We start from the raw sequence: 72,089 nt of genomic DNA on the forward strand, positions 1-72,089 counted from the left end.
GACAGCTATGAGACATGTATGAGACAGCTATGAGACATGTATGAGACAGCTATGAGACATGTATGAGACAGCTATGAGACATGTATGAGACAGCTATGAGACATGTATGAGACAGCTATGAGACATGTATGAGACAGCTATGAGACATGTATGAGACAGCTATGAGACATGTATGAGACAGCTATGAGACATGTATGAGACAGCTATGAGACATGTATGAGACAGCTATGAGACATGTATGAGACAGCTATGAGACATGTACGAGTAATAAGAAGTCGGAGGGTCTTTTATTAATAAAGTAGAACTTATTAACTGAATTGATCATTTCATGAACCATTTACAACAATTTAAACAGGTTTATAAACAAACAATCTCTAAAACTGTCGCGTCTATGGCTCCGAAAAGCTGCTGTGGCATGAAAATCAGTTTTTTAAAAAAACTTTTTATCAAGTGTTTTTAGTTAATAAATGGCCGACAGATACTAAGAACCTCCATTCACAACCCAAACTCTGAGATTTGGGGGAAAAAAAACATGAATTTTAAGAGTTGTAACATTTTCATCCAACAGCAGCGACGTTAACCGGTTCACCACCAGAACAATCTCTCACAAAGAAAAAATAATAATTAAAAAAACCCACTTCAAACAGCTGTGGACAAAATCCTGCAGCTCTCAGCTCTGAGATCTGCTGCAGATTGTTTGACGCAGAATAAAATCTCCAAAAAAAGTCTCCTGTTGGTATAAATGTGCTCTGATGAATAAACTTCACTGTGTTGGCTCAAACAGTGAAAAAGTGTGAGATAATGTCGTTAACCCGTAACGACGCCGCTCACTGAGGTTAGTGATGAGGTAAGCTCGCTGTAAAATTAACCTTTTCACTACAAAATATAAAACTCTGCCTCGCTGTGCCTCAGCAGTTGCAGCAGCTGATAATTCTGCCACAAAATGCTCATTTTAATATTTGATAATGATCGCCTGGCAACCTTCGTGGTGTTTATTCCTTTAAAAGCGAGGTCATTTTAACCCTTTGAAACCGCAGCAAATTGGCTTAATTTCTTTGAAAATCATGGGAAGAAGGTGATGAGCAAGGAAAGAGGAAATGACCCAAAAATTTGCAAGAAAAAAAGTAAAAGTACAACCAAAAAAAATCTGAAAAAATGATAAAAAAAATTATAATAATTTGGGGCATTTTTTTTTTTTTTTGTCCTTTTGTTTTTATTATTATTTATTTTTCCCCCAAAGACATTTGTCTCTATTTTTTTAAAAGAATTCTCTAAATCTAAATGTCTTGTAGAACATTTCTTGCCAAGCTGGGTTTTTTAATATTTTTTAAAGAAATCGTACTAATTTTCTCAGAGTTCAAAGGTTAAAATACTCATAAAAGGCATCTGAAAGCAGCACAAATAAAGTGACGTCGCTCCAGGTTTTTAAGGGTTAACGATATCTCAGCAGTTTTAAAGAGAAATATTTAAGTAACAAATGTTGACAACACATTAGAAGTCACTGATTAGGTAATACATATAATTTAATACACGTTTATCTGCAATTTTTTTCCCATTTAGAGCTCGCCAAAATTATCAGCTGCTGCAAACCTCCGACCCAAAGTCAAGGCTTAAATGTTACACCAGTTTTAACACTGATTTCTGAGTATTTCCCCAAAAAGTAATCTTACTGTTGACACAGGAAGTTACTGAGAGCTCTGAAGGAGCACAAAAGGTTCACGTTTATGTTTTTGCTTTTTTAACGTTTTAACGGCGCGGTGTTAACCTGTGATTGGATTTAAGCTCAAAAACCACTTTGTTTTTATGCCTAAATTTGAACTAAGTGCTCCGCTGATTTTTGCATTAATTAGGTCTGAAGGAAAAATACATCATTGTATTTTTTTGGAAAGAAAGAAAGAATTTATGGTCATAACTGTACGTGCATATCAGACTTTCACGTGACATTAGTTTTATGGTTGTTTTTTTTAATGCATCATTTTGTTTGTGAGGAAAACTTTTTGGCATCCCTTCATGGTGAGCGGAGAATCCAAAAAAAAGAAGGTAAATATTCTAAATAAACTGAAGTAGTCGGTTCGCATTTAACCGCAGAAAATGACATTAAAACTGTGCGTGTGATCTTTGCTCACGCAGAGTTCAGACAGACGTGTTCGCAGAAACACGCGTGCGACTGTTTGTTCTGACGCGTTTTAAATCAAAGTGTTTTAGTGAAAATTCGGGAAGCACTGAGCAAACCGTGAATGAAGCCTGAATTTTGCTGCACGAGTTTGTAAATGGATGTTTCTATAATGCTTTTCTGAATTCAGCCTTTTTTTGAATTCTTCATTCATCGTAAAGACAAAAAATGATTCAAGAATTCAAAGTGACGCTGAGTGATTGATGGACAAGTGGACATTTGCGGGGAAAGTAATCCTTTAAAGACGTTTTGATTTTAAGAAAAAGGACGTTGTTAGTTGCATGAATTTCTCAGCCAGTTGTCTGCTCAGAGCTGCCAAACAGCAGGACGCCTGCAGGACGCGGGGCTAAAATCTGTCTCTCCCAACACGCAAACGCTGTTAATCCTCATGAAGATGAACTAAAATAAATTAAAATAAAATAAAAAAGTCAACATAACTTAAATTAAACAAACGTATTTGACTTTACGTGTTACATTTTGAGGGAAAATTATATACAATTTCAATAATAATAATAAAAAAATGGCTCGTAGTGATCCATGCACCTGTGCCTTCTGCAAAAATCGATTTGGATGTTAAAAACCCAAAAACGTTTAATGGAAACTGGTTGTTTTTGTTGATCATATCTTTAAATCCTTGCATAACTTTTTGGGGACTTTAACATTTTTCTCTGAGTGCATTTGAAGATGAAACATGTTTTTATTGCTGTGAAGGACACTAAACCAGATGGGCCTGTTTTCCACGTGTGGATATTTGGCTTTTTAGCTGAGATCATTTGGGGGATTCAAAACAACATAAATATGAATGAAAGATTGCTGCTGCAGTCAGAAAAATTCTCAGAGCATGTGAGGAGATCGTGTTTTACCAGGAAGTTCAGATAAAACAAACACTGACGCACATTTTTCAAAAGTTAATTCAAATTCAATTTATGGCTCTAATTACTGTGAGTTTTAGATTAAACCTGAATTGGGGGAAACTGTGAACTCTCCTCGACATCAGTTTCCTTTCCTCTGTGGTTTAGTTCGGTCTGTGAAGGAGAAAACGTCAGAAATACTCTTCATTCACAAATCCTCGCTCCCGCAGAAACAAAACAGGAAGTGAAAAGTCTGCGTTTTCGTCCGAGCCCCCCGGGGAAAGATTTATTCGTCGTGACTGTCGTCTCGCTAAACTGCAGAGGTTAAACAGACGTGCTGGACATCGATGTGCATATCAGTGAATTCACAGTCAACTTGCCTTTTTTAATGAGAACTGATGCTTTAAAAGGAAACAAAAGTCGAGCTGAGGTTCGTGTTGTCGTCTTCGTCTCTGCGGTCAGGAGAACCATCGCTCGCTGAGGGCCCGAAGCATCTGACTGTCCTCGTCTGACGCCTCCGGGAAGACTGCAGCATGAGGGGAGACACACACACACACACACACACACACACACACACACACACACACACACACACACACACACACACACACACACACACACACACACAATATGCACTGTGTAATAAAACTGTTTTCAACTACTTACAATAAATTAAATTTAAAAAAATAAATAAAAAATGGACATGATATGACGGGAAATGCTACAAACTTACAGCCGGTTGGATTCAAGACTTTTAAAGACTCTTTTAATTCCACCTGAATTAAAATTTAAAATTTAATTTTTCAGCAGCCAGTGCTGAGGGGAAAAACATGTAATGACATTAATTAGGAAATTTTATTTTATTTAATTTTGTCCTTTTGTAAGATTATTTTTTGGGCGTTTTTGTCTGCAGCTCAGACAGCGAGAACATTGCCTTTGTACATTTCTATCCACAGAGCTACCGGCGCCGCTTTGGTTTTACTTTGCAAATATTTATTGTGACATAAAACTCAACTCTTTGGTGATGTTAATGCAAGAAGCGTTACGTTTTTGTTTTTTAAAATTACTTGTTATCATAAAATCATAACAATCCTACCTACAATATCACAGCACTTTTAAGACTTTTAAATATTGATTTAAGACATTTTAATCCAAATTAAGGCCTTTTTTTTTAGATTAATAAATTAAATGTTTTTTAAGATTCTTTAAGGATGAGCAGGTACCTGTAAATAAATTTTAATCTATTTCTCTGGTTTTGGCATTTCTGGCCGTCGCCATCTTTGGACCCGGGTGATAAAGCGACCTGAATCTCTCGCTGACCCAAAACACTTCTCAGAATATCAAACAAGCTGACAAACAGACAGCGACTCACAATTTGGGTCGTCGAATGAGTCGGACCCGTAATCGCTCCTGTACGTGTTGGCTTCAGAGTCTACGGACTCGTCATCGTCGCTGTTGTCGTTGTCGCTGTTGCTGCCGAGAAGATCTGCAATCTGAGGAGATTTTTAAAGAAAAAAAGAAGTTACTGGGGATTAACCGCTTAGACGCCACAATAAACCTAAAGTCAAAGCTTCCACCGTCACCCTTGAGTTCAGAGCTCTCAGAGCCGGACTCTGAGGTGTGAGAAACGTTACCTCTTGATCTGTGGAAGAATTGGCGCCGTCCTCGTTATCCAGGTCCTCGTTATTGGCCAGGTCCTCTATCAGCGGGTCTGTGTCCATATCGTCATCGTCGTCGTCTTCGTCATCTGTGTCTGAGGAGTCGTCGTCGTCCTGGTCTTCATCGTCCTGGAAGAGGACACAAAATAATACTACTATAACTAATAATAATAACAACAACCATCATAATAATAAACTTAAAATGAATTCATACAGAACCTTTAAAAACAGCGTTTACGAAGCAGAGGCAGGAAACCACAAAAACATTTATCAAAATAAAGGCAAAATATTTAAGTTGAAAAAAGGCCAGAGAAGAATTAAAGTAAGTAAAGAAAAATACAATAACAAAATCAAGGCAGTAAACAGAACATTTTATTATTATTATTATTATTATTAATAATAATACTAAAGAGAACAGGCAAGAGCAACAGAGAATCAAAAGACGAGTGAAAAGAAAAATGAAAAGTAAAGATAAATTGAAAGACTAATTAAATATAAATAAATAATAAAATGAAACAAATAAAGAAGAAAAGAAAGAAACATAAATCATTTCTTTAAAATAAATAAATTTCTAAAAAATAAATAAAGAAATTAAAAGACATTAAAAGATGACATTGTATAAAGGCAAGTCTATAAAAATGGGTTTTAAGAAGTGATTTAAAGAAATCCCTGATTCTGCGAGCCTCATCTCCTCGGGCAGGTCGCTCCAAAGCCGAGCGGCCCAACGACAGCAGAAAACACGGTCACGTTTATTTTTAAGCCTCGACTTTGAAACGACCACGAGGGAACGACCTGAGGGTCAGAGGCTGCGAGCCGGCTCATGAGGGGTCAACTGTTATGTAGTTCGAGGCCAGACGGAGAGATTTAAAAGTGATAAAATCTTAAAATCGATTCTAAAACGAACGGGAGCCAGTGGAGGGAATGACGTGACTTTACCTGCATCAAAACAAAACACTGACGCCACAAATCTGACCGGAAATGATGAGCCGCAGGATCTTTCTATATACTGAGATGATCTGATTTTAAACTGCAGCACACGTTCTGAGTTAAAGTCCGTGTTTTCAGCGTCCTTCAAACGTTAAAAAATCATTTCGTGCTCTGAGAGTCAACTGCCCAACAAACACACAAACAGACGCCACACTGCGTCCTGTCGTCTCACCTGATCGTCGTCGTCTCCCTCCTCTGCCAGCTTCTGTCGTCCCACCTCGTACAGACGACACACCGTGTCCAAGCTCACCGTGTCCTGGTTCTACACAGTCAGTGTGTTAAAAGTTAACAACAATCTGTCAAATTCAGTATTTCACAACAAAAGTCTCCGCTTCTGTTCTCCAGATATGACGGTGAGTAAAAGTGCGAAACATTATGATTCATGACGATTATGACTGTAGTGAAGTTGACCTTCTGGATATTAAATCTCATCATTTCATCAGAATTTTTTGAGGAAATTTTGTCACAATTGACGATGTTCAGACTGGAGCTGACAGATTTTGTGTTGTCATCAGAAGCTCAGGTTATCGCCAACATTAAACGCTGCTGACTCTGAGGCTTAAAGTCAAGCGAAGTACCTCGATGACGGCCAGGTAGCAGTCTTTGGTGTCGGTGCAAAGGTCAAAGATGTTCCTCTTTACGTCCACTGTGGCTGGAAAACAACAGCAAAAAATAATATTTATTTTGTACTGTTTTGTGTTATTTCCTTTTTCTGTAAAAAAAAGTCAATCTAGATATGTTTACATTTATTTATATATATTGTCTGTAAAGTTTATATAATTTAAGAAAATGATTTAAAAAAGGAAGCTGGTCAATTATTTTTCAGTAACTGATGGAGAACGGGACAGATTCAATAAATCTGCAGCTCCTCCCGACTCCTTTTCAGACGTCTGTATGTTTGTGTGTGTTTACATGTTTATTCTTTCCTTTTTTATTTTTACATGTTCAAAATAAATTTAAATTCAAATTCCATTAAAACTAAAAGCAACAAGAAATAAAAAAAACAAAACAGAAACTTATCAGCATTTTTTTTATATATCAAGAATTCTCTTCAAAGGACCCAAAGTGACGACTGTAGCTCTAGGAGTCACTTCTTTTTTTTGTTAAATAAATAAATAAATAAATAAAATCAAGGTTTAGTGTGTCATATCTGTGGGATTAAACGTGCCTCTTTTGGCGCCTGTAAAAACCCCGGAAAGCTAATTCATGTGACATCAGAGTTCTGCCGCTTAAAGAAAGATAGTTTTAAGACGTTTTAATACTTTTTTAATGCCACTCGGAATAAAATCTAAGACCAAAACTGACACGTTTTATTTTCTTTTTAATTCTTATTTTCTTATTTTTTTATGACCTATGGACCTCTCTTTGAGCTGAGTCTTTAATAAAGTTTTGAATTAAACTGAATTGAATTAAGGGACAATTTTATGCCCAAATGTTTATTTGTAACATAAAACATGATGTTTTTTTGTCCAGTGAAAAAGTTAATTATCTATATCAAATGTTGAAAAAAAACCCCTTTCAGAGTGAAACACGTGAAAGATATACTCTTTTTTTTATTAAAATAAAAGTATTGATTTGGTTTTCCAACAGAAATGGGAAATATCTGGCATCTTTGGCCATTTTTTTTGTTTCTCAAAATGCATATAAGATTAAGTCTGAAACAAACAGGAAGTTCGGCCTACCGATGGGCTTGTAGTCTGTGGCGTCGAAGGTTCTGAAGGACGAGCCGAAGGGACTCTTCATCTGCTGGTCCATGGCGTCATCCTCATCGTCGGCTTGCAGCATCGCTGTTTTGAGGTGAAGTCAAACACAACACGTCAGGAATGAAGTGAGACAAACACGCTGCTAAAAAAACTTTAAATTTGGAACAAAACAAGCCGCTCGTACCTCCGTACATGATGGTGGCGTTGCTGTTGAAGACCAGTCTGCACTGGTCCAGAGCGGGGACGGTGTGCAGGAGGTGGAAGGTCCTCAGGTCCCACTGACGCCTGCTGTCAAGGCCGAAAACTACAGATTTTTTTAGTTGAGATTTTTCTGTTGTGTTTTAATGTACCTTTATTATCTGTTTATGATAAATAAACGGATAATAAAGTGCACTCAGTTCTTGAGTCTGAATTTGGAGTTCTTATGTATATAAAACTGTATTAACTTTACCTCGTCTGATCATTTTAGATAATGATAATTTCAGATAATGCGCGGTATTTATGGCACTATTTATGTCATGCATTTTCACCCAGTCATTCAGGAAGGCTCAAGAAAAAATATTTGTAACTTTCAAAGTTGATTTCTCATAAAAAGTAAGTGTTGTCCCAACTAATTTTTTTCACATTATTTTACAAAGGAATTTTAAAGCTTAAACAGCACAATGAAAACAAAATTTCAAACACAAATTCTTAAAAGAATGGTTTGACACTGTGGCAGACAAAATACGGTAAAAATCAACCCCTCAAAACCGTCACGTCATAATACACGAGTTTCTGAATGGATAAAACTAAAATGAGATAAAACATGTTTCCCTCCGTTTCCAGTCTTCATGCTTAACTGAGATTACCAGCAAGAACGTAAACCAGCCTTTCTGTCAACCCTTTAAATGTAGATTTCATTTCAATAATTAGGCAATAGAAAAAAACAGACCGTTCCCTGACAAAACAAGTTATTTTTTAAGTTTTTGCCATTAAGCTTCATGTGTATTTAAAGCTACAAAAGCAAAAGGTGCAAAGTGTATTTATACTCTGAATCATTGCTTTAAAAGAGCGGTTTGGCGTGTAAAAACGACTTAAATCAGAGGATACGATCTCCGTGTTGACGATGACCTCCAGGCCGTTGGGATGGAAAACGCCGCTGATGTTCATGTTGAACTTGTCAAACTTGTGGATGGCCTGTGACGCCCCGCACGTCCCAGAGCACGCCGTCGTTCAGCACCAGGTCGTCGGTGGGGTTGAAGGTGGCGCAGTTCCTCTTGTAGTTGTTGGCGAGAGCCGGGTCGTTTAAAGTCAGAGTCTTCTGACCCGTCTGGATGTCGTAGATCTGCAGCACACAGAAAGGACACAGCAAAATATCGTGTGGGAGTTTTGAGTCAATGTTTTCTGATTTACCAGGATGTCAGGATTTTCCAGGATGTCATGCATTAAAAAAAATGAGTAAAATAAAAAATAGAGAAAGAGTTGGAAAAATTTACCAGGTACGTCCACCGGTTACTAACAAAGAAAACTAAAGAGGAAAAGCTGTTCAGTGACACTGCATTATTTTGGGTCACATACGTGTGCGACTTGGTCCTTGGTGCCGATGACTCGGTCCTGAGAGTGTTTACTGAACTCCACGTAGTGATCGTCCATAAACGAGTTCCTGAGAAAACAGAAAAACACACACCTTAATACATACACCACGAAAAATAACGGGACTCTAAGGTGGTGTGTGAAGTTAAAACTCTGTGTGTGTGTGTGTGTGTGTGTGTGTGTGTGTGTGTGTGTGTGTGAGACAGTCTTACTTACTTCATGCTGAAGACACCGTCCATACTCCAGAGAGCGGATAAAGGGACGCTCCAGGAAGCAGAGGTCAGCAGCAACTTCCCATCCTGAGAAAAATAAACAATACACTTTTCATTTAAATGACAAAAAAAATTTAAAAAGAGAAAAGAATTTTAAAAAAAAGTATAGGGAAACAATAGAAATATATTAGTTTCTAGTGAACTGTGTCATATCATCTATATTCCTGACGTCGTAAATCATTAAAGCTGCAATAACAAACAAAATAAATTGAAATATCCTCAAAAAATTTCTCAGTTTTTGCCCCTCAACAATGTCTTTATTGATTTTAGCAACAATAAACAAGGACATTCACATAATAACATACCAGGACGCATATGTATGCACAGATACAAAAACAGATAAACACCCAAACAAAACCTTAGTACGATACTGATGATGATTTAACACACGTAACAACCCCACCACAAAAAAAGGAAATAAAAAATGAAGTAAACTGTGTAAAGTCAATTAAATACAAAACTGCAGGTTGAGTACATCTTCTATTAATGTACAAATGTTGATTAAACACACACACACACACACACACAAACACACACACACACATCAGCTGATTTGAGACGTAAACATACCCTGGGGTTCGAGGTGTGTGATGGCTGACGAGTGGCAGGTGTAGTTGGCCTCCTCCTCTCCGGAGAAGACGTTATAAAACTTGAGGTGACCGGAGCAGGTTCCCAGCATCAGGAAACGCTCGCGGGCTGAGAAGGCACAACAGGTGAAACCGCTCTCGTCTCCGTCGCCCTCATGGAAGACCGACATCGGACGAAACCTGAACAAAAACATTGACGACACAAAGACTTTTTGTCAAAACTCTTTTCCATTTTTAAACGAACACATTTTACCTAGCTTGAAACCGCACCCCAACCCAAAAAAAACCCTGAATTGTTTATATATATACTATTTTATTATTTTCTATTTTTACATTTATTTTTATTTTGAAAATATATTAATAAATAAAATATATAAAAATCGCTCTGGTTTAAAACCGTTTCAGTCGTACCAAGAGTGAATTATTATAATTTTCTGTAATCAACAGTAAAAACTGTCACTGTCATGAATGTATGCAATACTGTAAAAATAAAAAAGTACTAAAAGACTTAAATGATCACCGAAACAAACACGTTGTGCGGAGGCCGTCAGCTGTTTGCAGCGAGTGAGTCCGTTACCTGCTAAATATCAGATGTCTGTCCAGACACCCTCTGTCCACTCCTCCGTATTTCGGGTACAGCACCCTGCTCCCCAGGCGGGCGGTGAAGTTGGGCGATGCCTGTCGCCTCTGTTTGGGCTCGGGGCAGCGGTGGGGGTTGAAGAGGGAGAAGGGGGGGCAGGTGGTGACGGGGTTGGGGCAGCGGGCGTGTTGCTCCCGCAGGTACTCTGTGATGATGCTGTCGAGGGTCGGGGGGGAGGGGAGGTGGCGCTCCAGCTGCTTCTTCATAGCTGGAGTCTGTTTGAGGACGAGGAAGAAATGATCAAGAGTTCATCCTGAGTCTGAAACAAACTAAACCTCATTTGACCTAAATTTTCTTGGTCTGACCCATTTTCAATCCGTTGATTATTGGGTTGCACGTGGAAGTGAATAATCCGTTTATTGAACGTGCTGTTTACATGCTCAAACACATGAACGGGATACTTCAAAATCTGGATGATGAACGTGTTTTTTATGTCTGTGTAAACGCTCTGACAGTGTCAGTCCACTGACTGATGAACAATGTCCACTTTAATGACTAAATGCATAAAAGAGAATAAACCAAAGCGTGTCGCTGACCTGTATGAAAGCACCGTGGTCCGACTTCTGCTTCAACGCGCGAAGTTTCTTCCCTGAGTTGCAGTGGGCCGCCGGGCGTTCCCGTGTGAACAAAATCCGGCCAACCAGATGCGAGCCCTGCCCGTGAGGCGCAGGATGAGGAGGGGCGGAGGCAGACGAGGAGGAGCATGAGGGGTGAGGAATGGCGTGGGAGCGAGAGGACGGGGGAGTGGAGGAGGAGGAGGCTCCAGCGAGAGAGGACACAGGAGAGGATCCAACATGGCTGGCAACGCGAACTGCGATCCCGCCAGCTGACCGACAAGTCCTGGAAATCATGGAGGATGAAGGGGGGGGGGTGACGCAGGAGGAGGAGCTCGGGCAGAGGGACGTTAGGGATAAGTTGGCCTCTTTGATGAGTGTGTTGGCCGTGTCGTGAAGCCCTTTGGCCACCAGGTGGTTCCTGATGAGCATGAGGAGTTCCTTCTCTGAAAAGGTGATCCGTGATTGGGCGACCACGCTGGCCCTCTGCAGACGAGCCAATGAGACGTCGGTACCCATGAGCAGAGGCTTCCCCGAGACTCGCTCGGTCAGCTCGGCGGCATATCGGCAGAAACGGACGTGCTCGCTTCGTTTGTCCTGCAGCACCGGCTCCTTCATCAGCTGGGGAGCAAAAGAGGAGAAAAGAAACACATGAGCCTTAAGCAGTGTTTTGCGGACTACAAAATTACTTATCATTTTGAGATTTTACAACGCAATGTCAGAAAAAGTCCCACATAAAATTCTAAAATCCTTCATAAAATCTTACTTCCCACATCTGAGCAGGTTTAAGAATTTTAAAAGATTAATTTAAGTCCGTTTAAAAGCAATTAAGGCCTTGTTTTTAGATTAATTCATTCAATGCCTTTAAAGACTATTTAAGGATCTGCAGGGACCCTGGAAAAGGATTAACATTTCAGCTCAACTATGAGAAGAAACTAGAAAAAGGTAAACACATATTTCTGCCATTGTTGCGAAATGCTCCAAACCCGTTTTCGAAGTTAACAATATAAATAAAAAAAAAATATATTATTTGTCTGCATATAGATCTGCTGTTACAGTTACAGGTAACTCAGCAGCAACATTAATGTTCATTCAACAAGCCTTTATGCTGTATTTCAGCAGCAGAAAACTGAGAACACTTTAATATCTGTTATTATTATAAGTTATATCATTAATGTGATATTCAACAATGTTCCTGCGTATTTTCTGACTATCGTGCAGCTCTGTGCAGCGTGATGTTCTGTATGTAGCATCAGTACTCGTGTTTTCTTATCTTGTGCTGACCTGTTGAATGTGGCTGCTGGTGAAGAGCGGCAGCTTGCTGATGATTTGTCTGATCGCTGAGCTGCGAGAGAGTCCGACCAGAGCCTTACAGGCCAGAGCACGGATCAGGTCTGCGTCCGTGATGGGCATCTTCACCGACAGCAGAGACAGAAGCACCTGGGGGACACAGATACAGCAGAGCGGGATGAAGGGCTGGGCGATAAAACAATAACGACATCAATCGCGGAAAAACTTGTGAGACGTATATGAGAGACGTAGTCGATAAAACGTATTCCAGCCATGTTTTGACAGACACAAACAGCCAATGATAATAAGAATAACGCCACGGAGAACCAAATGCAGTAAATGACTTTGACTGTAGAACAGCTGAGTGTTTGACAGCCACAGCGCTGAAACAAACAGATTTGCAGAGGTGGAAAGTGACTTCTTTAGACTTTAACAGACGACTTTGTGTTAGTTTCAGCTTTAATCAGACTCTGGATGAATTATTTAGAAACAGCAGGACGCATCGCTCCGTGTCTCATCCAGCCGCTCACTCTGAGCTCTCGTTATTATTACCAGGGGCAGATGTAATGTTTTGGGGGCCCGGGGCCACAAACACATGATCTTATTTCAGCCTTTCTTTAAGTGGGAATGTCGGCAGGCTGGTGGCAGCTGTAGGAGAAGTAGGCCGACTCAAAAGTTTTTAATTCCTGAGTAAAATGATTAATAGCACAGAAGTTTTACGTAAGTTGAAGATAGTCCTGCAGTCAGGAGAGGTTGGCCTATTATCAGTATTATCTGCTAGTTGGTGATGCCTGTTCAACAGTGTATTTGTCATGTTCAATGTCTGACAGAAAATAAATATTTAAACCAAAATTAACCCTATGGTATATTCATATCTCACTTAGAAGCCAAAGGGAACCTTTAAGCTTGACAGAAAAATTGATTTGATGTATATCGTGATATATATCGATATCGACTGATATGAAAAAAAATATTGTGATAAGACTTTATTCCATGTCACCCAGACCAAGGATGATCAGTGACACCACAGAACGACACATTTTTTTCCTATTTTTAAATTTTCCATTCAAGAAGAAGGTGATTAAAGCTCCTTTGATTCGTACCTTAATACCGTTGTTGTTCTGCACCATTTGCCACATGTGGGCCAGCACTCTGTTGTGGGGGGCGGGGGGCTGCTGAGGGTGGAGGGACGGCCTGAGGGGGGCGACAGCAAAAGCACCCACAGTGTTGAGGCTCTGGTCTGGAGCGCACACACAGTTTATTATCACCTGGGGCAGGACAGCAAGAAGAATCAGAGTTAGACTGTTGCACAAAATAATTTATGGCACCACACTGAGGGCCTGTTCTAGGCAAGGGCACAGGGGGACGGTGCTGCCCCCAAATGCTCCACCTACCCCACTAACACCAAATACAGGCACCTTTAGCCCTGAAAATTCTCACTTTGAATAGTTATTGTCACTGACACAAATATAATATAATAAATATATAAACTTCACCCAGATTTAGGACATCTCTATGTTAGGAAATTTCTACGATTTAGGAAGTTTCTCGGATTTTAGGACATTTTTAGGATCTTAAAATATTTTTCGGATTTTAGTACATTTTTAGGATTTTAGGACACCTCTCAGATATTTGGACATTTCTGGGATTTTAGGACATTAGGGTCTAAGCTAGGACCTCAGTCGTGTAATGCAGGCGATCCTCCACTGGCACTTTTTTTGATAAACAACCTCAATTTTGATGCTGTTTTATGCACTCTGGCACCTCATGGATACTTAAAGTACAAAAGAAATTCCGAATGTGAATCACTTTATTTTTATTGTGAATTAGAAAATGGCTTGGGGGCAACCTGGCACCCTATGGGGGGCCAGATTTGGCCAGCGGGCCATTATTGACTGTTACTGCCAGAGTGCATAAAAAGGCACAAAACTGAACTTGTTTATCAAAAAGCTTTGAATAAAAACATGAAACAGTTCGGGCTTGCACCATACTGTCGGAGTGCAGAGCGTACTCTGGCCACAGATGGAGCAGCAGAACTTCAGGCGCACTGAGTGAAACTTAACTGTTCATTTTTCTGGGTCTAAAATCATAGCAGCTGCTCCTCTCATCCATCGATCTGATTAGCTCTAAAAGAATCGACAGATCAATTATTCACCCTGCGAGTGACAAACTGCCGCTGAGGCAAAAAGAAAAAGAGCTCTTCCTGCGCTGTGTTCACGCACCCGAAAAACGTCTGAATTTAGAGAGGGGACACAGAATGATGTGAAGGGACACACAGGCATTTAAAAGAAAAGGAAGTTTGTTGTTTCCACAAAAAGTGATGACCCATCTGTCTCACAGTTTTTGGACTAAATAGTATTTCAGTCCAGATTGACACTATTGTGGCTGATAAACAGCATCAGTCATTTACCGGAGCTTTTAACTCACCTGCAGAGCAGACTTCTGGATCTCAGCATCGTTGACAAACACCTCGCCCTCAGCGACGCCCAGGATGATGCTCATACCTGCAGCAGACACAAAAGACACATCGATGCACATCCAGGACAGAAGATCCACGGGACAAAACTCTGAGAGATCTGACAGTTTTACTGACCCACAGTGGAGACGGGCGACCTGGATTCATCCAGAACCTCGACAGTGTCCGCCAGCACCAACTGCACTTTAGGGACCACCATCAGGATGGCCAGGATGTCCAAAGCGTAACGCACCGTGTCACTTCTGGACAGATGGACAGACGCAAAGAGCAGGACACAGAAAGGGAAAAAAATAGCGATTTATCAATGCTGTAAATGTGTCAATAGATATCTGCAAAGATCGACAGCAGAAAACAAATAGGAATTAAAAAAATGAGAACTGTATGATTCAAATAAAGTGACCTGAGATATTCCTTTGTAATTGGCCGCCAAGTAACGAAAGCGTATTTGTGCGTGCGACTTTACCTGCCGTAGTAAGTCCTCCAGTCACAGGCTGTAGATATGAGCTGCAGCATTAAAGGAACACAGGACAGTTTGTAGAAAATCTCTACTGGTTCCCAGTGAAGCTGAGGAGGACCACACTCGATGAGAAACTCCATCATCTCGATAATCTGCTCTCTGGTGTACGTATACGCCTGGAAACAGGGAGCAACACACACATATACAGTATTTTAAGTTTAATTTTTTATTATTTTTTTAATTAATTTCTGTGCAATTTTAAATACATAAAATGACAGAAATAACAGTATATTGCGCAGACAGAGGCAAAAAAGAAAAACAAGCAAGCTTATCTGAAGCCTCTTAAAAAAGGTTAAAATTCACAATTTTATCATGTTTTAGTTGATACACAGAAACTGAAATGACTAAGTAAAAGTGATGGCGAAATAATAACAGAATTTATGTATGACAACAACACCAACAACAACACCAACAATTAAGGATTGAAAGTAGAAAAATGTGAGTTAGTAATGTGTATGAAAAATGTGACGGGTGCATGCATGTGTATGTGCATGAGTGTACACAGGTCTTTGTGAGGACGACATTGGTTTGTAGGGTAAACATCAGGGTTGCAAATCATAAGCACTTTTTCTTAATCAATTATTGGTAAAAATATAAACATAAGCAAAAATTTTTTGTTTATTTCAAACAATACAAAAAGTTTTTTTGTTCCTCAATCAAAGCTCAGTGCAACATATTGCATATACTTGAAGGGCACTGCACAACTATTATACTACTATATCTATTGATCAATTAAATTCTTAATGACTGATTAATCTGTCTTTGATTAATTGTTATTATCCCTCTTTTATAGTCATTATAATCATATGTATAGAAAAGAAATATTCATGAAATATATATTTAAAACCTATACAGGTATTTTTTTCCTGTGTTTATTTTGGGTTAATTTCTTGTTTTGGAATTTTATTTATTTATTTTTGGCTTATTTTCAGGTAATTTTCGAGTGACTTTTCACTAATTTCTTTTTGCTATTTTTGGGTAACTGCTTTCTCCCCATGTTGTTGAAAGAGATCAAACCATTTTTCTCAGGTTTCAAAGCAACATATTATATATTTGTCAGCACTGCATATTTTATAATTTTACATGTTTGACTAAATTCTTAATGACCGATTAATCGATTATTATCACTAATGTATATGCAAGACGATGAACACTGAACTCTGTATTCTTTTGAAGGTTGATCATTTCCTTCCAAACATTTCTGTACAAACAGGATGTTAAAAAATTAAACCACATACCTTATAAAAAGGCTGCTGGGGAATGATGGTGCCTCCGTCTGACGTGTGCAGAGACTGTTTGACCTGTTCGGCCTTTACTGCCAGGTGAGCCTCAAAGTACCTGAACAAAACCATCAAAAATCCTTTAATGTTACGTTATGTTACACACCTTTACCACATCAGCACTTCAGCATGTTTACAGCTGCAGGTACAGTCAGCAGGTACAGTTATGGATCTTCAAAACAACCATCTATCACAGCCACAAACTGTAAAAACAGAAATTATCATTTCATTTTCAAATTTCTGCTGGTTCTTAAACACATGATCTGTTATTATGCAGATACCATGGTTTTTCCAAAACTTTCACAATTAATTTAAATTTTCAAAACTGAAAATTGCTTTTTGTGAATTCCATGACTTTTCCAGTTTTTTCATGACCGAACCCTGTGAATAGGATAGTTTTATTGTTTGCTTTTTAAAGGTTTCTTACTCCCCTTAACCCTTTGAAAAGTAAGCAAACTGGCCTGATTTTGTCTTAAAAAAAAACGTAAGAGGGCAATGAACAATAAAGAAATGACTCAAAAATTAGCAAGAAACTAGTAAGAAAGAAAAAAGTACACGAACATTTAATTAAATTTGAAGTAGAAAAGAAAAATAATGTTAAAAAAAAGAATAATAGAAAATCTATATAATTTTGTAACATAATTTAAATATATAATAATGAAATAGTTTTTCCATTGCTTTTTTCTTGTTTTTTCACCGAGACATATTTCCCTGGCTTTTTAAAAATCATTTTCCAAATCTACTAATTTTTTGCAATTCATGAAACATTTCTTGCCAAGTTGCTATCTGAATACCTGTGAAAGGCATCAGAAAATGAACTGAAAATTAGTAAAATATATAAATAATTAAAAAAAAAACCTTTGGCTAACAAGACCTGGAATAAGTGCTTAAAATTATAATAATTCTCATATTTTGTAAAAATGTGATTATGAAAATATAGTTTTCCGAATTGTTTTTTTTTTTTTTAAATCTACTAATTTCTTGCAATTTTTGGAGCATTACTCAATACGTTGCAATTTTCTGTTTTTTCCCTGTGTTTTTTTTTTTTTTTTTTTAAAAAGACACTGCACCAATTTGCTCGGGGTTCAAAGGTTTAAAAGGCTTCTGAAAGCAGCACAAGAAAACTGACATCGCTCCAGGTTTCAAGGGGTTAAAATCAAGAAAAACTCATGACCTCCAGTGAACTCTGGCGACCCAAAGTGGGTGTCAGGACTTCTTCACAGATCTCGCCTTTTATTTTTGCTCTCTAAAAGACCAGATTGACACATTTAACTTTAAAATGTACTAAACTATCTTCCAGCAGAAGGCGTCCCCAGTCTCCCCTCTACAAGGTCTGATGTTTTCCCGCCACAGTATCACCACATCTTTTGGGAATCACTGCCTTCCACCGTCTTCGCACGCATTTTCTCCCTGTCCCTCTCTCACTCGTCCATCACTGTCGTACCTGCGCAGAGCCATGCACGTGTGTTTGGCGGTCTGTCGGTTTGAGAAGACCTGATCGTCGCTCATTATGGACACCTCGTTCTCCGTGTTGAGGATCTCCAGAGTACTGACCTACAAGGAGAAAAGGGGATAATTAAGACTTTGATAACTGTTAATTCAACAATTATAGATATGTATATCAATATTTGAAATACAGCCTGCTCCATATTTAATGTGTCTCTCTTCAACGCCAACTCCAGATTCACTCTCGTTTCGGAGCGAGCTTTGTCCAATTGTCGCTTCGCCTCACTATATTGGAATTTGGTCGCTACTTTTCTTTTTCTTTGTTTTGCAAATCTATTTTATTAACTTTTCCCCCAAAACAATAGTTTCAATAGAACAAAAAGTTTCCACAACCATATGAGCATGCAGCCCAATTGAGCATGATTAAAAGTATTATTATTTAATAAAAATATTAATTTTAAATAATTTAAGTATATAATGAATAAATAAATTAGTTAAAAATAATAAATAAATAAATCATTATAAATAATTTAATAAAAATGATAAAACAGGATTAAAAATAAAGTAGAAAGGTAATTATTTAGATATGCTTTGTAAATAAAGACACTGAATGAACATTAGATTACAGAGTACAATGGGGTGTGCACGGTGTTACCCTACAACGTGCTTTCCTTATACTTAATTCACACAAAAGTCAGGTTTAATACTTTAAGACGTATTTTTTTTACTGTCCATTTTGTCCAGTTTTCAGTCACACAGTTTCTTGTGTTTTAGTTGAACTTTTCTAACCTCGCCTGCGAGTTGTTACAGGCTCACGGTACAAATATAAATACACCAAAACACTCTTTAACTGGGTCGTGATGATTGAGAAGGACTACTTTTCTGCGAGTCATTAGATTGCTTTTTGTTCCTGCACAGGTTTGCTTTAGTGGGAAACAAGCTGAAAGGTTTTGCACTGACCAGGTTGACCAGCTGCGCAGGCCGTCACTGTGTGGTCGAAGAGCTGCAGCACGGCTCTGAAGGGAGAAGGAGATGGAGAAGAACAGGTGGCGTGGCAGAACGCCCACGCGTGGGACGACTCCAGGCAGCCCACAGAGCGTAGTAGGCCAACCATGTCGGACAAGCACGCCGTCTGGCAGCGTGCACACCTACGAAACACGCACGCACGCACACACACACACACGACACACTCACACACACACAATCAAATAAACTTTAATATGTCTGAAGATGTATCCAGTTTGTGTTTTTGCTTTCATAAAGGACTGTAGGGACTATTCACTTGATTATGATGATCTTGACTGTCTGTTAATTTAATTAGTAATTGTTTCAGCAACTTAAGCAAATTGGGGCTTGATTTTTTTTTTTTTTATTAAAACATGGGAAGAAGCGATGACCTAAAACCAAAGAAAATGAGCAAAAATTGTGAGACAAATAGTAAAAAGTTACAAGAAAATTAACTGAAAATTAGATCATAAATACACAAAGAAAGAGAAAAATCAGTTTTAAAAAAAGCCAAGAAAATCTGGAATAAGTGCTTAAAATTATAATAATTCTATTATAGTATTTTATATATGTATGTATGTATGTATGATCATTATAAATACAGTTTTTTTCCTTATAGCTTTTTTTCTAAATCTAATTTCTTGCAATTTTTGGAACATTTCTTATCACATTGCAGTTTTCTTTTTATTCCATGTTTTACTTTGTTTTAAGGAATTTGCACTGATTTGCTTGAGGTTCAAAAGGTTTAAAAGGCTTCTGAAAAGGAGCACCCGTGTAAAGTAATGTCGCTCCAGGTTTCAAAGGGTTATTAAAACCTTACTTCCTAAAGCACCACTCATCAGTTTTTTAATTTACGAGATCATCTCGGTTTAAAGTGCTCTGAATGTGTGTCTCTCGTCTGTGCGTTAACCGTACCCTCTCCATAGCGTCCCTGATTGTACGCCAAGGTAGTAAAAGCAGTAAAAAAAGAGAAACTCCAGTCGCACGCCATCGAAGGCCTCGGGATCTCCAGCAGCTTCTGCACTCTCCGTGAGCGATGAACTCCGCCGCAAACTTCTTATGGCGGAGCAGCGAGGCGAGATACTGAGGACACACAGAGGAGGACGGACTCAGAACTCCTACAAATAGTCTAAAATACACTGTGGAAACTAAATAGTTACATTTCAGACTGTTCATGTCAAAAAATGCCTCCATTGAAACCCATTCAAACATGACATTTTTGACCCCACAGGCCATCAGAGCAGAAAAAATCAGGACTTGTATTATTTCTGGGTGTCATTCTGTGGCTTATTTGGACCATATATGGAGAAAATACAAGCTGTTTCCACTAGGTGGACCTGTCACAATTAACACTGCTGATAATCAATCACTGACAATATCCCAGACTGTCTGCGGCAAAAAAAAAAATCTACTTTGCATGTTTATAGTATTGAAAAATATATATATAGTATATAAAGAATCATAATTTTATATTGAAAATAATTTCAATTTTTGAAATATTTTTTTTTCATCTAAAAACATAGTGGCATCATGACAAAAAAACCTGACCATTCTAAAGGGTTAAAATTCTGAAAATTAATGAATATTTAACATTTATAATTAGGGCTAATGTTGGTTTAAAAAATTAATTCAATGACAGCAGAAATTCATATTAATGTATAATATTTTTCAAAGCTCTGATTCTGAAAAGTGTATATTGTGTGCAGAGTGGGAGTGTTGTAAAGTATTTGACACTGCACAAAAAAAATGTATTAAAAATCAATGTTGCATCATGAGTTTCTGTAGCGTCGTATGATCGCTGCAGGACTGAAACGGCCTCCTGCAGCTCAGTTCACAACAATCCAACTTTAAGGTTGACACGACGGTAAAAACGTCTTCTGAAAGCCCATAATCCCAAAAAAAACTCTATGTCTGATACTGCAAAAAAAGAACAACGTTTTTTTTAATGTAAGATTAAATCATATCAAGACATAAGGACTTGCAGATATGCTGCAGACCACAACACTTTAGTTATTACTATTTTTTTTAATTTTCCACTTTAAAAAGGGAGGCAGAGGAGGCAGGCAGCTCTGTGTGTAAAACAGGAGACACCACTGAGTTCAGCAGATGCAACCACCCCACCAAAAATTTATTCTTATCCTTCACACACAGACACACTCCTCTGTGGGGAGAGGCGGCTGGGGGGGAGGCTGCAATGACAAACTAAAGACACGATGTGCTCGGCTGGTTTCAGGGCTCAGTCACTGCTTTTGTATAACAATATAAAATATTAGCGCTCCACACACAGATGATGCTGAGCTGCGGGCTTGCGACCCGACTGTTTCTGCAAACCAGACCGCTGTGTGTAACCACACCGACCGTACATAAAAATCTCACACTTTAAAAAAATCCACAACAACCACTTTAAAATTCACACTCTGGAGGAATTTTAGTTTAACTGTTAGACTCTTTTGTTTGTAACTCAAGTGTTGAACACGAGGCAGTTTTTTTGTGTGGAAGTTTCAAATGAAAGAAGAAACTAATCAAATGTCATGAAGTATTGTATTGTTATTGTTTTTATTTTAAAACAATTTCTTATTGAATATAAATACCTAACCCTCTGAAACCTCAGCAAATTTGGCTTTCATTTCTTTCCAAAACAGTGGGAGGAAAGTAACACAAAATAAGAAATAATTAAATAATCTAATAATAATAAATAATAACTAATATTTAGTAAGAAATAGTAAAAAGTTCCCAGAAAATTTACCTGAAAAAAATTAGTAAATAAATAAATAAATAAAAAGATGAAGATAAAAAGGTAATTAATTCTGTGACATAATTTCAAAAATATAATTATGATCATTGCAATAAATAATCATTTCTCCCTTGATTTTTTTCTTTTTTTTCCCTAGCTTGTTTTTCCTTTTATCCCAAGACATTTTCCATAGTTTTAAAATAAAAAAAAATAATATTTTTTTAACCTACTAATTTCTGACTTGCTCACTGCCCTTTTTCCCAGTTTTTTGAGAGATAATCACAGAGATTTGCTTGTGAAATATGTCTGAGAGCAGCACAATAAAAGTGATGTTGCTCCAGGTTTTCAAAGGTGTTTAAACTGAGAGATCTGATTTGTGATGGTGGGTGACATTTGGGCTGGTTACCTTGGGAGGTCTATGGACAGAAATAAATACTAAAATAAATAATAATGCCAGTCTTACCAGGAGGGCATCAAAGGTGAGCTGGACATTTTTGGTCTGCTGAGGTCGATGTAGCTCATCAGCAGCGATCGAGGTGTCGAGCTGCATGAAGACGGCGAGCAGCTGAGGAGACGGAGAGAGATCACTGAGGCTACAGGTGATTTAAAAACAGCAAGTCTGAGTAAAAATGAACAAATAAAAAGATGGAAGGCCAACTGATCAAAGTTTTAATTTAGATTTAAATGACGGAGGTGGCTGTCCTGATTAGATTAAAAAAAAAAAAAAGAAAAAGAAAGAAAAAGAAAAGACGGAGGGCTAAAGATACTCAAAGAGCCAGCTTCAGTCTGAGAAGAAAAACATCGCCACTGGTGATGAAGAAATAAAAACTTTGACGATACAATCACAGATTTTCGGATTAGGATTTTAACAGCCACTGTTGTTGTTAATCTGCATTATTTTGGGTCCGTACAGAGAGCTGTGATTCGTTTTCTTCTCACCTCCTGGTAATCTCCCCGAGCGGCGTCAGATACTGCAGGATGAGCCTCTGCTCCATGGCCGCGCTCAGCGGCGACAGGCTGTAGTCGGAGCCGATCACCATGGAGCTCACCTTCCGACCAGGAGGCGCTGCTGGCCGCTGCTCGCCGGAGTCGTTTCTCTCCGCCTCCTCCGCCTCGGTCCCGGCAGGAGGAGGAGGTGAAGTTGAGTTTCTGCTTTGCCTTCCTCCCGTTCTCCTTCACCGCCCGTCTCCTCCCTCCTCCTCTTCCTCCCTGCCTGTCCTCCGCCTCCCTGGAGGCAGAGGTCCGGCCTCGCCTGGTAGACGAAGTCTGGGAGCAGGCGTGTGAGCTGCTGCTGCTGGAGGCGCGTTTTTTTCTGGGCCGAGCAGAGCAGCGACAAAGGTTTGGATTTGGACGGCGGCCTGCTGCTCTTCTCCGTCTCTCTCTTTACTCTCTCCCTCCTCCCCCACGTCCTCCCCCTCCGTCTGTCCTGCCGGTCTGCAGAAGAGCTTGAGGTTTTGGGCGGCTTCGACCTGAGAGTACCTGAGGTAGATTCTGGGGCGTCTTGGCGGGACTGAAAAGGGACTCTTGGCCTCTGCGGTTTGCAGCTCGTGCAGGCTGAGGCGCTGAATCCTGATGGGAACCTGGAGGTTTGGAGGAAAAAAGTTTTTAGAGTGTGGTTTGGTGTTTTTTCAGCCACATTCAGAAAACATTTTGAATGAACGAAGGATTAAATATATGTATGTAAATATATGTGTAAATGTAAAATGATTTTTTTGTAAGCAGATATCATAGTCGTAACAAAACTGTTTAAATGCTTTTAGCAAACGTTTCATCAAAACTGAAACTTTCAACATCATATGCAGCAAGTTTCCCCCTACAACTTTTTTATAAAGTTTAGTGAAATTTTGAATAAAAATGAATAATAAAAATAGCTCCCTGAGGTTTTACAAAGTTCATCCAGTGCTGACACTTTCTTTGCTTTCTTTTTAATTCATTATTTTATCTCCAATCATTAAAAATAAAGTGCTGCTCCAGATAATCGGCAAAATGAGAAATATCGTCACCGATAATCGGCCAGGCTGATAATGTGTCGACCGCTGCCAAAAATTATATACAAACAAGCAAAACACAAGTACCAGTGTTCTGTGTTTGTTTTTTAAACCTGAGATGTCTGAGAATGTGGGAAAACACCGAGCTGTGAAGTCAAAGATCAATAAAAAAATAAAATAATTTGCATCATGAAAACTTTTGATTTCAGCTGAGAAAATCATTAATGGCCAAAACTGCAAACTCTATTTATCGAGGCTTAAATACAGTATTGAGAAAAAGTTGGCCAGTGCAGAGGGACTGTGTGTGTGTGCTGTGTGTGTGTGTGTGTGTGTGTGTTGTGTTGTGTGTGTGTGTGTGGGTGTGTGTTAGACCCACCAGCAGAGCGTTCTCCTCTCTGTAGCAGGGCCGCCACTTTCCTGGTTGCTCATGGCTCTGGCCAGCAGGCCGGCGGCGAAGATCGCAGAGCGGCCGCTCTGCTTCACGAGCCCAGGAGAACAACTTCTCGACCAGACCCTCATGACAGACGCACACAGCACGGAGCCGACAACACACCGCCAATATTTCACTTTGACAAAGTATCTTTACTTTCACATCTTAATGAAAATAACTTCAAAATAAATTAATTGTTGTTGTGTTTGAATCAGTCAGATTTTTTTCTTGATTTTGGCATCTTGAGCTTCACGAGTTAAAATGAAACTCCAGATAAGTGCAGCATTTAAAAAAAACAAAAACAACAACACAATATTTATTATTTTTACATGCTGCATTTATTTAACCCTTTGAAACCTGAGCAAAATGGCTTCATCTTTCAAAAACATGGGGAAAAGGCGATTAACACTTGAGCCAGAAGTTAAGAAGAAATTAGTTTAAAAAAAATTTTTTTTTAAAAAAGTACAAGAAAATTACAAACAAAAAATGAAGAAGAAAAACATAAAAAATTAAAAAAAATAAATAATCAAGGAAGTACAAAAATAAAAATTAAAAAAAAATCCCATGGAAAACAAAAAACTGCATAAAAATATAGAAAATATATTTTTTTAAATTCTGTAATTTCTGCAGAATTATTTAAAATTATATAACTATAATCATTGGAAATATATTCTTTGGAAAAATTCCCAAGCTTTTTAAAAAATGTTATTTATTTTATTCTAAATCTACTTATTTCTTGCAGTTTGCAGGACATGGCTAATTGCCTTTTTACCCATGTTTTCGAAAGAAATCAAATGAATTTGCTCTGGGCTTAAAGGTTTTTTAAACACTGAAATGTGTCTGGATGCAGCACGACAAAAGTGATCTCCATCCAGGTTTCAAAGGGTTAATATGTCAGTGTTACTGTGATAAATTATTCCTTCATTTCTTGTAGGTTTTTGGTGATTACAATCTCAGAAGACCCTCACACTTCCAGCTTCACTCTCACTTCTTATTTATTTATTACTGTGCCACCGTCTAAACAAATCTGAGCGTATATTTGCCGTTTTTGGGTTTCACCTTCTCTGGAAGACGACGCGGTCTCCAGACCGGGCATGATGTTCTGCAGCAGACGACAGGCGCGTGTTTGAGGCTCAGCTCCCTGCTCGTCAATTATATACGTGTCCATCAGCTGGATAAAAAACACAGAGTACACACATCAAACCTCCACTTTTGAAAAAAAAAATCAACTTTCTTAATTTAATAACACAACTACAGCAAAAACATTGTTACATTTAAATTTTGTTTTCTTTCCAAATTTTTTGTGCTAATTCACTCACTGACAAACAAATTTTTGTGTCATGTAGTAAAAGGACGAAGGGTTTTTTTTATGCCTGCTTGATTAAATTGCTAAATATTAGACGGACATTTTGACCAATATTAAGTATCAATGAATAACAGAGCTGAAATGTTAGCTGATACTGAAAATTAACCATTTTTATCTAAGTTTTGTTTTGTTTAATTTTTACAGTTATTTTCAAGGAAAAAAATCAAACTATTGTCGAGTTCCAGTTTCTCAGATCAGAGTATTTTCTCTCTCTTTTTTTTAATCATTGTGAAACTGAATATTATTTGGGTATTAAATGTGATGGAAATTTTTCACTATTTTTTCACATTTTAAAGTGAAATAACTTCTTGATTAATCTAAAAAAAAAAAAAAAACATTAGCAGCCTAAATGTATTTTTATGGCAAACACGTTTCATTTTATTACATCCTCCAAAAAGTCAAGAGACAGATTAATGAAGTACACATACACGTTTATATGTGTATATGCTCAGATTCAGACAACTGTATTAATCTCACATAAACAGATCAGTAATAAATCCAAAAAATAATATGCCAAGAAATTCAGCAGAATAAAGGAATCTATATATAGAATAAAGTTTAGCAATAAAATAAATAAAAATAATAAAAACAAAACAAAAAAAAAATTTGCAAAGGGGAAAAAACATTTTGAATTGCGATTAGTTTCACAAGCGGTAAATGTCACTTTCTGGAGGATATACTATTTAATTTGTATATATTATATTTTTATTTTTTTTATTATTATTGCTGATGTTAGCATTATTTATATTTTTGTATTCTAATTCTTCTTTCTTTTTTAAAATTTATTTATTTATTTCCAAAGTATTTACATTTTGGGAGAAAGTGGGGTGTGTGTGATGAATGTTTGTGTGTATTTACTGAAAAATATACAATGAAGTTTGAAAAGAAAAAAGAGAGAGATTAATAAACAACAACAAAATCAACTGCAATTTTTTAAGATCCAATCGTTCGCTGCTGGTCAGAATGAGAATAATAAAACTCATCCGTCACATTTTGACACAAAAACAACCGTCACAAGCTGCTCGATTAATAAAAAAGCTGCCGTCCTCACCGCGTTAGTGAAGTTCATCGTTCATAAACAGCATCTTCAGGAGTTGCCCCCAGCATGCAGTCCGGGTCTGCCCGTCCTGCAGAGTCACTCAGGAGTCACAAAAACGCTGTGATTATTATCTTTATAATTATTATTATTACTTTTACTATTATGACTGTTATAATCTGCTTTATTTTATTTTCTATCTCATCTGTTAACAAAAAATGTGGGAATGTAAAAGAAAAAATGTGGAAAACATATAAACTAATGTACATTTATGTTAATTCCTACAATAAAGTATTATGAAAAATTTAATTAAATAAAAAAATATGAGTCAAACTAAACAACCAGCAAATGTGGTGTATGCACGTCCAATCCGAACTTGGAGCAGGTGTGAACAAAAGCTGAATAAATAGTGAAAAGGCAAAAAATTAACTCACGCTGCAGGGCTCCAGTTATCACTTATTTAATGCACCAAAGTGACGTTTCGAGCGGACACGCTTTCATCAGACTAAATTTACAACTGCGAGACCGCCGTCTAAACACTGTATTTGTTTTTGGTATTTTTTATTAGGACACTGTGGCGTTGTGCAGGACAGTTATTGAATGAAAAAACTGTGATAGTTGTTCATATCTCTGAAATGCACGTTTTTTATTTGCATTTCTCACACCCCTTTTATAAATTGCACGTGCGTTCTTATTAACTGTCGCACATGTGGTTTTAAATAAAGACGTGTGTGGAAGTTACTAACATGCAGGTGCAATTTATAAACAAAAAAACAAAACACAAAAACAGAAAGCACATGTTTATTTTTTAAAAATAAAACCATATTGATGTCACCTCCCGGGCTCCGTAAAGGGCAGAAGCTGCCTCACGTCTTTATTTTTAACCTGTTGTCTACATCAACTGCAAAACAGATATTAATTTTGCAACCTGCACGAAGAGCTTTGTCTGATCAGGGTTTCTAAAGGAAGCTTCAGCTCAGCTCAGAAAACCCCAGGATGGTACATTTAAAATGCAAAAAGCTTAAAATATGATCTATTAAAATCACAACAGGTACATAAAATATTAAACTTTTCAACTTTTCTAGTTGTAAAAGTATTAGAAAGTATGAGAATTATAGGACACTAGTTGAATAATGTGAAAGCATGAATGTGTAATAACCTGGATGACGGTCATCAAACGGATCGGGGTCTGCTTTGTGATACTCTCCCGTCTCCCGTTCAATCAGCTCAGAGATTCTGCAGAAAAACACAAAAAATGAGTCACACTCCTATTTTTTTAATTAAGAAAAAAAAAAACTCTGTCCGCGTCTCATGCAAACATTTAAGATATAACAGCTTTTTTTAAAATAAATACTCTGATCACTGCTTACTTTGTGAGGATGGACACCAGCTGCTCTGTGCTGCGCTCTGTGCTTCTTTCCCAATTCGTCCAGCAGCGCGGCGAGATCCGCCTTCGCGTCCACCGACATCGGCAACCGCCATGGCAGCCGACACGGCAGCGGACAAAGCCGACGACAGGACGTCTGACACGGAGGCCGGCGGCTCCTCCTCAGGGGAAGACATCGCTGCCTGGAAGACAAAAGGAGGACAGAAGTGAAAAAGGGAGAAGAGAGGGAGGGTTACATTTATTTACTTTTTTCTTCATTTTTCTGCTCTTACTCTATTTATCCTTCACTTTTCTTTCTGATGTCCGTTCTTACCAGTTTTTCATGTTTTAATTTATTTACTGTTCATCTAAGGTCTTATTCATCTTATTTTTATCGTCTTATCACTGTCTTAATTTTTTTCATTAATCAAATTATATATAATTATATATATATATATATATATATATTATATTATATATATATAAAAACAAAATTAAAATGACTGCAGAGATAAAAATACATTAAGTAATTCTAAAAAAAAAAAAAAAAAGCCAAATTTCAGGTCATTTTCTCAAGTTATTTTTTTTCTTTATATATATTTTTGTCAGTGTTCAGGTCATCTTTCTGTTTTTCTTCTTTTCCCCAAAATGTTAAGTTCATTTTCTTTTTTGATTACTTTCAGGCCTTTTTTTTATTTAAACATTTATTCTCTTTTTTGCTTCTTTTCAGGTAATTCTCTTTATGTTTTAGTTTTATTTTCCACATAGATTTTTTTTTGTTAGTTTTCAGGTCATTTTTCTGTTTTAGTTTCAGGTCAATGTTCAGGTCACTGTCTTTTTTTAACTTTAATTTTATTTTATTTATTTAGCTTTTTTTCAGGTCATTTTCTTGTTTTTTTAATTTATTCAAACTTTTATTACCGTTTCTTTCCGATTTTCAGGTCATTATTTTTATACTTTCTCTTTTAAAACAAATTTCTTACTAATTTGGAGCCATGTCTTGTTGAGTTGCGCGTTGCTCCCCGTGTTTTGGAGCCAGTTTGCTCGAGTCTTAAAGGGTTAAACCCTCTGGTCCCAGTTTGAGGAGTCCAGTTCGCTCACACTCACCAGCAGCTGTCCCAGTCTGGCTCGACGTCGGGACATCGCAGCGCAGCTCTTTGGACACTAACAGTTTATCTGCTGAAGAGTCCACATCAACAGCAGCAACAGGTGTCCCTGCGGCGAGGACAGCTGCTCCTCAGAGGACACTGTCTGTCTGTCTGTGTGTCTCAGCTAACGCGGCAAGACGAGGACAGTTAGCAAACTCGGCTAACTTCGCTCAGTTCGCGCCGCTTCCTTCGGTTTATCTGCGCGTCCTCTCGGCGTTAAAACACACACTTGTCCCCCCCTGTCTCCGGCTAATGTCTCCCTGTCTCCGGTTAAAGTCACAGAGCAGCGGCGTGGACAGCCTCATGTCAGAGACACAGACAGCTCCGGCTAACCACTCCTCCGTGTTTTAAACCTGTCACACTCACCTGGAGAGCGCGCGCTGCTGCCGCTTCTTTCCGCTCCTCACTTCCGCTCGACGTCTCAAACAAGTTTCGACAAATTTCGCCTCAAAACCGCGAAGGAAACGACGCGGACATTCAACGTTTTAAATACGAGAAAAAACTCTCACGTTTATTTTCAAAACTTCTCCCGGCGGCTGCGCGCGACGTCACAGAACTGGCGACGTTAGATGACGCAGGAAGCCGAAACCGCTCATGGGACTTGTAGTTCTTAAACGCAAAAAAAAAAAAAATAACTTTTTTTCTTCAGTGTGATGTAGTTCATCAGCAGTGTAAAAAGTCTGAATACAGCTCAAGATCAGTTTATATGATTTTAATTAATTCCTCTTCCTTTTTATTGTATATTATGTTTATTTCTTATAAACTTGCTTTATGTTGTTTTTGTAATTTACTTTTTATTGGCATCATACAACAGATATACATATCTGTCGCAGAGAAAAGGGAAAATTAAAAAATGTATGTGAAATTAAGTGAAATAAATGAATAAATAAAATAAAAACAAAAATAAAAAAAACGTCATAATATTAATAATGATTAAAAAAAAGAAAAAAAGCTATAGACAGTTGAAAGTGATCTTTTCTTAAATGTCCAAGAAAAGCTCTTCCTTCAAAGAGATTGTTTTATGCTTTTTATGCATATTTACATTTTTACTTTTGTTGTTTAATATTTCTTTTATATATAATCAAAAATGATATATATATTTATATATTTTTAAAATCAAATTTAAAATGTTCTTTAGACAAATCCTCTGTTTCTTATTGAAGCATCGCAGGTGAGCATAAAGGTAAGTATATGTGATTATTAGGGTGATGTATGTTAGTTTTTTTAACAGGTGCAACATTAAAGTATATTGTTCAGCTGTAGGTTTAAAGTTTGTAACACCAGAAATGTGGACTTGACTCACTTTGACAAAAAGAAAATAAAAGATGGATAAATGAAATTGTATAAAATGAATGTGGTGATTTAAACCAAATTCATTTAAATATATGACAATTTCATACCTTTTTAGGCCTATTATCAAATTGAATTTAGGACTTAAGGAGGCAGCAGATAAACCTGAGATCTGCACATTTCCAGTTTATGAATAAATCAGACCAGCAGATCTACGAACCAGTGCAAACAGTTTATTGAGTCTTTTGGACAAAAATGCTTTCTGCTTCCAGCGAAAAACACTTATTCCACTGAATCTTTTGGCTGCATCTGTTTTCAGATGCTGGTTGGAAAAAAAAAAAGTCCTACCAACAGAGCAACAAAGCGCTTTGTATTTAGTATTTACAGGTTAAATGAACCACAAATTAAACGGCATCAAAAGTAAGAACAAAAGAGCTGCCAGTCTTTGCCGAGGTTCCTACACGTCCCGTTTAAAAATCACGTCCCTTTAGAAAGTCCTGAATATCTGACGGGTCGGTTTGATGTTCAGAGAGAACTTACATGATCAGCCGAGAGAAACAGAATCAGGAAGCAAAAAAAAAGCAAAAACATTTCTTTAAAGCTGCAAAAATGTGTAAAATCTGGCAACTATTTTTATAATCGACTGATTATTTCACATCATCTTTTGAGTAAAATATCCAAATATAATCTCATTTGAGCCTTTGAAACCTGAGCAATTAGGTCTGATTTCTGTCAAAAATATGGCAAGAAGCCAATGAACGACCAAAGAAATGACCCCAAAAATATGGCAAGAAATCAGAAAAAAAGTACAAAAAAATTATTAAAAAAAACCCAAAACCAAACAAGTAAATGCATTTAAAAATTACAGTAATTCCGTTTTCTTTTTTCCCTAGCTTTTAAAAAAAATTTTTTTCTAAATCTACAAATTTCTTGAAATTCGTAGCATTTCTAACCAAGTTGGTCTTTGTCTTTTTTTCTCATGTTTTTGACAGAAATCACAACAAATCCTCTTAGGATTCAGAAGTTTAAATGACTGTAAAGGCTTATGAAAGCAGCACCATAAAAGCGATGTTGCTTCGGGTTTCAAAGGGTTAAGTTCCTCAAACGTGAACGTTTGCTGCTTTTTTCTGACTTTACATTATGATGAATTGAATATTTTGAGGTTTTAGACAGAAAAAACAAGAAATCTGATCACATCTATTTGTGCTTTAGGAAACGGTGATGGCCATTTTAAAACAGAAAATGATTAATCGATAAACATGTTTTATTCAAAGCTGGACTCGAACTCAGTGTGTGTGTTCGTGTGTGTGTGTGTGTGTGTTTCAGAGGTGTGTAGGAACCCCGCCGCTCGGCTAGTGTGTTTTCAGTTTGTCTCCAAACAGCGTCATAAAGAGTCCGTACAGGAAGCCGCCGGTGAGGATGAGCAGCGTGCTGGAGACGGGGCCAAACGACAGGAGGGCCCCGAGCACGTAGAGCAGCAGCAGCAGCAGTAACGTCCGGTAGCTCGCCAGCGGGCGCAGGCTCAGCCTCGGCTGCCGGTTCCTCTCTAAGGTCCGCCGGGTTACCGGGCTCTGCCTCAGTTTGGCGGTGGAGTCCGTATCCGCCAAGTAGTGACGACCCAGGCGACCCAGGAAGTCCGTACGTGAGCAGAGAGCATTCATGTGTCCTCCGAACTGGGAACCAAAAACATATTTAAATTTAAATTACTGTGAAAGAGTCTGTGGTTTATTCAGAGTTTCAAATCACGAGCACTTTCCTAAATCGATTGTTGGTAAAACAGTCGATGAATCGAATGACTGTTATTTGAAAATGCATAAAAACGTATTGTTAACTTATTCATTTTAAGTTTAAACATAAAGTGGCCGATTATTAAATAATAAAAAAAACAAAAGGAAAAAATGACAAAACCATCAACATCCACTGCAATGCAGTTATTTAAGGAATTAAAGGAAGCTCAGTGGGAAAAGTATTAAAGGAAATTAAAGTACAACTGTTTTTAGAAGTTTCTTATATTCAATAAATGCAACATGTTCACATGTGAATATTTTATTGTGGTAATAATCCAATATTGACCCACTAATCACATATCCAGACAGCAGCTCACCCTCTCATTGACCACAGAAGAGATCTTGTAGAAAAGTCTGACCAGCAGGGCGCTCTCATAGCTCCTGATGGGCTGCAGCTCTGGGTCTCCCTGATAATGAATGTCAAACCTGCGCAGTCCACTTATGATCTGCACGCACACGCACACACACACACACACACACACACACACACACACACACACACACACACACACACACAGTTTTAGTCATTGCTGATTGGTCCACAGTTCTAAAACACGCCCTCTTCGTCTTGTAGGATAATTTGAAATACGAAAAAACAAAACAAAAATAGAGTCAGAAATGGGCGTAATGGGCACATATGGATGAGATAAGATACAGCTGGGTATATACAATTTGCTATCATACTAATTATTATTATTTTTTGTTATCACAAAAAAATAAATAAAAGAGCTCCTCATAACCGTTTATAACCTCCACGTGTGACGTTTTGGGCCCTTCTTCAGACATCATGTCTGTTTTTGTATGTAGTTTTGTTCTGTCCAGCACTGAATATTTAAGTGCTTTTTTCCTGAGTGCGCTGCCACACTTTGTTTTCTAATTTGAAGTACGAACCTGACTCCTGCCCAGGTCGGTCAGGATGAGTCCGTTCTCTCCCTGGATGCAGTCTGGCAGCTGTTTGCAGTTTCCGTCGTCCTGGGACGAGCCCAGGTTAGATATGAGCTGAGTCAGCTGCACCTGGTTCAGCTATGAAACACAGAAATGTAAAATTAACCCGATAAACACCAACAGTCAGGATGTTTAACACAGAGGTGGCGCTACAGAGCTGCTCCTATGCCCCTTCCTTTTTGCATTTATACACAGAACCAAATGACGACATCATCACGCCGCTTCAGTGTGTGATTTTAGACAGTATACCGGTATCATGGAAGCAAAAGAGGTGTGACATTTAACACAACAGCCTCTAATGTGACATAAAACACGCTGCACACTGTCTGCAGCACTTTATAAACTAACAAAAGGCAAAACATGTCAATCAAAATCATTTACCGTCCCTGTTTTATGACGGCTGATCTCGTCCCTGACTCTGAGGGTAACAAACTCCCCGTTTCCTAATTTGGTAAGTGGGATTTAAGTCTTTTTAAGAATTTTTTGAATGCCATTCGGAGTGAACTTAAGTCCAGTTTTACAATTAGCTACCACAATCGAAGAATAAAAATAAAAAAAATATATATATAAAAAATTCAATAATTTCCAGAATTTAAACCCTTTAAATACCAGGCTTAATCGTTCACCTTTAGTCCGTAAAATAAATTGTCTTCACTGAACGTTTACTGGAAAGAAAACAAACGACAGTCGAACTAATCTGACCTTGAAGATTTGACACAAGTTCTCCAAAGCTCTGTCCAGGAACTCGTGAGTCTTTTTCAAACACTCCCCGCTGTCCTCTGGCTCGGCCCCGGGGAAGGTGTTGTTGGGGTCAGAGGAGCCCATCCCGAACCAGGACAGGAACGAGTTGTTGGCCGCCACCTCGTTGGAGTGATCCGATATCCTCTTGGCCGTCTGTCTGGCTTGTGCAATAATCTGGATTAACTTCAGGACCTGCAGAACGGCCAAAAAAACTTCAGACTTGGAGTCACCGGGATACAATTTCAGTATGAGCCCCCACTGACATTCTCATTAACCATTTTGTCCGCCGCCAAAGTAAAACTGAGAAGAACAAAAACTTCTGGGTGGAAACAGATAACCAAAACTTAAATCTCAAGAAAAAAAAACGTGGTGGCCAAACTTACGGCTCCTCTGAGCTCAGGGCCAAACATCTGTTTGTACTGGCAGTCCTGGCCCTCCAGAGCATAGACGTGGCTCTTCACCCTGAACACCACGTCCGTCACCACCCGTTGCCGTGACGACAGGTAGCTGCCTCCTTGGCTCGGCGTCAGGTAGCCGCGGGGTTGGCGGTGGTGGAGGACGTGCTCTGGCTCCAGAAACAGCTGCTCTCCTGGTGAGAGACGCCGGGTTTAGTTTGGCTTCAAATCAAAGTCAGAAAAATGATGAAAAGCTGAAGTTAAAGATTATTAGATGAAATTTTGTTTTCGTGTCGCCCAACTCTCGTAAAAATACTCAGCGTTGACGAATGGACTGATGTAATATACAGTATTTATATAATAAAGAGAATGACTTTTAATTTGAGAACCCAAATATATACAGTGTTTCATGAATCAGACTGGACTGTGTGAACAAATATCAGAAACACATTTTAGTGTAACTGTAGCAGCCGCCTGTTATCTACATGTGTACGTTTTGCTCCAATTCCCTTTTCTATAGAACGTATTTTTTTATGTGCCTCTCTGATTTTATTCTATCCTTATTTTATTTTATTATACTGCTATTCTATTTTCTTTTTACTACCTAGTTCTTATGTTCATTTTATTTTATTCATTTCATTTATTTATTTATCTATTTTCCCTTTTTACATGATTGAAAGGTCTTCATGTTCATTTGGTTGTGTATTTTGTGTTTTCTTTTATTTATTTGTATGATCATTTAAAAATCTATTTTTTTAAAAATGTGAAAATTACCTGTCACATTTTTCCACAGTACAAGGCGACGTCTTTAGATTATTTTTATGATCTGAACACAGAGTCAAACCCAAAGAACATTTTTCCATTCTTTCTTTTGACCAAAACATCCGATCAGCAGTAAAAGCATCATTAAGTCACAGCGCACTGTGAGCCAGCTGTGCATCAAACAATGATAAACGGCAGAAACGTTGCTGAGTTTTTGACCACAAGAGAAGTAAAGTTCTGAGGCACAAACTCAAGTCTTTACCAAGTTTTTATAAAAGATCTACTTTTTAAAAAACAAACAAACAAACAAACAAAAACATCTTTGACCACAAGTTGTTGTTGTTTGCATTTCTGTCCTCACCTTTCTGGATCATCTCGGCGAGGTTCGGCTGAGCGAAGACTTTGGCCACCCTGAAGACCATCAGTGCATTTTTGGCGTTCACCAGATCCGTCCTCACGGCTCGGTTCAACAGCACCTGGAAGAGCTTCGTGTACATGAGCAGGTTCTCCTGAACAAACGACTCCCTGTGAAAAAAACAGAAATGATGTCAGAACCAAACCGACCTCAGTCGATACATCCTCGCCCAAATAATAAATCACCTGCGTCTCATCTGGTCCTGCAGCGTGACCACAATCATCACCGTGCATAACCACACAGGCCATTACACCGATTCATGTCCGTGTTATTCAGTATTTTCTGTTTCACTTATGTTTGCTGTAAAATGAGGACCACTGCATGCTGCATGAAGATATCAGACTCACCATTTTTCAGGTACGGTTCTGTTTTGGTCTGGCGGAGGATTGGTCTTCTCCCCCGTGTATCTCCACGGCTGGATGTAGCTCAGCCACGTCTCCAACACCTGAACACAGACGTGATGCACGCCGTTAACAGTGAACTTCATGCTGAACCACTGTGTGTTAAATAATCCTTCTGCAGTTAGAAGGCTCAACCTCTCACTTCTGACCACAGACTGCTTGTCGAAGTAACGGCGAAATTAAAACTGACGACCAAAACATTGTTTACTTGACAAAGTTTATTGCAAGTAACAGAAATTTTTTGTCTCATCTATGGAAGATTTCCGTCTACACAACTGTGCACAAGTTTTTGAAGGTGTCCACGTTTAAACTGGTATCCTTACAGTGATACTGTGTGAAAGGGTGCATCAACTGAATGGCACAAGAGGAAAACAACTTTTAGGCTGAAAATGTTTAAAAAGAAACCAAACCGGAACAAAAGACTGTGATATGATCGGCCCCATGGTTAAAAATGCATAAATATTGTGCACTGAACAAACATTTAAAAGCAACACTGGCTTAGGATTAAGACTTCACTCTGTTTACGCAGACTTTTATTAGACTTATTTTCTCAAAATTTAGTCCCATATTTGTTAAAATCTTTTCCAAGATGATTTATAACCTTTTACAGGTGAGATATAACAAGATTTAACGGCATCATTACTTCACAGGAGTGCCTAAAGTTTGTACCTTCATTTTTTAAAAATGTCTTTGATTGCATGAAAAAAAAGTAGATCTTTAAGTTAAACTTGTGAAAAAATGGGAGCAAAAACTGAATTGTTTCATAAATTTTTGTTTCAGTTTAAATATAAATAAAATATATTTTGGGGTGAGACCTACCGCTCTGAAGGAGGCGTCTAGAGGCCAGTGACCGAAGCAATGCTGGAGAAACAGGTACAGCTTCTGCTGCACAAACCGCTGCACCACCACTCTGTGAGGAAGAGGAGCAGCAAACATCAAACCCTCCGGAAAAATCAAATTTATGCAGAACGTGTCATCGCAGTTTCAACGGCTCTCAGAGCTGTTCATCGAACTACAGCCGGTGTTTGCTCATTTTCATCCATCCACGCCGCCACCGCAGCGGCAAAGAGTATAGCAGCGCGCATCATGAATCTGACCTCTTGAACTCCTCCAGCGGGCTGGTGTGAGTGTGCGAGTGCGCCGAGGGCGAGGAGGACAGCTGCTCGGGCTTCAGGCTGTTGGAGAAGGCGTGCAGATGTTTGACCAGCAGACGCACCACCAGCACGTGCTCCTCTGACGGGCTGAAGGGTTCCTGAAGAGACAAACAGTCACAAAGTGCTACACGGATACACGACGCCCCGTCATCTCAATCGGCGCCCGCTTTCTGAAGCAGCCAATCATAATGCATCCCAGTGCAAAAGCAGCCAAACTGCCACCAAAGCCTCAGCGCATTTTCTGTTCGACAGAGCACGGAGGTCTCACGCCGTAATCTGGTTTGTCCAGTCTTACAGGGAGAATCTGGACCTGGTCTGCTCTGTCATTTTGATCTCAAATCCTAAAAATAGTCTTGAAGTCACTGCTGCTGATACTCAACATCTGCTCTGATTATTTCATCTGAGCATTCATATATAGAGTAGATTCTTTTTTATTTCAACCTCATTCTGATGTCGACTTGTATGATACATTTGTGCGATTTGCTCCGACGATTCACTGGCTCTTCCCTTTGCAATAAGCTCTTATTTTTGGATGGTGCAAAACAGGTCATCTTAAAAGAGTGGGAGTCTTTGTCACCTGCCTGCCTCAGAAAGTGGCTGAATGACATGGTTTCCTGTCTCCATCTTTGGTTAATTCAGTACATTCTCTGTCTGACTCTCACGCCAAGTTTAATAAGATTTGGGGCTCTTTTATAGAAAATATCAGGAGGGAGCAGCAGTGAGACTGACACAAACTTATTCTAAAAGACTGATTTTTAGTCGTTGAGCTTCTTGGCAGAAACGTTTCCTGAAAGTTTGTGTTGTTGTTCACCGGCGTGCGCCTGGATTTGTTCTTTCAACAGTACATTGTGTCGTTGATGCGTTAACCACCTAACGCGCATCAAGATGGTCTTCCTGTTTGATTAAAGACGATCGAAGCAGAGCGGACACCGGCAGAGACTGAGAGCGGAGCAGACACCGGTGAAGACATAAGCGGAAACAGAGAGCTTTGTCTCTCGGTCCGCAGCGCCGTCAGGTCTCACTGTGCAGGCTGGTCAGCAGGTCAATGATGAAACAACAGGGGCGCTGAATTTAGGATTATTTCTTTCTTTATTTGTTCATTTGTTATTTTAGGCAGAACATGAAGAAAGGGCGCTAACAAGCGCAGAGAATTATCAGATTTTGTTTTTTTTTTGAGTGCGTCCAGCTTTGCCCCTCCAGCGTGTGGTGCTCTAGGTGACCTCCGATATCTCCTCCGCCAAGGCCCGCCCTGAACAGTATATGTCCTCCTTGTTCACTGATGATATAAATAAGTCGCTGAATGTTTCTCCTGACGCGTTTTTTTAAAACAATGCCGCTGAGAGGCTTCGAAAAGCAGCTAAATAGCGATAAAGTTGACACGTTAGTGTCCTCTCAAACCAAGGGCAAAATGGGCGAAATCACAGCAATTAATGCTTATAATTATTGGTTCTATACATCGGCCAAAAATGTTATTATCGGAATTGTTGGTATGACGTCATAAGTCCCGTTATCGTGCATCTCTAATATAAAGTACACCTGATATATTTTTGATACTGGATGTGAATATAAAATATTTAATAAACAGTATTTTTCTTAAGATTTAAAAAATTCAATCATTCCTTTTGCAATAATCACAGCTGTGATTTAATAAAATATAACGACCTCATAAGATTTTAATTAATGACACGCAGTCAAAGGTGGGACCTCAGTGCTCTATCAGCTGCTTCCAGCAAAGCTGCTTTCTCAAAATGATTTCATGTTTCCTCCAATGCAAGCAAACCCTTACCTTCCTTTGTGAATTTAGGCCATGAATTTAAAATATATATATCTAACACTCAAATGATTTTCTGACTGGCATGTAAGATGATGATTGTTCAAAATGTAGTAGTATCTTTTGCTTTCTGCGGAGGAACAGTGTCAATAGAAAGAAACATTTATCACCCATGTAAACATGTAAAGCAACAAAGCATACCAGTGTAAAAAAAAAAAAAGAAGCATGCCTTTAAAAAAAATAAAACACAACCAGCTCAAGAGAAACAAATTCAAAACGATAAAGATTTGCTCAAACTCTAAAGCTTCATTCCAGGATTACTTTTTCCTGTCAAGGATACTTCTCCATAGAGATTCACAACTTTCAGTCAGACTGGAGGCCTCATAAAGGAAACGTATAACATAATCTCTGGTTTCTCAAATTTTTGATTAAATGTAACACTGCTGCTTGTGGACCCCTTTATGAAAAGCGCTTTTCAACAGTCAGCCAAACATCATTAAACCTGGATACATTTTAAAGTCGAGCTTTTAAAAATGAAAACTGAATTCTGCCTTGCAATTGGTCAGACGGGTGTTTTGGCAGAAACTCCACCACTGTGGATATCTCGGGGATATTTTAGGTTGACTTAAGCACAGCGGGGGTAAGTTGGGGCGCGTTGTCCATCTCTATATACAGTCTAGGGTTGGCCTGCAGAAAAATGAGATCCCTGGGACACTTCACAGAGAATTACTGCCATTTAACAATGCTGGATTGTCTTTCATAATTTGGGTTGTGTGACAACAAACTTTGCATCACAATTTATTAATCACTCAAACCTTTTAGTAGCCAACCTTTTTCCTTTCTAGAAAGCCAAATTCATTCACATAACGGCCATTTGTGTAGTACATGAGTAACGATGTCTCACCGTGTGCATCAGTATGAGAGAAGTACCCTTGACTCTGACCGTAACTGACTGAGGTTTACCTCCAGGAGGCCCCAGAGGGGCGGGGGTGAATGAAAAGGTAAAAGTACTTGGTAGGTGTGGAGGGTCCCAGAGCCTGGTGGGGCGTAGGGTTGGCACGGCATGCTGGACATACTGAGGCGGTACTGCAGCAGCGCCAGCTGTTCACCCGTAACCACCAGGAGGGAGAGGAAGATGAGGAAGAGGAAAGACATCGACAAAAGGTGGAGGAGGAGAAGTGAAAAGAGAGGAAGAAAAGGGGAAAAGTGAGGATAAAATGAGGAAGAGGAGGAAAAGGTGGCAGGAGGAAGGTAGCACATGAGAACAGGAGAAAAGGACGCAGCGAAAAAGGAGAGTGCAACCAGACAGAAACAATTGGCCAAAAATATTCAGGAGGAAAAGAGCAGAGAGCAGGAGGGGAGACAAACAAAAATAAAAATTTGACTGTGGGAACACAACGCTGTAACTGCTGGGGGGGGGGGCTTTCCTAAACTCCAGACAGAGCGAGGACATGATCGTAGGGATGGGAATCATAGCTGCTAAAAATATAGTTTTTGTCCATTAAAAACTTAATTATTTCACTATTTTGTATTACACACATGCAACAAGAAGTCAGCAGCCACGACGGCAGAGCCATCGTGGACTTCATGACTTCCAGTTTGATGGTTGACAATTTTAACTGGTATAAAAGTGACTGGACCAGCACATCCACAGCTTTGAGAATAAAATATAAGAGTGTGAGTTTGATGTTTCAATCACCATATATACAGACGCATGTGATGATATTTAAAAAGAACTTCAGCTTTTCGTCATTCCCATCCCTTAAGTTTAACATCATTAACAGACTGAACCCGACACTGTAAGATTTTGCTTTGCTCCAAAAAAACTGTCAAAATAATGAAAACTGCCCAATTGTGTTTACAGACGTTGGGCATACAGAAAAGTGTGCGTTTTACACAGCTGGACATACACTGTGCTATTTCAGCACGTTTTAGAAATGTTGTTTTACGTCGATCTCCCACCGTCGGAGAAAATGGTTGATTGTTGATGAATGGTGATTTTAAGCCGAAGATCACCGTTTATGTGCTCACACAGCAGAGTCTGATCGTTAAGTCATGGTTCGAAGCTCACGCTGTCCGTTAGGGCTGCCTTTTGAAAATCGGAGATTCGAATCTTCAGTCGCAGACCGATCAGTCTGCTGAGACTGCTTCAAGTCAAACCGTTGTTTTTTTGTTTTTTATTTTTTTGCTCGTTATTGTACTTCTGGGGATATTTTGATCCCCAGATCTTGCGGTTAAACGCCCGTCATGCCTCTTTGGATGGCGGCCCTGTAGCGCCATCTCTGTGTAAAAAGGGCTTGAAATTCATCCGTGCCGTGATTGGTCCTCCAAACGCTGCGCGGCAAACGACACCCAACGAAGCTGACATTCAGCCCGACTCTAAAATGATTCTCAAGGATCAAAAAATCACAGCAAAAACGGACCCAAATCATGTGGTGTATGCCCATCTAATCCTTTTAAAACAAATGACATGTTACACTATATATACAAAGAGCATCTCTCATTTCACAAGTGTCTTTAGTTTGTGCCATCCCAGCTCAAATCAACGAGGACAAAATCTTACAGTTCGAGTCCACTCTTCACAGGAGGAACAAAATACAACACGATAACTCAAAAAAATGGTTAATACGTTTAAGGAGGATTAGCTTTTAGTACATGGAGGCGTCACACGACAAAATCTGTAATGATGCAGGTCATCTGTCAGCATGTTACACGAAGAGTTAAAGGGCGACGTCACTGTTTCCTCTGAAGCCTTATGGAGCAGCAATGGAGCTCAAAGTATTGAAATAACTTCTGATATTTAGGAAACATAAACCTCAGTAACCAGCATTTTACAGCTCAAGTTTCTGAAACGTGAGGATTCACTGTTTTTCCTCTTACATCACATCAAGTCAATATCTTTGGGTCTCTCGGACGAGACATTTGAAACTGTCATCTTGTATATTTCAATACTGTTTTATTTTACAGTTAGTTCGTTGTTGCTGGAGCGTTTGGTGGGGAGAATTTATATTATGCACCTGAAATTTTTCAATAAATTTAAGCATTTTTCATTGTATTTTTGATGTTTCATGGACCAAACTATTAATTGATTAAGAAATTAATTGTGCAACTAATCAATAATGAAAATAATGAGGATGTTCCAATTCTGTTTTTTTCCTTCCTGATACAGATGCCTGACCTTGTGTATCAGCTTAGACCAAAGACTAATCTGATACCAGAAAATTTTCAATAAATGTGAGCATTTTTTAATTGTTTTTTGATGTCTTATAGACCAGACTATTAAATAATTGAGAAAATAATTGTCTAACTAATCAGTAATCAATATAATGGAGATAGTTCCATACCATTTTTACCAAATAATTGAGATTATGCCATATTTTTCTTTACTGATACAGATTCCTGAACTTGTGTTTTTTATGTCCTATAGACCAGACTATAAATTAATTGAGAAAATAAACTAATCATTTTAATGAAAATAATGGAAATGTTGCAATACCATTTTTTCTCCCTGAGACTGATTCCTGAACTTGCGTTATGAGTGATAGAGATTACAAACCCAATACCACTGTGTGAAAAAGGAATTTTAAAAAAATAACAAAACAGCTGATAGTTGCGGCCCTAATCTAAACAACTGACAAAAAAACTGCTGCATAAATCCTGAGGAAACAGTGCTGTTGGGTGTAAAAGCAGGTGTACATCACATGTTGGCATCACACAAACCATGCGATCAGCTGAGGGTCAAAGTGTAGATAAGAGAGGGCAGGTATGACGCAGGTAAAAGGAGCAAACACCACCAACATAAAGTCTCACTACCATCGCTTTTGATGGGTGGGAAACCTCCATTATTAACTTTTAACACATAACCAAACTGACCTATATTAAATATGACATTAACACATGGTCATCATAACATATTCATATGAAGAAATTGAACCTTTGCCTTTATTTTGATGTACTGTAGCTCTAATTTATGGACAATTTGAGCAACATATTGGATGTTTTTAAAAGTTCTGCAGTGCTGTGCTGCTACAGTAATATTCTTCAAAGCAGCACCATGCATGGTCATTTCATATCCACGTTTTTTGTGTCATACAAACATTATATCAGCAGTCGGAAACATTATGCCGTCTTTGGATATATTCGGTACAATTACGTAATGCTACAAAGAGTCGAATTAGTGTGTTAGTCCGACTAAAACTGGACGATCGAAACTTGACTAAATTCTGAATTCTCGAAATTAGACCATAAAATTTGGCTCAGGTGAGGGACATACAACTTGAAAAGGTAGCATTTAATACTTTTTTCAATAAAAAGTCCCACTCCAGCCAACCCCTCCTGTGACAGAGTAGAGTCGCAGAGCAGCGACACAGAGCTGAGTGATGTCCTGCTGTGGACGGAGCTGCAACAAAACATAGTTCAACCACCTAAAAAAAGTCAATACCATTTTAAACACTGACTATATTTGAATGTTTTCTCCTCTTTAGCTTCCACAGCAGCTGATGGAGGCAGCGGTAGAGCAGCATCTCGCCGTTCAGCCGAGTAAAATGATTGTATTCTCAGTTTGGCATTTTTGATAAAACGGCCTCAAATCCTTGTCGGTGAAAGCTGTCTGACAGCGAGGCGAAGTGCTGAAAATAGTCTAAATATAGTATACGCTCACACTGATACTGATTTTTTTAGGTGGCTTAAAGCTAATCAATGAAGGCAGAGTTTGCTCAGTGCCGTTTGATTATGTTTACGCGACTAGACGCAGTGGTTTTCTACCCCAAAGTTATCGTAAATAAACAGTTATGATTGTGATTGGGTCGATATCATAGACTGAATAAATCAAATAAAATTAAATGACCTAAAGTGTGCGTATAAACATAGTTTGATTTAATCAATTTAGTCAAATTTCAGTCAGACTAACATGTTGACATGTATTCTAAAAGTCCAGTTTTAGTCAATAATAATTTGACTTTGTCTACCATCATGTAAACATACTGTCTGATATAAGATCCTCTGACAATGATGAAGAGCACTGCATTTAAGGATCAAATCTTGTGTGCACCCTCTGCAGGGAACCCTTCACCGTGCTGTGGCTTTATGATGGTGTTTCACACACTCGGACTCGAGAAACACTCCGTGACGTGGACATGCCAGCATGCAAAGGATGTGAAAGGAAGCAAAAGCACTACTACTGGGAACACATGCCAAATTCCTTAATGCAGTAGTTTAACTCTGCGGCTACTTATATATGATAAAAGGTATTTTCAAACTGTGATGCTTCTGAAGCCAGGAACAGGGACGCCTGCTGTGCATTCACACTGTGAGCAGCTCAAGAGACCTTTTAACTCCAGTCAGCTGATTCCTGTCTGCAGCTGCAACTTAAAGTGATATTTTAAGGTGCCGTTATACGAAGTACTTCTGCACAAACAGTGCATTACACACAGCAGATATCAGTCGGCCCCCAGTTCGGAGAAGCAGGCAAGAGTATCGCCACAGAAGCTAAGTGCTGTACTGCTGCAGATGGGGAACAGCAAAACATATATGATAAGTTAAGACAAGATAATCCTTTATTAGTTCCACAAAGGGGACATTTGCATTGTTCCAGCAGTAACGGGATATTAAAACAGGGTAAGTACAAGATAAAAACAGAGCAAAAACAACAGTAAAAATAGTTTTAAAAAAATAATAATAAAAAAGATGCAAAATTAGAAATAGGAATTGAGCAAAAAAAAAGTAGTAGTAGGCAGGCAGTGTGGCCTGAGTGTCAGCTTCTGTGGCGTTACGCCTGTCTGCTTCTCCAAACTGGAGCTGAACCAACCAACATGTCCTGTTAGCGATACAATGAGACTTTTGATAAGTACCTCATAAAACTCCACTTCTAAAAATCCAGACTATACTTTCAAGTCATCAACTGTTGCCTATCAACAGGAAATCATACACTTTTGTGCAACATGCTGTTTATTTTAACCCTTTGACACCTGAGCAATTTGGCTCGTTTTCTGTCAAAAACATGGAATTAAGGCAATGAGCAACGGAGGAAGAAAGAACCCCAAAAATATCAAGAAAAGTAAAGAGTACAAGAAAATTACGAAAAAATTAGTAAGCAAACAAGCAAAAATCAAGGCAAATAAGACCTTGAAAATTAATTAGAATAATTCTGTAATATTATTTTAAATATGTAACTATTATAATTATATTTTCCTTGGCGTTTTTTCTTTTTATTCTCTAGACAATTTCCCTAGCTTATAAAAAAATCCAAATCTGCTTATTTCTTCAAATATGTGCAACATTTCTTACCAAGTGGCTCACTGCCTTTTTTCCCCACATGCTTTTTTAAAGAATTTACCAATTTACTCTGGGCTAAAAAGTTTAAATAGTTGTAAAAGGCATCTGAAAGCAGCACAGGAAAAGGTGTGTTGCTCCAGATATCAAAGGGTTAAACTCTTCTGTATGTCGAAATGTGGCTGCTTGCAGCGTGACAGAAGATGTAGGTGAAGTTGTCCTTCAATAGTGCATAAACAATATAGTTTTTACTAAACTAAACCATGAACCGTTATCTCCACTATGTTCATCAAAGACTTTATCCGAGCCTGGATGTTTTTTGAATCTACCAGCCACCGTAGCTGGTGCACAATTTTACTAAACTTAGTTTTAAAGTAGGACCTCCTGACGGCAGCTGGTCAGGTGCAAAGAAAGTGGCTGATGGACAAAAATACCAACCACAAGGCTGCTGGACAGAGCCGTTTTCCCACCCTGGGCTTGAGATGAGACAGAGATGGTGGAGGTGGAGGAGGAGGGGGGGAGGAGGGGGCGGGCGGGTTGTGGTCAGCCAGTCAACAGCCAGCCGTGCGATGCTGCAGTGTGGAGGAGAGGAGGAGTGTGAGGGGAATATTTCTCTTACCTTCACCTGAGGAGACTGCAGCTTCTGGTACATCTCTAAGGAGTAGTGATGGAGCCAGATCTCCACAAACATCTGAGGATAAACACACACACACACACACACACGCGCGCGCAAAACCTTAAACCTTAGGGCCCGCTTTGATATCACACACACACTCGTATCGCTCTGCGGACAAAATCAAGCTTTAAAAATATTATACATTATTATTATTTTCTATGTTCACTTTTCTATGTTTATTTTTAAAACCAACATCAGTCCTAACCATAAATACCAAATATGTGTAATAATATTTTGTCATGATGCCACTATGTTTGTAGATGGGGGAAAAAAACACAAAAAATGAACTATATTCAATAAAGTAAATGCTAAGTCGATTTTTAATTTTATTTTACTATCACAGCCTGGGGTGTCAAAGACTAGCTGCAACATTGGTTTTTAAACATTTCTTTTTCTTTTGTGCAGTGTCACACACTCACACTCACACCACTCTGCACACACAATGCAATTTTCAAAATAAGACTATAAAAGATATTACTTAATAATATTATTTTCTACTTTCATTGAGTTTATTTTCTTAAATGCAAGGTTTTTTATCATGATGCCACAAACACAAAATATTAATTATTTTCTATATACTAAATGCAAAGTAGATTTTTTTTGCTGCTGACAGTCTTCTCAGCAGCTACATTGACTGTGACAGGTCACCTAGTGGAAATAGCATGTATTTCCTCCATATGCCAAATATGGTCAAAATGACCTCATCAGGTGGAAAATAGTCAAAATGACAAATTCAGAGTCAAAAGCCCAGAATGACACCCAGAAATAATACAAGTCCTGTTTTTCTGCTCTGATGGCTGTGGGATCAAAAATGTCAGTTTGAATGGGTTTCAATGGAGCATTTTTTGACCTGAACAGTCTGAAGTTAACTATTTAGTTTCCACAGTGTATTCTAGACTTATTGTAGGAGCTGAGCTGCAAATTCCCTGATTACACTCAAATACACAATATTTTCCAACCGTATGCCATACGCATGAACACGCATAAAACACACCAAACAGTCCCTGTAAGGGTTAATTCCATGCAGTTTAAACAGTGCAAACATGCATTTTCATTTTGTTCATTTAATTTTATTTTGGAGGGATTTCAGTGAGTTTTTTTTTAACTTCATCTTTTACTTTAGAACATTTTGTGGCTCCCTGAAACAAAATGCAAGTACATGAATTTATGAACCATTTATTGCATTTTAACATGCTAAGTTTGTGTAAATGGGAAAAACACTAACCCAGTTTGATTTGTGGCTCACCTGCAGCAGTGTTTCAGACCTCCAGATCTCCTGGGCTGCCGGGTCTGCGTTTACTGATGGTTGATGGAAGATGTGATGTTTCAGGAGACTGGGGCTGTGAACGCCATAACCAGCGAAGGAAACACTGGAAGATCTGTTAACATGAATATAAGAAGACAGTGGCATTACAAAACATTTTAAAATCATACAATATTTTGTTGTTATACCGGGTCAAACATGAATCAATTCAACATCCATTTTGAAATGGAAAAGGTTTACTTCTGCTTGCAAAAAAGCCCTCACAGGGTGCTGGTTACTTTCTGAACCCTCTCAATACAGGAGTAGATAGATAAAGCAAATTATATTTATATTATGGAAAAGATTACTTTCTCTCTTTGGCTTTAGAAAAGTGTGTTCACTGGGCTCTGTACAAAGTCAATACAAAAATATGTAAGACTTTTACAGGCAGATTTTGCGGAGGTATTGGGAAAAACAACCCCATTATGTCGTTCTCTTCTGACTGCTTTTCTATTTTCCTAAAATATTCCTAAAATAGCTGTTATGTGTGTCTCTCTCATGTTGTACAAAGTTCTTACATTTTTGAAAATCTGAACTGCAGGGGAAATTTAACTGTACCACAAACTGCTGTCAGGGTAAAAAAAAACAATAGTTAAAAAAAAGTTTGTTTAATTGCAGCACATGAAAATTAAGTTCATCTCTTCACATCTTGTTATAAATACCTGGGTGAAGGTGCAGTGACAGAGCCCCTGGAGTCAGAGTAAGGCGAGGGGGGGACACTTCCTTCACTGGGGAGGAAATATTTGAGGTAAGTGTCCACGAGCACAAAGTAGGCGGTGTCAGTGGAGCTCCCATGTTGGCCTGGAGGGTAATTCTGCAAACATAAAGAGGAACAAATGATCAGTTTTCCCTCCGACAAATCTTATCTGCCATAAGATTGTATGGGCTCATTTTCAGATTGAAGCATCAACAATGTGCCAGGTTTAACAGCTTTAACAAATTGATTCAATTTCTTTCAAAAACATGGGAATAAATTAAATGAGGAGCTTGGCAAGAACTGGCCGCAAATTTTTCAAAATTATAATATTTTTAGGAACTTTCCTTTTTGTTTTACTTTTCTGTTTTTAATTTTATATGATTTATTTATTTGCTGCTAATTTTCTTGCTATTTTTTTTCCTCTTATTTACTATTTTCAGATTAAAGCACCAATAGTCAGCCAGCTTTAACGGCTATAACAAACTGGTTCGATTTCTTTCAAAAACATGGGAATAAATTTTTTAAAAAGGGGGTTAGCAAGAACTATTAACTTTAGTCTGGCATGTTTGATGATGGTGATTTTGGGGTTGTTTCGTGTTAAACAAAAAGGCTCTTGTTCGTTCACAAAGACACTATCTCTGAAGGGATCCTTTCCATAAACTGTCAGACACCTGGAATAACAATATGAGTCTGTCAGTGACAAAAACAAACACTTAATATAATATAACTCAATATAAGCTGGTGTGAAGAAGCCCAGAGTGGTTACACTGCAGCCTCTTTCACTGCTGACAGCTGCAGTCCTCTCACTCAATACTGGAACAATTTCAAAAACTCACTTAGACACAAAAACATGGAAAAATACACAGACGTCACCCTTTAACCCGAATATCACTGATGGTGTTTTGATAAACTCACCTTTGGCGTGATGAGACAGTAGGCAAAATTGAACATGAAGAATTCAAATGGATCTGCGAAACGTTCAGGAATAATCAAACTGCACAAACAGGAAAAGTCTGCTCCCTCCCTCGGCTTGTATGAACCTTCCTGTTGTCCTCGCTGTCTGACAGTGAGGACTTTGTTAGGAAAATCATACAGTAAACTTCTACAGCTGTCTACTTTAAAGAAAAATTCGACAAAAGATTACGGCTGCAATGATTAATCTATAAGCAGATTGGCGGAGACATTTTTCTTTTTTTCAGTCATTTCTGAAGCACAAACTGTGAAAAAACACTACTTATTACCTAAATCAGGTTTCTGCAGAGGAAAGATTTGCTGCTTTTCTTTGTCTTTTCTGAAACTGAGTATTCATCTATTAGTCAGACAAAGTAAGCTATAAATTATATGCGGATTAACTGACAATTGAGGTAGCAAAGAGCTGACTCACTGTACAGTAAACAATAATTATCGTCATTATTAGCTATGAGTCTGCACAGGGTTTTGTTTAATAAAGGCTTGACTTGTCACAGGAAATCCCTCTTGAATACCATGAAGAGACCCAGACAGACGGACAGATCTGCGTTTGTGTTGGGAAGGATACTGAGAGCGAGGTTCAGAGTCAGCAGACCAGAGAGGGGGAACTGCAGCTTGTTGTGAAACAGCGGACAGTCTGGGAGAACTCCCTCCTGGATACACGCCTTCACAGGACCCTGCAGGACACGCCAAGAACCAGAAATCAGGCTACAGCGTCAAAAAAGAAACATGTGGACCCAACTGACATTTTCTCAAAACAGACACCAGAAACAAATCACCAAAACGCAATAAGCAGCTTTTTTCTTGTTAAGTTGCTCATTACCTCCTTTCAGTTGTTAAACAACAATTTGCTCAGGTTTTAAGGGGTTAACTTTATATGGAAGGACATTTTTAAATGTCACTTTTTAAAATTTCTCTACATCGTACATGGCACACATATCGATTGAGTCAAAACACACTTAAAAGATCATATTTTGCAGATCGATTTACTGAATGCCAACCCTCATTTTCGCTTGCAACAATGCGATGCAACATTTAGCTCTGATATTAAAATATGTCACATTTGATGCAGATACTTTAAAGAGGACAGAAATTGTTGCAGCCTTTGAAATCCTCACTGAGTATACAATATGCTGTAGCTAACTAACTAGCTAACAACAAGCTTTTAGCTTTTTTTTTTAATTTAAAAAAGCTGTTCAAACACACCTCACAAAAACTTACTGACTCTGATGCAAACACTAAAGAGACAGATGTTCTTACCGGGAGATAATTGATGGGTATTTCATATTTGTACTCTTCAGCTTGAAGTTTATACACCAGCTTCATCATCGGCCCACTGAAACAAAATCAGATGTAAAAACCATATAAAAAAACATACAAAAAACATATTATAAGTGTTTTGTTCTGCATCTTAACATATTTCAGGGTTGCCAGCTCTCATGCTTCTGGCGTGTGACACACGCTTTCAGCGTCAGTCTCACGATCTCATGACACCAAAGCAAATCTCACGCCAAAACACTGCGACAGCCGAAGTGTTGAACAATCATGAGATGCAGTGAACAACTGACTGAAGAATACAGCCGATTATTTGCCAGCCGAGCAGCCGTTCATTAGCACGGATCAAACAGCTGATCGCCCGACAGCGCAGCGCGGTTAGAGAGAGACAAACAGAGCGGAGCTTCTCCTCAAAGCACCAAAGTGTCTGAATGAACGAACAGACAAATATTCAGAGTGGAAAGTGACTTCTTTACACTTCTAAAGACTATTTCCTGTTAGTTTCAGGTTTAGTCAGACTTTGGATGAAGTATTTAGAGCGCATCGCTCCGTGTCTCACCCAGCAGCTCGGGCTGAGCTCTCATTATTATTACCAGGGGCAGACGTCATGAGAGTAAATAAGGAAAAAGGTCGGGAACCACTATACATGGTCCAGCCATATACTAGGTATATATCTATATCTATATCTATATCTATATCTATATCTATATCTATATCTATATACTTGTTTTTTCTCAGCTGAAGCACTATGCACTATGTCTGTTTCATGCCTTTCCTATAGATACACAGATAAACCAAGAAGGGAAGTCATGGATGAAAATAAAAACACAGAATAGTTTGTCCCTCCCAAAAAATCAACATTGAAAATATTTTACCTGACAAAAAAAAATGGTTTACATGAAAACAGTGGAAAACAAAACTGCACACAGTTTAAAATCTGTTCAAAAATACTTTGGACTAAATGTTCAGTTATTTTTTGTTTTAGGGCTATATTTTTTGAATTGGGAAATTAGCTTGGTTGTACGGTTCAGTAACAAGCTCAATAGTCTCAAAATCTAACATGAAAAAGAATCGTGATAAATTCGTGATCCTGCCTTTAAAAAATCGTGATATGATATTTTTGCCATATCGCCCACTACGGTGAACTACCTGGGGTTCAGAAACTCCATCACGATGTTGTACTCGTTGCTCCGCGAATGCAGGAGTCGCAGGTTCCAGCCGGCGATGATGCCGTCCAAACTGCCAAACACACTCTCCACCAGCCAGGGGAAAATCAAGTGCAGCTCCTAAATGAAAACACAAATAAAGACTTAATCATAAACTGGAAACACATTTTAACACATTATAACGCCTGCCGTGGCAAACAGCTCAGCTCTAACGACCAACAGTGAAAATCTTCTTCTGTGGTTGAACTGTGGACAACGCAGCGCAGAGATGCACTGAAATAATACGCAAACTTAAAGGTCCAGTTTAGCGACATCTAGTGGTGAGGACTGCAGATCGCAACTTCTGTTAGTTATAATTTCTTCAGTGTTAATTATTCTCTCATAGCAAATCAAAAACAGCAGACCGACGTATCAGAGAAGCAAAATATCTGCTGACTTTCTGACTAACCAACTAACGGAGTCAAAGGAGGCTTTACAATACCATCAGGATACTTTTAGGCTATAATGCAAAAGATGACACACAAGTCAATATTTGAAATCTCCTCTGAACTACGAAAACACAAATATGTTAAATGAACCACAGTTACAAATAAAGTAGCTACTGTCATAAAATAAAGTTACAGAAACAAAGTTTCATAAAATACTTTTATAAATGTTAAAGGACGTAAGGTTAAATGAAGTTGTACTGTTACAGTAAGTTTAAATGTTATAATTACACAAAGCACTATCAGATGAGGTAAGAAAATAAACACAATAGCATAATATGAAATGATACTTTTTTTTATAGTCAGATGATATATTTCGTCATATAATACATCAGACACAGACTGTAACACGCAGCTGCCTCACAGTCATCTTTGTGTCACACACTGAAGCACCAACAGCTGCTCTCCAACAGAATAACTACAACAACGCCGTCACATGCCGACAGGAAGCATCATTTATTATATATTGTGCTATTTTTGTCCACTAATGTCTGCAGCACATAAAGACTCGTATCACTGGTTGTTGTGATTGACATCTGAACACAAGAAAGTCAAACATGAGGGTTACAGACCCCGAATCTCTAATGTAACTTTATTTACTGTCAAATGTTTATGCGTATTTTAATTAAGCTTTTTTACCTTTCTTTTTTTGTTTTTTTAATTGTGTCTCTTTTTTCTAATAATTTCTTTATTTTCTTTTTCAGTAGATTCTGTAAGGCCTATTATATTGTGATATGTGTGACTGAGGTGCCGCCAGGGGTGAGAGTCGTGTTGTGTATTTTTGTGTTTTCCACGTTAAAAAAAAGAAAAAGAAAAAGAAAGTCCAACATCAGCATGAATTTCTCAAACAATACAATTCAAGCTTTTATGTCGGATTCTGCGCAGATCGTTTGCGTGTAAAGTACATTTCACAGGCCAAAGTTCAAATGTCCTTTTTAAGAGAAGGTGAAGACGCTCAAAGTGAAACTCAGGAGTACGTGCAGCTGTCTCCTCTCACTGAAGGCATTAACATAAAAGGTCAGGCCTGCCCTGCAGTGTCCACTGAAGAGACAAACAGCTGACTGGGTCTGAAATACCGCGTCACGTACAAATCCAAAAACATTCTTTTGCAAATAGCCCAATAAGCTTGTTCAAACACCGTGTGGAGCCCAAACAGAGTAACCATACAGCTGCTTCACAGTGCATATTAAATGCTGCACTGCACTGTGACTGCATGTGTTGTTTCAGTGTGATTATTAGTAAAAAAAAAAAGCTTTTTTTTTCAAATCTGTTAAATATTAGCAGCCATTTTTATATTACATCTAGTGCACCAACAAAGCCATTTTAATCAGGATTCCACACATTTTCAAGGACAAAATTACAAATCTTTTCCATGAATTTTCAAGGACCCATAATATTTTTTTTCTAGCCCTCACTTGCGTGATGTTTTTCAAACATATCAGATTCAAACTATTCAAAACAAAACAAAGCTCAATAACTTTCTAAACTTTCAGTGATTTTTACTATTTCTATGACTTTTCCAGGCCTGGAAGATAAATTTGAAGAATAAATTTGACGTCATGTGACACGAATAAACTTATGAAGAACAAAAGTTGTGATTTTTGTAGCATGTGGGATTTGGTGCTGTCAAGTTCATACATTTTTATGGTGCTTTTTTCATCTTAACAACCACTCAAAGCAACAACAAAAGCACAAAAAACCACTATCCAAACAACAAAAATTATACATAAAATGTATAATAAATCTGATCATCATCCCACAGACTGACTTCAAATACAACAGTAAAAAGTCCATCACCTTTTACAGCAAATGACACAAAGAGAAGACGGTAGTGCGAGAGTCAAGAGTACCTTTGCGGGATATTCATCGATGATTTTCACGAGATCTTGGCATCGCTGGAGGAGAGGTTTGGTGGTGGCATCTGCTTTCAGATTGGCCTGGAGGAACATCACAACACATTTTGTGAACCACAAAGTAAAGGAGATATTTTTTGCAGCAGGGTAATTGTAAACAATTAAAATGGGGGTATAACTTTATAACATGTTTTGGAATTTTCTTATTGTTTCTATTTTTTTGGTCTCTGTTGTTAATTCTGCTTTTTCTTTTTGTTTTGAACAACTTCAGCTTCGTCCCTCCCGTCTCTTGAGGCTGAGCAGCAACATTGTCAGAGCTGATGAATTTATTATTTATATTTGTCAGGACAATTTCTTCGTCACCTTTGTCTTACTTCATGCAATGTGTGGTACATTTCTTGCCAAGTTGGTCATTTTAATTTGTTCCTGTGTTTTTGTAAGAAATTAGTGCTTGTCAATGTACAGGATACATAGTGTTATTGTGATATGAGACCACATACCAGCTGAGATTTTGGATATGGTCATATCGTGATATGAAACATCTGTTGTCTTTTCCTGATTTTAAAGGCTGCAGCAAAGTGATGTAATTTTATAAACTTATCAGACTCTTCTACTTGTTCTAATATTTGCGTTCACCCACTTAAGTCATTAAATCCACATTGCTAATAATAATCAAAAATGTCATTGTGTTTATATTTTGTCCAAGTACAAACAGTCATTCCTAAAATTTGTCACAGTATCAATATTTGTGTATTTCGTCTCATTTGTGAGATTTGATTTTGTTGCCCAGTGCAGCATTTATGAAGCTTTTGAAGAGGGCTCAAATATTGTGATATATACTGCGTCCCGTGATATGGTCCATGAATATTGTGAAATCATTAAAGGCCATACTGACCAGTCCTATGAGAAACCAAACCAATTTTCTCAGGTTTCAAATGATTAAATAAACTGCAAAATAATTAAAGTAACACAGAAAAACTGATGCCCAGTCAGGTTTTAACGGGTTAAGTTTCAGCCTTAAACCCTTTCGGTCTGCATTTTTCTGTTCCTGTATTTTAGGTAGTTGAGTTGCTGTTATTTATTCTTCATTATGTGCATTCATCTTGGAAAATTGTCAACAAGGACCCCAAAAAATGACCACTAACCACCAGCTGACCATGTTGATTCCCGGTTACAACCTGTAAACAATCGCGCTGAGAGACTCACCAGTAAGAAACTGGGCTGTTGAAGTGTTTGAGCAGCCATGTAGGACCGTGTGTTGTCTTCTGGTGGTGTACAGTCCACTGGGAGCCCACCTGGAGGCGGATAACACACAAAACTTTTAATTTCCCCAGTTAGCTGGCGATGCCGCCTAGCCTAGCATTACTTTGCTAGCCCCTTTAGCAGAAAAGCACAGTCGGTGATCACAGAGACAAAAGCACGCAGTGGACACAGTGTGATAACTGTATGTTTTGTTAATCCGACAACAAAGTGTCCCATTGAGAGGACACTCCGCAGAGACACACACTCAGACCGGGCAGCTGATTAGCACGAGCCGGCTAGCCGGAGGGAGCTAACTAACTTAGCGAGCAAAAAGAGACCTAAACTGACGGGAACTGACTGAAAGTCACCCACAGCCGCTCAAAAACACGCCGAGTAAACATTTACAAGCTCAAATCAACAACTTTGTACCTTCACCGCTGACAGGAGTTTAAAATTTCGGCTACTTTTTCATCAGGCGCGTTTCCATCAGTGTGGTTCAAACACGACCAGGCGCTGACTTCTTCTTCTGTGGTGTTTTGGTTGGTAGTCATATTGATACACATTACTGCCACCTACCGGAGTGCGTTATTTACTCCAATATGCATTTTCACAATAATAATAATAATAATAATAATAATAATAATAATAATAATAATAATAATAATAATAATAATAAATACCACATAAATACCACATGTAACCATGGTTTAAACTGATGATGACGGTATTGAAACAATAATACATAGATGGACACATGCTTTTTTCCTCTGCTGCGTCCTTTCATCAGTACTTAAATGCCTGAAACCTGACAAAATTGGTTGGATTTTTTTTATAAAACATGAGAAAAAGATAATGAGCAACTTGGCAAGAAATTTCCTGCAAACAGTGAATAAAAGGTGCCAAGGAAATGTCCTGATAACTTTATAATTATATATTCAAAGTATGTAACAGAAAAATGCAATTAAAAATAAAATAAGTAATAAATAAATAAATTGAAAAAAATTAAAGTATAAATACATAGTCCATAATAGTCTGTAGTACATAATCTAGCCTTGAAAAATAAACCAAAACACTGTGCAAGTGAGTACAGTGTAAAATAAAAATAAAAAAAAAATCCTCAGGTGTTTTTAATTTTTTATTTTACAACATTTTGTGGCTTATTCACATACAGAAACACAACACAATTTCATTTCTTGATCTCAAAGCTTATTAGAGTTGTGAAGTTAAAAAAGTTCTCATTTCACTTTTAAGAAGCCCACAAGTTTTATATAAACATCCTAAAGTCCTAAATTCTACAATACAAAGAAAGAAACTATCAAAAATAGAGTTTTTTAATATACATCAATGTGAATAATAATTATTAGTTACATGGCAGAATTAATAAGCTATACATTTTTTACGTATTTTCAAGCGAGGTCCATTTCCTGTGTGCGTTTCCACTGATCCATTAGGTGAGTATGAAGAAGATCAACATTACGTCTCAGAACGAACATAAATACATGAAGAAACATTATATGTTTAAACACAGTTAAATGTGTGGCAGTAAATTGGGCAAACACTGTTATGAATTAGTCTTCTGTCATTAACTTAACATATAGATTACATATTTCTGTCTGCACTGTGTGTGAGATCCTGATACATTTCTACTTGCATGTCAGTTTGCAAGAGATTTCATGTCAGCTGTCTGGTGCTATTTTACAGATGCACTGCAGAACTGGTTGTACAGAAGGTTTAAATAGACAATTTTTAAACAGAAAAAATAGATATTAGAAGAAAAAAAGACTGCTGAAGTGTGGATATTTGTAAATTTATATCATTAAAGTAGATAGAGCCCACCAGTCCCCCAAATACGACAAGTAGTAACTTTAAATTCAGATCAGTTGGTTTTAAAAGTTTTTTTTTGTATTACTAAACTAATTAGCTTAGCAACAGCAATGAGCCATGTCAAACGGTAGCTTCTACCCGACAGCTGACATGGAAAACTAAATATGGTTCGTTTCCCCTGAAACTGTGTCTACTTGTTTCTGTTGAGATGGACAGATGATACAGTGCAGGTCACTCTGTGGAAACCAGACTGAAGTTTCTATTCATATTTTACATTTTGTTCAGATGTACATATATGCTATTAGAGACCAAATAAAAGAAAAAAATCCCAAAATATTTTTGATGAATTTTGAGTAAGGCATTTTACTTTATTTTATTTTATTTTATTTTATTTTTTTATTTTATTTTATTTTAGTTTAGTTTAGTTTAGTTTATTGATTCTGGGAGTGCTGCCATTTTCACCCCCTTAAAAATGTCTTTGGTGAGAAGCTTTATTTAAGGTTCAATATCTTCCCACATGTAACTCTGGAGCCATGACATTTGGGATGGACAAACACAAAACTGTGCAAAAGATCAAAATAACTGGAAGGAACAAACAAATGTCTTATTGTTTTTGCTACTGGCCTTTGAAATTGAAAAAAAGTGCAAAATTGGTGGTGGTTTTGGAGACGAAGACGAGCCAAAGTTGCAATTTGTGGCCTTTTTGATATTTTTTATTTGTCTATTTGATTTGGAAGATCAGTTATTTGATCCCTGAAACATCCAGAGAAGAACATTATACACAAAAAAAGGAAAAATCATAAAAACCAAAATAAAAAAAATAATTAAAAAAAGGATTTAAAAAATAAAATAAAAATATTTTACAGGATTTGTTTTGGTCTTTAATAGCATAAAAATAAGGTTTGAACAAAATCTAAAATAAAGGTCAAAATATTCAGGTTGAGGATATTTTTAATCTCGTTTTTCTTATAACTGTCAGTCTTTAATGGCAGATGTGGTTGTTGTCACTTTACCAGTTGGCATTATTTGCTCAAAAAGCAAATATTGTTGATGAAGCCTGTCCTCGTCCTCTGCGTGTCCCGGATCTGTCGTCCGTGAGCAGTCTCTGTGTCCTCCGGGGGACTAGAGGGGGACCTCAGGAGGGTTGTTCCTCCTCACCCGCGCCTTCCTGCTCTCCTGCTTGAGCTTCAGAGTGCGAAGTTTCTGCTGCCCGTTTCTCTCGGTACCACAGCTGCTCGCAGTACTCGTCCACGCTCAGACTGTTGGTCCCCACCAGCTGCAGGTCTTTGTAGCTCTTCAGAGGCAGCTGCTGAGGATGCTGGGGCAGCCACGAGTTCCTGTGACCCGCAGGAGGAGGAGGAGGTGGGTGAGGGGGCCTCGGCTGGCCGAGAAACCCGGCGACCCCGGCGGCGCCGATCCTCCCGAGGACGACGGGCCCGGGTGGTTGGGGCCGTGGTCGTGCTGGTGGCGGGTCGGGTGCAGGCTGCGGTTGGGGATGATGTGAACGCGGTACCGGGCCAGGACCTGGCTGTAGGAGTGCTCGTGGCTGGTGCAGGTGTGTAGAGGCCGAGTCAGCCAGCTCCAGGCGTTGAACCAGCAACCCTCGCTTCATGTGGAGGGAGCGCTCATCGTCCCTCTGAGGGAGCTGACAGAGAGCACAGACAAACACACAACAAGATGATAATTAAGATGTCGGTTCACACTCTTTGGTAATTCACATGCACATTTAACCCTTTAACATCTGGATCAACATCACCTTTTTTTCCTGTGTTGCGTTCAGACGCCTTTCACAAGTATTTAAATGTCTAAAACCTGAGAAAATCGATTTTTGTCTGATTTCTTTAAAAAATGTGGGACAAACATCATGAGCAACTTGGCAAGACTTTTATTGACTGCAAACAGTCAATAAAAGGTGACAAGGAAATTACCTGAAAACGATATAATTATATATTTAAAGTATGTTAAAGAAAAATAAATAAAAATCAAAATAAACAATAAAGAAATAAATAAACAAACAAAAAATAATAAATAAAATATTAATGCATAGCCATTTTTATTGCCAAGTAGGACTTTTGCTAATTTCTCACCAATTTTGGGCTGTTTCTTTTTAAGTTGCCTATTGCCTTTTGAAGGAAATCAAGCCACATTTCTCAGCTTTCAAAGGGTTAATTCCAGAAGACAGAGTATACACGTTGCCTTGAATTAAACACAAAATTTTTTGTCTTGAACCTCTCATTTTATTTTCGGTCTCCAATGGAGCATCATCAGTGGCTGTGGACCAAAATGCATCTGGACGTTTAAACGCCTGTATTCCTGCAGAGCATTTCATTTCATTGCACTGCTCACCAACACCACTGAAACTTTAGTTAGAAAAATAAAACAAGAAGTAAATTCATGGCAGGGAAAACTGTTTTTACCAGCTGGGTAGATAGTTTTTCTCTTTCACTCTCATGAGGAAAATCAGACATTTGAATTTTACTTGTGAAAAAACAGACATATCAACAACATCTGCTGTTTTCTGGGAGAATTGTTGTGGCTCACCTCTCTGCTGTCCTGCGTCTGACCGACAGTTTGCTGCTGGCTCTCTGAGCGCTGCACCGTCCACCTGAGCTCAGCTTGCGGAGACCGAGGAACGCACTCCAGGAAGGTGGAGTTTCCCTCCACGCCGTACACCGACTTCACCTCCACAGAGTCCGAATCTGACAGAACAAAAAGGGAAAAAAACAGAAATATATTCAGTATATACAGTGGTTTTGTGCTGAGACAGTTTTTTATTTTTGTTTTTTTTTTCAAAAGAGAAAAAGTATATCGCGACCTCCTCGGGACCTGTGTTTAAGATACTCAGTGTGAATATGAAAAAAGACGTATTTTAAGAATGGCTTAAAATCCGTCTGTTGTTGTTGTTGTTTTTGGTCTATTTCTTTGTATTATTTTATGCTGACATTATGTGTCCTGCATCTTGCATTATCTGTCTTCTGGTTTTAATTTCATCCTAACTGCCCTGTGTCTTTCGCTTGTGTTCAATATGGCCGTTTGGCTTTTTGTTGTTGTATCGTTGTAGTTGGAGCCCATTTCTGCTTTGCTTTGGTTGTCAAAGCACTTTTTAAACTCTGTTTTTAAAGGTGCTATATCAAAAAGTTATTATTATTATAAACAAAATTATGACAGGCACAAGCAAGAACATATTATTATGGCAGATTTTGTCCTCCATATAATAATTAATGCTAACATTATGAGTCCGCCAGCTGCTGTTTCTTTAGATGTGCTGTGGCTGAGCAGCAGCTTAGAAACGCCTGACCAGTGCGGCTCACACAGGCGGAGTGTGTGTCTCCCCTGTCATGTGGTGGTGTTGTTGTTGTTGTTGTTGTTGTTGTTGTTGTTGTTGTTGTTGTTGTGTGTTTTCTGGTAATGTCTTCAGGCTTCTGACTGGCCAATGTGGCGTTACAATAGAGGTTATATCACCACCTGTTGCTCTGGTGTAATCAGAGGAGGAAAATATGCATTTCTAAAAATACCCGTGTATGCGTAGACTAGGCCTGTGTGTGTGTGTGTGTGTGTGTTGTTTTGTTGGTGTGTCTGTCACAGAGAGGCAGGAGAAGAGGTAAACAGCAGATAGAACAGAGGTCTTTGAAAACGTTTCAGTGGTTTCTTCTCTTTATATATCTCTTTCTTATTCAGTCTCTGTTTCAAACTCAGTGCAGATGTATTTGGATCAGTGTTTTAGCTGCTTAGGAGGAGACGGACAGTAATTAGTGACTGCGCGTCATTGCAGATGCCCATTAAGAGGCTGAAATTACTGCATTCATAGGGGTGTTGTGTTCCCATCAATGCCAATCAGAGCTGGCGATGATAAAAACCCGTGTCTGCTGCAGAGGGAATGAGGCTTTATGGAGTCAAACTGACGTCCCACTGTGACGTTTTATATTCCACCAGCGATGGCGTCTCTAAATCAATCACAGAGTGTGTATTTAAGTGGAAATCTTCGGTTTCTGAGGACACACTAACCTTGTCTATTATGTAACTGATGACAATAATTCAAACTGAGACATTTTATTCGTATCAGACGTCGAAAATCCTTACCGTCCTCTGTGATTGGACACTGACTCCAGGGGTCTCCGTACTTTACATCCTGTCTCCGCGCCCGCCTGTCAGAAGAAAAAAAGAAACAAAGAAACATTTAAATAACTTTTATATCTGATTATTATTCTTTTTTTTCCTGTCATTAATGTAGGTTAGTGTGTGCGCACTAAAGCAGACAGCAGGCTCATTTATTTGAGACGAGCTGACAGCAGCAGATGATGCAGTTGTCTTTAGATAAAGTCGTATGGCGGCATTAAGTCCTCCTCCTCTGTGTTGTTACTGGGCGACCGCCGGCTCCTCGGGGGTGAAAATATGAAGCTACTGTGATTATGAATGAGCAAACACGGAGCAAGAGCAGGCTATGAAAATACAGAGTGTTATTTCAGCCACGGTGAAGAGCGCTGTCACGTCTCCGCCTCCTTCGAGGTCGACCCGTCTCTGCTGTGCTCTGACCCCGCTTCCCTTCCCCGCGCCCCCTCCTCTCCTCGCTTTACGGCCTTTAGACTCAAACACATCTGAGGGTCTCTCTGCTCAGTTATCTCTTAAACTTTCCTCTGCCAAATTTCACCAGGTCTGACATTTTCTCCTCTCTCTCTCTCTCTCTCACACTGTCAAATTCAAATTCAAATCAGCTTTATTGGCATAAATGTTCACATTACATTGTTGCCAACTAAGTTATAGTATATATGATAAACTGTTTATAAATTAAATTCTAGTTCTGTAGGACATATTTGGTAGCGAATGATATAAATATATATACATATATATAGAGAGAGTGATAAATAGATACAGATAAATATGTGCATATACCATTGCTGGTTATGAGTTACGTTTAAGGAAGCAAGATTCATTAATGAATGAATAATGGCGAGGGGGTGGGACCAGATAAGTTTACACTTCTTCCCACCTGTTTTCGAACATTAGATTCGACTATTTGTTTTTTGTTTGTTTTTTATGCACTATTCTTTTGTTGGTTTGTACGTTTATGGTCTTGGAAGGAAAAAAGGTACATGTTGGAAATAAAGATTAAAAAAAGAAGCAAAATAACAGATTATTAAATTATTATATTTTGCATAAAAGAATTAGATTATCACAAAATAAGAAATACATGAGATTAAAACTGTAACTCATCCTAATGAGTTAGTTTCTCCCCTCCCAGTGCCTTTTCACCTCTTGCTGGTGGGGAAGTATCTGGAGCAGGTCTGTCCGTCCCAGGAGCAGTAGGGGTCTCTGGCCAGGCAGCACTCAGCGCAGTCGCTCCCGTATAACTCACACCTCTGCAGCCCCAGCTGGACCACGCCGAGCTCACTGGACACGTACAGCTGTTGCTGTGAACGAGAGCGAGTGAGAGAAAGAAAAAACAAGAGTTTTTACATTTTTCTAGGCTCACTGTAACTCCTAACTACTGAGTCAGTAACTGGAGTTTAAGTCTTTGGCTTCGAAGATGCTGTGGTCCTGCCCGTAGCTGCGCCTGGATCAGGACTTGGCTGCACTGATGCTGCGGTCCTCGACAACACCAACTACTACTGCCATTAGTATTAGCTCCACTATTATTATACACATTTAATTGTTATTGCCACATACACAAACTACAATATTTGTATGTAATATTACATGCTATCAGAAATTGCAATTATTGTTTAATTTTTTTTGTTTGTTGTATTATTATTATTGTTATTGTTGCTGTGCATCTCTGATAGATGTCAGGGCAAACTGATCTTTGTGTATCTATCAAACATGTATTTTTAATATAATGTGAATGTGAATGTTTGCCTTATTTCATGAATATGAAAACAAGTAAGCTGAGGAAACTAAAACGAATCCTTGTCATTGTAAGAAAGAACTGAAAATCATTTTTAGAGCCTAATTTTCTTTTTTTTTTGTTTAGGTGTCTTTGTTTTCCTTTTTCGAAACAAGAGTTTGCCAATGTGTTGTTTTTTGTTTTGTGAGTGACTGTGGATTTAATCTTCACATTTTCTTATATTATATTATATTATTTTAGTTAATGAAGTGGAAAGGGGCTATATTCTGTGTTTTTACTTATATTTTGTAGATTAAAAAAGAAGAAGAAATGTAAATACATTTTTCTGAATAAATTTATACACACAGAAGTCAGGTAATAGACAGAAGAACAGGCTGAGAGATCGACTTACTCTCTTCGTTGACAGCTGCATGCTCAGGATCGGAGAAGGACTCTGCACGACAAAAAAGGAAACAGATGAACTTAGAAACCTGCTGCATAAAGACACAAAGACATACGACAGCATTTATATATTCAGTGTGAAAAAAAAGACATTTGGAGAAGTTTGTGACTGATGATGTGATGATGTGAAGAAATCAGACAAAAATGTGATTTTTAAGAGAAATTGGGGACCCTTTATCAGCCTGAACATGAAAAAATGCTTTTGGGTGATTAAATAATGATGAAATAATACGTTTCATTACAAACGGTGTACAAACATTAGTGCAGAGAAACACTCATCTGTGAAAGGATTTTTAAACTGGGGCAACATGAATGCCACGGCTGAATGAAGGAAAACACCCTGAAACATAAAACTGTAACTGTGCACATCTCACCTGAGATAAAGACAGATGGCTCAGACGATTAACACAAAGACGGCCGGCGTTGCTCTTTAAAACAGCTGATATTTCAGCCGTGCAGAGGCAGAGGAATGCCTCCGAGCTGCGTTAGAGGTCAGAGCAGCTACTGAGATTAGAAATCTAACGAGCCTCTTTCTCCTGCAGGGGACTAAACGACCCCACAGCTCCTTTTTCCAGCTCACTGGCTCGTTTCAGCGTTTCACAAAGGGAGTAAATGACCCCTGACCACTCTGAGCGGAGCGGCCGAGCCCAAGGAGGAGACTCAGAATACGACAGAGGGCAGATATCTTTACAGCACGGAGACTCTGCCGGCTCTGCCGGGGGGCCACAGCAGCCCCGTACTTGTTTTTTTTAGGATTTTAGGACATTTGCAGGATTTATGACATTTCTAGGATCTTTGCAAATTTTCTAGGATATTAGGAAACTTCAAGGATTTGACATGTTTCTAGGAGTGAAGAACATTTTGTGGATTTTAGGACATTTCTAGGATTTTAGGATGTAGGTAATTTGTGGATTTTTAAGATATTTCTTATAACTTTCTTTGACAGTAATCAGATTATAAGACATTATTTTAAGGATTTTGAGATTATAAGACATTATTTTGGATCTGAGAATGTTTTAGGATTTTAAAATATTTTGTGGAATTTAGCCCGTTTCTAGGATTTTAGGACATTTCTCAGATGAACAGATGTTTCTAGGATTTTAGGACATTTCATGGATTTTAGAAGGTTTCTTGGATTTTAGGACATTTCTAGGATTTTAGGATATTTTGTTGATTTTAGGACATTTCTATTATTTTAGGATATTTCTGGGATTTTAGGACATTATGAAGATTTTAGGACAGTTCTAGGACTTGAGGATATTACTTGGATTTTAGGACATTAGGGGTCTTAGCTGGGACCGCTGTGGGGGGTGTGAGGGATCCTCCACTGGCACTTTTGGATGCTGTCTGATGCACTCCTCTGGCTCAAACCTTTAAAGTTAAGAACTAAAACCTGCTGTTCTGCTGTACGGTCAGAACCAGCTGCGTTACCTCTGTCTCTGTTTTTGTGAGAGGCTGCTGGAAATGGGTTAGTTCCTGTTTTAATCTCAGTAAACAGACAAAGTGCATCTGGTTTCCTGTTTGTTTGTGGCTGTTTTGTGTTTCTGTCTTTGTTCCTTCCTTTCACCTGTGCTCTTTTTTAAAGCCTTACTTCCTCCCGTCTTTTAATCCCTCTCCTCCGCGTGTCCTCCTCTATTTTCGTCCCCTCTCTTCTGCTCTTTCCATATTTTGTTCCGTATATCTCCATTTCTGCCCTTTGCTCCTCTTCTGTATTAGATTATTTACACAGAGGACCTTGGGAAATATGTGCCCTGCTATCTGGTTTTTGGTTTAGTGAAGTTATTCCGGACAAATATGTTCCACTGGAAACGATATGCGAGGCCTCATGCAGCACATCACATGGTGCGTCGCTGGTCGATGGGTACTGAGAGACACCAAAACAAACCCTGAGATTTTAGCCATAAAAGTCCTGTGTGGCTGCATGTGTTTGTCTGTGCAGCGGGGCCTTTAATATTCTGAGGGATAATGTCAGCAGAGGAAATAAACTACAAGAACCTTCATTACCAAAAGTGTTATTGACACAGTTCAGACACATTTTTACCGAGAAATTTCCAGGATTTTTCAAGGACTTTGAGGCAAGAGCATACATTCTCTGAAATGACTGTCAGTACTTGTTATTGGTTCTTTTTCATCACAACATAATAGTTTTTAAAAATATATATTATTTCAAAAATAAAGAGTATGATAAAGAAAATTTAAAAAAGAAAATTGTCAAATGAATAAATAAATAAAATAATGTCTGAATCTCACCTGGAACAAAGTCAGCTCCTCCAGAATGATCTCCTCTGTGTCCCAGTTATCTTTGATGACTGACACGGCCTTCACCACCTTCCCATCATCTGAAAGAAAAACAGAAAAGATCATTTATATCATTTCTTTATATGCAAACACACACAATAATTATAATGCATTCACTGAGTAGACTAATGTACAAAAACTCTCAATTCAATCATGTTGATGCTTTTTGAACCCTGATGGCCTCAAATATTTAAAGGTAAAGTGTGTCAGATTTAGGGGGATTTGGTGACATCTAGTGGTGAGGACTGCAGGCTGCAACCAGCCGAAACTTCTCCTTCTTTTCCCGTTATAATTTCTTCAGTGTTCAGGAGGCTTTTATCAGGAGCTGAATTAACCACAGAGATCTCTTCATCTCCAAAACAAACACACCAGGCGATTTAAACCGGTAAAAATACAAAATAAACCAGTTTCATGTGTAAAATCCTGTGTTTTTGACACTGTTTGGCATGTCTCCTACTCAAACATGACTAATCAATACTTCTCAGACTACAAACAGAAACCAGAACACTTCGATCCCAAAATATCTTGTATCGTTGCATACAGATTCTACATATGCAGGTATCTTTTTTTTTTTTTTTTATAGAGATTAATGACTTAATGTTTGTATTAATGTCCACAGGTGTCCACAGGTGTCTGCTAAAAAAGCTACTATACACACAGTGAAAGCACACACTGCATTTTCATAACATGTACTGTACTAAAAACCACACACACACACACACACACACACACACACACACACACACACACAGATTTCCCACAGTGAGTCCCTGGGAGCATCCTGACATTATGTGTGTGTTTATGTGTGTGAGTGTGTGTTTATGTGTGTGTGTGTCTACAGACGAGTGTGTCAAACAGGCCGACCGTACATGGACTCATGATCGATGTCTGTGGTCGTCGCAGAGCGACGAGATAAAACGTTGTGTCTGCGCTCCAGCATTTTTTCTTCTCTCAGCCTCAACTCGGTGAGGCCGAAAAACACGTGAACACAAATAACGAGTCTGCTCGAGCTCAAAATGTTCGTAAAGAAGGTGCTGATCATGAAATGCACGTATGTGTAAGTTCATCATCAAAAACACAGAATCTCATCTCATCTCGTCTCTTTCAAAAACACAGAGAAAAACACGAGCAACAAAGCAAGAAATGTCACGTATTGCAAAAAAAATAAAAAAGCAAAAGGTGACAAGGAAATGACCTGACAAAAAGCTGGAATAGATTATTAAATATTATCAAAAATGGGAATAAAAGCTACATTTATAAGTCTTTAATTAAGTATTCAAAATGATGTTACAGAAAAAGAAACGCCACAGAACAGAGGTTCAATTTGAAAGGACGTGTGAGAGCTTCCTGCGCTCTGAGAAGCTTCAGGCTACAGCTGAAGCGTGAAGGACATCCGGTTTTCACATCCGAATTATAATGAGCAGGTCACTTTTGACCTTGTGGTTAATATTTAGGACATCCAGATAATGGAGGTCAGAGTTCACCGCTCCAGAAACCACAGGTTCATAGAGATTTTCATGGACTCAACAGAAGAGAAAGACCGTGCATTATTTTAGGGACAAGACTGAGCGGAGCAGAAATAAGAAGTTGTCAGCACTGAGCTGTCGGAAAATGCCGTCCATGTTTTATGGAGTTTACACAGATGAATAAAACAGCATATCATCTGTGTACACGTTAACAGACAGTATTTTACCATTTCAAACCTGAACAAATTACTTAAAAAAAATGGGAGGAGGACAACGAGCAACAAAGAAGAAATCTGGAAGCTGGAGAACGTGGAGTAAACTCACGCTGACACGGGAAGAAAATGCAAACTCCGCACAGAGCCCCAACAGTGCATTACCGACTTAAAAAAAAGAGGACATTTTTAATTAAATTGCAATTTAGAATTGTTTTGTAAATTTTAAATATGTGATTATGTTCATTAAAATGATATTTTCCCAGCTTTTTGCTTTTTTCACCAGACATTTTCCCTAACTTTTTAAAAATAATTATATAATTTCTTACAATTTGTACAAGAAATTACCAGAAAATTAACAAAAAAAAAGGGAAAAAGAGTGTTCAAAATGTAAAACAAACAAACAAGGAAATATCCTGACTCTGAAAAAAGTGCTTAATCATTATGCAATAATTAGGCAACATAATTTCATACATGTATTTATGTTAATTCTTTATATATTTTTTCCTTAGCTTTTTTTTTCATTTTAATTTTTTAAAATAATCTTTTCTATCTACAAATTTCTTACAGTTTGTGGTACATTTTCTTTTTTTTTTTTTTTTTTTTTTTTTTACCAAGTTGCTCATTACCTTTTTTTCCAAGTTTTTGAAAGAAGTTGCGTCAATTAGCTCAGGGTCAATATTAAACTCTTCTGAAATTTATTTTTTTCTAGGATGACATAATGACTCGTGAAGATTTGCTTAAATCTGGATTAGAAAGCCACTTCTCAGCTGAGTGCATAACCTGCAGACGTTTTGAAATTATTTTTTATTTTGAGGTAAACCACCTTGGCGTGGGCGCGTGGCTAAGCAGTATGATATATATAAAAAAGGGATATTATCTCGTATAACAAACAGCTACAAAAAAGAATTATCTATCTGACAGGAAGTCGAGTCAAAACATTCATCCTGGTCGTCCGACGTGAAAATCTGAGCACTTGAAAGAGCAGAAAGAGCATTAATCAGGCAGGTGAATGTGCTGCTGAATGATGCCGGAGAGGAATCCACTTAGAGGAGACGTATGGAGCCGTCGGAGCCCCTCCGGCCCCTCGGCCTGTCACCAGCCGTTAAATAACATCCACCATTTATCACACACACACACACACACACACACACACACACACACAAAGCCATTCACTGTCAAACACACACACAAGCACAAGATCACAACAGACTCACAGCTTCATGTTTTTATGAACACACACACACTTACAGAGACCAGACACGCTCGAGAACGCATTCACCCTCTCAGAAGTGTTTTTTGAAGAGAAAACAGTAAACGTCTCTATTTTTTCACCGTCAGAAGTTTAAAGATGTAATGAATGAATGCAGGATGTTTACACACAACAGATAAACACATTAACCGCGCTCAGTCATCCTGAGCGACACTTAGACGATGCTGTTTGGTTCAAATGCAAAGTTCTGGAAAGATGCATTAATCCTTCGAAAGCTGAGAAAAATGGTTTAATTTCTGTCAAAAACACGAAGCTTAGGCAACAAGCAACTTAACAAGACATGGCTCAAAAATGAGCAAAAAAATAATAAAAAAGTTTGAATTATAACAATTATAAATATAGTTTTCTCATTTGCTTTCCCTAGTTGTTTCATAATTTTCTTTTTTCTTTTTTTTTTCATTTTTTTTAAAATTCATTTTCATGTCATATTCTGGCCAACTTTTGCAAATTTCCTTTGCAATCTGCAGGATATTTCCTACCACGAAAGAAACCAAACCAGTTAACTCAGGTGTAAAAGATTTAATGCTTGTGAAAACTGATCCAGGTTTCAAAGGGTTAACTGCCTGAAGGGTTTAAACTTGAGATTTAAACTTTAACTGTTTTAAGTGATTATTATATATCTGCAGTTTTTCACCAAAAACAAGGACTTTATTTTCTCTGAAAGTGCCCTGCTCCCCCTCACCTGTGCCCAGGTGTAAGACATCGAAGGGTCCGTCCTCGGCGTCCACCCTGTCCACTACGACCCTCTTCAACATGTAGGCGCGTTGACGCGGGTCAGGATGGGTCTGCCGCCCAGAGGCAGGACGGGCTCCCACATCAGCTGGTGCTGCCGCATGAAGCTCACCACCTCGTCTGGGAAGTCTTTGGTGGACTTGTGGAGAGCGTCGTATGTCTCGCTGGGACACTGGAGGACGAGACAGAGACATATGATGAGCAAAAAGATCAATGGTATGGTACTAAAGAAAGGTTTGGGGAGATCAAGTAGATAAAAAAAGGATTCATGTGTCATTCTTTAAATCCGTTCTTTTATAGGAAAGCGTTTGTGGATATTTAATATGTTGATGTAGTTGTGTTTTATCATCCCTCTGCTGCCATTGTACGATTTTTTAGCAACACATTGTGGCATTTTTTTGCCAACTGTACCACAAAAACTGGGTGTTTTTAGCGGCACACTGTAACATTTGCAGTTTTTTTCTAATGACACATTTCCAGTCATTGTGCCATCAAAGCTGGTTGTGTTTTAGACCAAAACATGACCTTTTTCTAGCCATAACTAACAAGGTTATCGCCCTTTTACCATCATAAAATACTAAACTCAGCACTGATGAAATGTTAAGAAATGTGAAGTTATTTGTTAGATAATAATGAACACGTTTCACATCTGTTGTTTGCAGAAACGTACAATGCTAACATTTATTCTGGGGATTAATGGGCAGACAGAGGAGGACATGAAGATAATGTGGAAAAATCATTTTCAGACTGTGTCACAGCATACTGTGTGTTAATTCACAGAGAAACTCAGACATTTTCCTTAAGAAGAGGACAAAATCAGGAGATAAATGAGCTGAAGAGATAATATGAAGACTGATGAAGCGGTGTGAGCGAGGAAAGAAGAGAAGAGAAGCAAAGTGGATTCAGATGAATAAGAGAATATTTTAAACAAGTGGAAGCCATTACTCTGTAAGTGTGAACATGTGTGTGTGTGTGTGTGTGTGCGTGGGTGTGTGTGTGTGAGTCAGTGATCAGAGGTTGTGACCGCAGCATCTCTGGGACTGTTTCATTTAGCGTTTAATCACTCACTCACACACACACACACACACACACACACACACACACACACACACACACTGACACACACACACACACACACACACACACACACACACACACACACACACACACACACGCACATGTACACACACTGACGTGGCTGAGCTCTTCTGCAGTTTAACCCCGCGCTGCAGCCCAGAGAGGTGAATTCCCCGGCCGGGAGGATGAAATAACACCTGACACACTCTCAAGCCTCGGCCCTCCTGACAGGCTGAAGCTTCCCAGAGGAGCTCAGTGTTAAATCAGCGGAGGTTAACCCTCGCACAGCTTCATCGGCTTGTTTTCATCACATCTGTTTTGTGTGTTTGGAGTTCAAACTCGCAGGAAATACTGCGATCTTCACACAGACAGAAATACCAACCTGTCAGCACGAGATTTACTAAGAATTATGGACCGTGAACTTTAATAAGCAAGCGACCAACATCTTTAAATATCCTTAACCCTTTGAAACTTTGAACATTAGTTTTTTTTTGTGCTGCATTTAGACGCCATATGTTTACTAAAAGATAATAATTAAAAAAGCTGTGGAAATATATGTATTTATTTTATACATTTTATTATATTTTATTTTTTCTGTAACATATTTTTAAATATAAAATTATTTGAATTATAAATATGGACATAATATAATTTTTGGACAGAGAGGTGGGGGAGAAATTAATAAAAGATAATGCTGGAAAAAAGTATCTATTTTATATCTATTTTATATTTTTTATTACTTTTGTACTTTTGTAATTCTAAATCTAAAATTATCTTAATAGAAAATATTTTTTGGACATTTTTCCTTTTTTGGATAGAAAGGGTGGGGGAAGAAATTACTAAAAGATAATAATTAAAAATGCTGAAAAAAAGGATTATTATATATATATATATATATATATATATATATATATATATATATATATATATATATATATATATATATATATATATATTCAAACACTTTTTTCAGTAACATAATTATAAATATAAAATAAAAAAAAGTGTTTGAGTGTTTTTTGATTGCTTATGTTTTAAATGTGCTGCTCTGCATCATCGAAAGTGAGGGTCTCCCTCAATGATTCCCCGAGTCTTAAATAAAGGTTTGAATGAATGAATGAGGTTTCAAAGATTCAAAAAGCTTATGAAAGGGGTCTAAATGCAGCACAGGAGAAATTTAAAGGGTTAACGTGTGCTTCACACACCCAATTTACCTTCATCAACGGAAAGGCAAGATAGCCAGAAACGTTTGGTGGTTGGGCACTTTTTAGCTGTCTGTAAATTCAGAAGTTAAACTGAACTGAACCAAAACTCAGCTCCAAAAACAGATTAAAAACCCAAATATTTGACATCAGAGTAGTTTTGCGGGACGTGATAAAAGCGTGTGTTTTTACAGGTTGCGGCTGTGATGACACTCACCGTGCCGGGTCTCGGGTACGGGATGCGGCCCTTGTACTCCACCCAGCGATAGTCAGGACCTTCTTTATGAGCAAACGGCCCGTTGAAAGCGGCTCGAATAGACGCCATGGAGAACACGCACACTGCTGAACCGCGAAATATCGAGCTGGAGGAGAAAGACGGATAATATGAACTGAGTATCACATCATAGGTGCTCAAAAACATAAAATAAAGGGAGTGACAGAAATAAAGAGTTAATTATAAAGAGAGAAAGCAGAGCACCGAGGACGGACAGGGACGGAGGAGAGGAAGAAGAAATGGGAGTGTTTTATTACATCAGGGTTACAATAACAGCAGCGGCCGGGCCTCTTCACCTTTGACCCCGACACCCACCCACAGCTGACCTCTGATCCCCCACACCGCTGGGCGTGCACGTGCCGGCAAAGAGTGCGCATGTGAAGGAGGAGGAGATCCTCCCGGTGCTCCGCTGCTATCACTGTCCAAAGATGTTTACCCTCATCGTGAAAGCAGACTTTATCAGAAAGTCACTAAAGTTTATATTTTGTAGTTGGCAGCAACATTTTTATGAAGTGAAAATTTAAATAAAAACAGAATAAATAAAAATAGCTCCCTGAGGTTTCACAAAGTAAAAGTTCCTCCCATCCTGACGTTTTATTGCACTTTTTAATTCATTTTATCAGGGATCATTAAAATAAAATACAGATAATAATTGGATGCCAAATAATTGTCCCCATTAATCGTCCAGACTGAAAAATCCCAAATTTAAACGGTTAAAGAGTTATAATACACTTTACCTCTCTTATTTTTCATTAGAAGTAGTCTCAACAAA

At 38.3% G+C, this 72,089-nt stretch overlaps 2 protein-coding genes and 1 pseudogene across 4 annotated transcripts in view; all 3 read right to left on the reverse strand.

Annotated features, from left to right (window-relative positions):
• Positions 1 to 3,288: 3,288 nt before the first annotated feature.
• LOC121960893 lies at positions 3,289 to 29,625 on the reverse strand (annotated as a pseudogene).
• Positions 29,626 to 31,246: 1,621 nt separating this feature from the next.
• On the reverse strand, positions 31,247 to 55,194 carry smpd4 (sphingomyelin phosphodiesterase 4). 3 transcript variants are annotated; one of them, XM_042510802.1, is made up of 20 exons: positions 55,106 to 55,194; positions 54,641 to 54,729; positions 53,432 to 53,518; positions 51,080 to 51,216; positions 49,916 to 49,991; positions 49,224 to 49,332; positions 48,602 to 48,654; positions 47,652 to 47,803; positions 46,933 to 47,065; positions 45,630 to 45,701; positions 39,752 to 39,841; positions 36,913 to 37,067; positions 36,635 to 36,725; positions 35,762 to 35,859; positions 35,361 to 35,524; positions 34,226 to 34,431; positions 33,804 to 34,034; positions 33,048 to 33,179; positions 32,474 to 32,602; positions 31,247 to 32,042 (listed from the first exon to the last, which is right to left on the reverse strand). In XM_042510802.1, the coding sequence occupies exons 2-20, from the start codon at positions 54,677 to 54,679 to the stop codon at positions 31,722 to 31,724; spliced, it is 2,475 nt and encodes an 824-aa protein (XP_042366736.1). In that variant the 5' UTR covers positions 54,680 to 54,729; positions 55,106 to 55,194; the 3' UTR covers positions 31,247 to 31,721. The 3 variants fall into 3 exon arrangements, with proteins under 3 accessions (XP_042366736.1, XP_042366728.1, XP_042366743.1); XM_042510794.1 differs by having other exon boundaries at positions 39,704 to 39,841; XM_042510809.1 differs by lacking the exon at positions 39,752 to 39,841.
• A 2,342-nt stretch (positions 55,195 to 57,536) lies between these two features.
• si:dkey-49n23.1 (semaphorin-3D) overlaps positions 57,537 to 72,089 on the reverse strand; it is a 99,093-nt gene continuing 84,540 nt past the window's right edge. The window contains 12 exon segments of the mRNA XM_042510822.1: positions 57,537 to 57,710; positions 57,712 to 57,937; positions 57,940 to 58,063; positions 58,065 to 58,145; positions 59,042 to 59,199; positions 60,581 to 60,645; positions 61,751 to 61,908; positions 62,734 to 62,775; positions 65,034 to 65,122; positions 68,715 to 68,795; positions 68,798 to 68,936; positions 71,261 to 71,405. Coding sequence (XP_042366756.1) covers positions 57,623 to 57,710; positions 57,712 to 57,937; positions 57,940 to 58,063; positions 58,065 to 58,145; positions 59,042 to 59,199; positions 60,581 to 60,645; positions 61,751 to 61,908; positions 62,734 to 62,775; positions 65,034 to 65,122; positions 68,715 to 68,795; positions 68,798 to 68,936; positions 71,261 to 71,405 — 1,396 coding nt within the window. The 3' untranslated portion in view covers positions 57,537 to 57,622.

The sequence above is a fragment of the Plectropomus leopardus genome, chromosome 2 (genome assembly GCF_008729295.1).
Source record: "Plectropomus leopardus isolate mb chromosome 2, YSFRI_Pleo_2.0, whole genome shotgun sequence".
NCBI classification, from domain to species: Eukaryota; Metazoa; Chordata; class Actinopteri; order Perciformes; family Serranidae; genus Plectropomus; species Plectropomus leopardus.

Coding starts and splice junctions, on each gene's coding strand:
- smpd4 (XM_042510794.1), bottom strand. CDS start 54,679: ATGGCTGCTCAAACACTTCAACAGCCCAGTTTCTTACTG. Junction 53,519..54,640: donor AACAGCCCAGTTTCTTACTG/GTGAGTCTCTCA, acceptor ATGTTCCTCCAG/GCCAATCTGAAAGCAGATGC. Junction 32,603..33,047: donor CCGACCTGGGCAGGAGTCAG/GTTCGTACTTCA, acceptor GTGTGCGTGCAG/ATCATAAGTGGACTGCGCAG.